The 63281-nt window shown below is 45.3% G+C and overlaps 2 protein-coding genes and 2 long non-coding RNA genes across 8 annotated transcripts; 2 read left to right on the top strand and 2 right to left on the bottom strand.

Moving 5' to 3' along the window:
- The first annotated feature begins 958 nt into the window (after positions 1-958).
- On the top strand, positions 959-34046 carry ZDHHC18 (zDHHC palmitoyltransferase 18). Of its 3 annotated transcripts, XM_081869331.1 has the most exons (10): positions 959-1353; positions 6994-7154; positions 14254-14403; positions 17723-17860; positions 18254-18302; positions 19475-19577; positions 22076-22185; positions 25179-25278; positions 28959-29054; positions 32393-34046. In XM_081869331.1, the coding sequence occupies exons 1-9, from the start codon at positions 1088-1090 to the stop codon at positions 28998-29000; spliced, it is 1119 nt and encodes a 372-aa protein (XP_081725457.1). In that variant the 5' UTR covers positions 959-1087; the 3' UTR covers positions 29001-29054; positions 32393-34046. The 3 variants fall into 3 exon arrangements, with proteins under 3 accessions (XP_081725457.1, XP_081725456.1, XP_081725458.1); XM_081869330.1 differs by lacking the exon at positions 28959-29054; XM_081869332.1 differs by lacking the exons at positions 28959-29054; positions 32393-34046 and having other exon boundaries at positions 25179-28533.
- On the bottom strand, positions 8422-11089 carry LOC309346318. Its single transcript, XR_014158600.1, has 2 exons — positions 9350-11089; positions 8422-9311 (listed from the first exon to the last, which is right to left on the bottom strand). It is a non-coding gene; the product is annotated as an uncharacterized lncRNA (long non-coding RNA).
- On the bottom strand, positions 26064-53141 carry LOC309346197. Of its 3 annotated transcripts, none has more exons than XR_014158452.1 (3): positions 52962-53141; positions 33234-33350; positions 26064-26398 (listed from the first exon to the last, which is right to left on the bottom strand). It is a non-coding gene; the product is annotated as an uncharacterized lncRNA (long non-coding RNA). The 3 variants fall into 3 exon arrangements; XR_014158453.1 differs by lacking the exon at positions 52962-53141 and adding an exon at positions 44667-45129; XR_014158454.1 differs by lacking the exon at positions 52962-53141 and adding an exon at positions 35848-35909.
- Positions 43084-44665, top strand: SFN (stratifin). The gene has a single exon (XM_081869664.1). It carries the CDS (start codon positions 43181-43183, stop codon positions 43919-43921), a length of 741 nt encoding a protein of 246 aa, XP_081725790.1. The 5' UTR covers positions 43084-43180; the 3' UTR covers positions 43922-44665.
- Positions 53142-63281: the final 10140 nt, after the last annotated feature.

Below are 63281 nucleotides of genomic sequence, written 5' to 3' on the forward strand. Positions count from 1 at the left end.
AAACAAAATAAAAAAATTCCTTCCAGTAGCACCTTAAAGACCAACTGAGTTAGTTCTAGGTATGAGCTTTCGTGTGCATGCACACTTCTTCAGATACTTCTTCAGATGTGTATCTGAAGAAGTGTGCATGCACACGAAAGCTCATACCTAGAACTAACTCAGTTGGTCTTTAAGGTGCTACTGGAAGGAATTTTTTTATTTTGAATAAACCTTTTTGACATACATATATGGCTTCTCTTGTGTGGGAATAAAGGGTAGCATTTAACTAAGTTTTCCTCAGAGAAGACCCATTGAAATGGGCCTTTTCTCCATATCTTTAGAAGTAGGGGAAATTATATATGATAGCCAATGGAACCTCCACCTTCAGAGAGTCGAGTACCAGATGCTCTTACAATGATCAGAGAAAGCCGGTTACAGTACTTTCATGCCCTGCTTGTGAGATGCTCAAAAGGACCTTGATTGTTCCTTGCGGGAAACAGCATTTAAGGGATACTGATGTGTAGTAGCAACAACAACGGACCAGCCTTGTATCTTTACAAAAGGACGCCGCCGGCACTCTGCCCCGCGGTCAGAGTCACTTCCCGCGGAATTCAATTTAAAGAGAGCGGGAAAAGCCTTGAACCCTCGGAAGCCGAAGGCCCCACAGGCCTTTTACTTGCAGACAAAGGAGTTTTCAGTATAGAGCAGCGCGGTGGGTGAGGGGAGGCGAGCGGGGCGGAGTGAAGAAGCGGAGGGAGCTGCCTGCGCGCCGGCGGCGGGCCGTGGTGCGCGCTTCTTCCCCCCTCCTGAGGGAAGGCAGCGGGAGCTGCTCAGGCAAGGCCGGCGGCTGCAGCGCGGACTCCAGGCCGGCGAGCGCGAGGGGGGCGCTGCGGCGGGAGGCCTCGGCGGGCAGGGGGGCGGGTGTGCCGGTGCCCGCCGGCCGGCCGGCTCATTCTCCCTCCGCCGCCGCCGCTGAGGGCGGGGCGACGGAGCTGCCGAGCGGGTCTCTCCCTGCCTGCCGGGCGGTCCTGGCTGTGCCAGAGGCCGCCGCCGCCGCCGCCGCCGCTCGGTGGGGTCTGGACGGGGGAGGCCGGCCGGCGCCATCACCATGAAGGAATGCGAGTACCGGCAGATCCCGCCGGGCACCCCGGCCGCTCCTCCTTCCTCGGAGCCTCCGGCGCCGGCAGCCTCTTCCGTGGCAGCGGCAGCCGCCGCCGCCACCCCGGCGCACGGGCGCCGCCGCAAGTGGGAGGTCTTCCCCGGGCGCAACCGCTTCTACTGCGGAGGCCGCCTCATGCTAGCCCGGCACAGCGGCGTCTTTCTCCTCACGCTCGGCCTCATCGTGGTCACCAGCGGCCTCTTCTTCGCCTTCGAGTGAGTTCGTGAATGAAGGAGCCCAGGCTGGGGGGGGGGGGGACCACCCAACGCCCCTCCTGCTTTTTGACATTTATTTACTTCCTTGCAAAACCGTGACCTCGCTTTCCAACCCCAGCTCCCAAAGGGGTCGCAGAGTGTTTCCACATAGTCAACCTTTTTCGTTATTGCCGTCGGCAGCAACCGAGCTTAAGGTTAAGCTAATTGCTGGAGGGTGTAACCTGTTTGCGCCTTGTGGCGACTGAAAGGCTGGCCAGGTGCGGCGTGGAATCAAACCTTTTCCTCTAGAAAGTCCCGCTGTGTTCAGTGGGTGTTTCCGCCCACTTTAGGGGTGCATAGGATTGCGGACTAGAGCCCCACTTCGCCAGGCTAGTATCTAGTCCATAGAAGCTTAACATATATAACTGTGTAGATGTAGGTAAGATTTAGGAGCCACTTTTTGATGGCGTTTTCTGAGCAGTAAACCAGTATGCCCAGTATATTTATTAGGTGCTGCAGTACTGTGTTTTGTGTGAAGGCACCGTGTCAAAGCTTTACTTGATAAGACAAGATAATACAGTGGTACCTCGGGTTACATATGCTTCAGGTTACAGACTCTGCTAACCCAGAAATAGTACCTCAGGTTAAAAACTTTGTTTCAGGATGAGAACAGAAATTGTGCTCTGGTGGTGTGGCAGCAGCAGGAGGCCCCATTAGCTAAAGTGGTGCTTCAGGTTAAGAACATTTTCAGGTTAACAACGGACCTCCAGAACGAATTAAGTACTTAACCCAAGGTACCACTGTACTGAAAAGGCACAGTGAAATAGGCATGGTTTTTACACTCCTTTTGAAAGGGAGGGTGTGCTTACTTCTGACCCCAACAGGGGAGGGAATTTTGTGATTCCAGTGCCACTGCTGTAATAAAGTTCCTGCTTTTGGATAAGCGCTAAATCTCTCTCCCCCCGCCTCTATTACATTTCTTAGGGCTTAGGGTAGCTTCCCCCCACCCCGCCAATTTATTCTTGCATCAACATTGTGAGATATGTTAGGTGTGAGAAAGCAATTGATACAAGATCATCCTGGAAACATCTGGCAGAGTTCACTTTCTCTCCCACTGGTGGGGTTCCCATTGGCAGCAGTAGCCCATAAAAAGCCCTTAAAATAATGTGTTGTGGAGAGAGGCTGAGCCAGTAACACTTGGCCTCTTCTTACATTCTTACTGCTGGCATAGCTCTCCTCTGAAAATGCAGAAACTTTGCTTGGTGCCCACAGCCCACACAAGAGGCACATCAAAATACTGCCTAGTGAAGGCAACCTGCATTGCATGCTTTAATTGTAAGAAAAAGCATAATAAGAACAGTCACAGTGTTAGGAATACCAGAAAACTGGGGAGAGGTATTGACATCCCTTTCCTCCACCATCTTTCTCAGCCCCCTCTCTCATGCCACCAAGGTGTTAGCAGTTTTGTATTGAATTGTTAGGATCCTCCAAGGCATTTTACGATGAAAGGCAAGATGTACCTCATTAAAATAAATAAATGTGCAAGACTTTGGGCTTCTCATCTCACTCAGCCTGTATGTGTGCATGCACATTTGTTCTAATAGGAAAATAAGGGGGCGGTGCTTCTCTTTCCCCACTTTGTCTTCCAAGTGCCCTATGAATGGACCTGAGTGAATCTTTTCACCATTGGTTATTTTAGGCTAACATAAGTGAAGAAAGCTGACTTGACTCATTGAAAGTAAGATCTGAGGTTGGGATGATTTAAGAAGTTGTTTTTCAGTGAATAGCACAAACATTCAAGAAGTTAACTTCAGATGACACCATAGGAGAGACTGCCACTTCTTAAATTTGCTCCAGAGCTTAGGTGGAAATGCAAGACATCATTAGAAAGGGTATGATTCATTGTGGTCTTCTTGCAGAGTAAGAAGCATAATTGTCTATGGGGCAGGGAGAATGCAAAGAGCCACTAGGAGCTACATACATGAAGTTGGATGTTCATGCAAGTGAATGTTTGACTGAGCCCTGTCTGACTTGTGTTCATATTCTAAGCCACTTGTGGGCTGTGTTTGTGTGAGAGGAAACAAGATCTTCTGAAGGCATGCTAGCTCTCTTGCAAAGGCAGGTGGAAGTGAGTCAGGTGTGTATGTGTGTGTTCAGTAATGAGTATGATAGAAAGGTCAGCAGTTTGAATCTGCGCGATGGAGTGAGCTCCCATTGCTCTGTACCAGCTTATGCCATACCAGTTCAAGTAGATAATTAGGTACTTCTGTGATGGAAAGGTAAATGGCATTTCCATGTGCTCTGGCACTCATCACGGTCCTCCGTGCACCGGGAGTGGTTTAGTCTTGCTGGCCATGACCCGGAAGGCTGCCCATGGACAAACGCCGGCTCCCTCAGCCTGAAAAGTAAGATGGGCGCTGCAGCCTTTGACTGGACTTAACTATCCAGGGGTCCTTTACCTGCTAATGCGTAGAATTGAGGCAGTTTTCCAAGATACTGCTGCCACATGGAGACCGCTTGAAACTGTCTCCATTGCTCCATTTGGGGTGTGCTAGCTTGTATCAGGTCTGCAGGGCCTGTCTCCCATTCTGCTAGAGTTGTTTGGCAGCAGTGTGGGGACCATTCAGCCTATTCAGCTGCCATGCATAAGCATTCTCCAGTAGCTTCTATATCAACCTTGTAAATGTCCACCAAAGTGTGTAGGCAGCTTGAGAGCTGGCATCCGGTTCCTTGCTGTCTATGACTAACAGGTGAGTGCTTAAATACATGCCTGCCATATCATGAGAAACAACTCTTAATCTCCTTCTAACGTGCAATTAAGACATCTCTGTTAGACTCTTTACACTGACTAGAGGCTTTTAGCCAGGAATGGGTGTGGGGGGGGGGACATACTGTGTACCAGTTTCACGTTGTGGTATCTGGTGTTTTGCCAAGAATGGTATTTGGCTCCCCTGTTAAAAACCCTTTAAGGGGCGGCATCTTTTGTTACTTACACCCTCTCGGACCACTGGGATTAGCACCACTGTGGGGAAGGAAAAGTAGTGGAGGATTCAGGGAAGTATGTGAAGGGCTTATGACATGTCCCTCTGCCCTTGGTTGCACAAAAGGGAAATCAAAGGACAGCTGCAGCAGATGATACTAGTGTTGATCTGGTGTGGCTTCACAACTGAACTTGGGAGATGCATCAGATTCCTCTAATCCTCTCATGACTAGGTATCAGGAAGTATTTGGGCAGCTTTTTTGTATGTGTTGGGAGTCCGTGTGATTATCAGTGCTTATAATAGTAAAGTCCTTCTGCAGTGGGCGGGGGTGTTCTGTGTTTTCCTTATGTAAACGGTGCATTCCCCAGAGTGCTGGTTTTGTCTAAAGCCTCTGCTTGCATGTCCAGCTCTCCTTGCCTTTGGTAGAAATTTAATCTTGGGAGTTTTAGCATCTAGGCCCTGTTATTCCGTTCCAGCCATTAGGAGAGTGGAGGTGTAAGCTTTGTCTTCGCTACTGCAAAACTGTGGGCCAGTTTAATATGTTTATCCAGCCCATGTGACCTGCGCTGTGGATGGATCTTGGTACTGGTGTGATCGTGGCATTCCCTCATTGTATGCAGTAGCACTAGCCCCATGCCATCCTGTACCACACCACACATGTCAACTACCTAAACATAAACAGAGACCAGCCGCAGTACCCTAGCTGCCTGTAAATCTACATCCAGTTGTTTGCAGTCACAGAAAACTTTAACCACCTTCAGCTTTGACTTTATATTCTCAGAAGCTGACTTTGCTTCAGAAGACATATTAATGCTGTTCCTTAAGTTGACAAGCTTCCTCTCTGGAATTTTCTCTCCCTCTCCCCTGCTAGATCAAAAGTTGATGTGATTTTGAAAAGTGAAATAGTGCCTTGGATAATAGAAACACCGCCACCCGACATTTAAGAGGAAGCAGGGCTTGTGCTGAATTTCCCCCCACTGACCAGGGTTGTGGGGCTTTTAGCTGGTCTCTGCATCCGTGCTTCGAATGGCACATGCCAAGAATTGGTAATATTGATCTCCAAGCTATGTGAAATTTCACCTGTTGATTTCCACAGACCAAACTGCTGTTTAAAGACACAGGATCAGACAAGGACATTTTTCCCTGGTTAGTTGACAAGCCTCTGTCACAAACTGTGCTTCTGCCATAGTCTTAGTATCAGCTCATTCACTGCACCTTCTGCAGCCTTTGTGGCTGTCTTTCTGCCAAACAACCCCAGCCCTTGAAAATCTGTTCTTTACTGAAAAGAACAGAACAGAAATAGTATTAATTTACCTCATGACACACAGCTCACTCCCACTTCTCAAATCAAGCTCCCACCCACCCTGCTTCTCCTTTTTAAAAAGAATGCCATGGTTACCCTTGACAACTCCAGGCCAAGCGTGATCGGGTTCTCCCTCGCTAATTTCCCCCTCTTCCAGATATGGTGACATGTCCTTGGACTATACTTGTGGTCTCATATATGGAAACCCTAAATAAGGATTCAAATGTCATTGCTACCTCTGGATTCAGATGGAGTTACTGTTCTTTTATAAAAAGTCTTGTTTGGATCTGGCTTCGTTAACATCAGACGCAACAGTTCCGGTAATCTGGCCACCCACTTTCGTGGACCAGAGTACAGTCGTACCTTGGAAGTCAAACAGAATCTGTTCTGGAAGTCCATTCGACTTCCAAAATGTTTGGAAACAAAAGCACGGCTTCTGATTGGCTGCAGGAAGCTCCTGCAGCCAATAGGAAGACATGGAAGCCCGGACGTTCGGCTTCCAAAAATAGTTCGCAAACCAGAACAGTCACTTCTGGATTTGCGGCATCCGGAGCCAAAATGTTTGAGAATGTTTGAGAACTAAGCTGTTCAGAATCTAAGGTACAACTGTATAGCTCAGAGTAGATGCTGGAGGCACAGGGTCTGGTGGCATGTCAACCTTGAGATAAAGAGAAGGGGGAAACGGCTGTGCTTCAGCAAGGTGATCCAAAATTGCTGGAGGCAGTGAAGCTTGTTCTAACCAGTGGATTCACTGTGTTTTCCAACACCAAATAATTGTGAACCAGTGTAATCCAGACAAATATTGGCATTGTCAAGTCTCATGCAGTCATACTGGCCCTGGGTAGCCATTGACAAGTAACTTACCTCATAGTCCCTGTTCTGCTTCAGTGAAACATAATAATTGTGGCCTCCCTCACAATATCTCTGTGATAGAAATCTGAAAAGAGATTCAACTATTTGTTCATTGCTGTCCACTCTGCCCCTTAATCCAGCCTTGCATTTAGCAATTTGCCTGGCAGGCATAGGTGACCAGGAGTTTTATGTAGGCAGGCATATGAAACTCCATAAAGGGAAGGGACAGTAGATCAGTCTGTCCATCATCCACTCTGTCCCAACTCCACAACGAGCATGGATGCACAAGCAATTTGCCTCTTAGCCGACTGGTAATTTTTGCAGACATTTAACTTTTGTGAGCTTATTTGCAAGGTGGTCCTTAATCATATTTTTCTAAAAGATCTACAGAATTTTGCAAGGTGGAATCTGAAGAAGTTATGATCTGTTGGCTCCAGTGGCCAACTAAGAGAAACTGTCCATGAGTGAAGTGTTTGTGTGGTGAATGGAGGCCCTACTTTAAAAATGTGTTGTTCTTTTTTTCAGCTGTCCCTTCTTGGCTCGTAACCTGACCTTGGCCATTCCCATCATTGCTGGCATCCTGTTCCTCTTTGTCATCAGCTGTTTGCTGCAGACCAGTTTCAGAGATCCTGGAATCCTGCCCAGAGCCACCCCCAGTGAAGCTGCAGACCTGGAGAAATGGATAGGTGAGGTTCTAGTTGTCATTCTTCTACATCCTTGGAAAAATTTTAAAGCTCTGCTTGTGATCTCATGGTATGCAACATCCTCGTTTGAGCATTTTCCTGAGTCTGAGGCTATCATGAAGGGAGACAAAGCAGTTGCCAGATCTTCACTGGCTTAAACCTTTTCTAGGGAAAGCCCGTGGTGACAGTGAGCAGCAGGCCCATCCTGTGTGACATTGCCTTTCCAAAATCTCCGAGAGAGATGAAGCCTGGGGACCTAGGAGTATGAATTCATTATAGTAGGAAGCTGGATCCTAAAATGGTGATTGTGTATGTTTCAAATAAGGGAATTGCAGGTGTCTCTAGCTTCCTGTTGGATATAACCCTTCATAGGTCACATGACCAATTTCCCAGATGACTCAGCCAGATAACATAGTTCTGTTTCCTCTGCCCCAGGCATGTCCAACTCCTAAGAGTCTGCAATCTAGTCCCAGTATAAAAACAAACAAACTGGCAGTGATCTACCCATTTTCATTGGAGGGAGGAGGACCGTGCATGGGGTGGGTGGGTGGTGGAAGGGGAGGATTGCCCAGAGTTGTTCAGCTTTTCTTGGGGATGATTCCCCACAGTTGTTGAGCTTTTATTGGAGGGGAGAGAGAAGAACTTTTTTAAAGAGAGTATGCCAAAAATCCCTAATAGGCTGCTAATTAATGCGTCCAGCACTAAATGAAACTATTGTATCCCCAATCACCAGCAGCAGATGCCAAACGACCGCTCACTAGACGTGACGGAGCGACAGAGAGGGGGCCGGGGGGGGGGGGAACCCATCTCCCGGGGATCTACCTGTCGATTGCGGTCAACCGGTTGGACATCTGCTCTACCCTACTGCAAAACTTGGGTTGTTTTTGTTGTGACTTCTACTAATAAAAAATGCAACCCTTTATGTGTTGTGATGGTGGCTCACTGAGCAGTCAGTCCAGAGTTACCAAGAGCAAAATGAATACTTTTTCATTAATTTTTAAAGCAAACAAGATTTTCCAAAAGATCTCTATGCTTCCTTTTTTGCCAGTGACATTCAAAGCAACTGCAAACACTCCATAACAACAGCAAACAGAATAAAAACATGTCATTAGTACAAAAATAGTAGATAAAATCCACCATTAACTAATTCAGTAAACTCATCTTCATATCAAACTGGGCAGACTAGCATAGTGATACTCACCAGTCCCTACAACAAATTATATTTAAATCACGAAAATTGTCAAAAAGATTAATATGAAGTGACCAGGAAAAGAGATGTGAATTTATTGGCTTAAATATGAATGAATGAAACTTTTATTTGCGTCAGCCATCGGCCATAACAATAAAACAACAATATGGTATACAAAAAATAGAAATAAAAAGTCAATTATATGAAATACATTTTAGCATTTTGAATCAATAGTCAAATAGTGGATCTTATTCTGATTGTCCCAGCTAAAAACCTTGCAACCTTTGCTGTTGGCTTAAATATTGTACCAGCCTTCTCATTTCTGCACTGTGGCTTGGAACAAATTCTGATGTAGGCATAGTGAGTGTTGAACTTGGAGCTTATCCTGTGTTTTAGCCTTGGTGGTGATAAGCTGTCAGATCATTTCTGCCAATTCCTCAACTGAGCCAGATATTTATTGTTGCTGTTTAGGGCTGGGCAATAACTGGTTTTCAAGATTGCAATTTATAACCAGCTAAACATCATGATACATCGATATCTGAAATAAGGAAGGAACTACACAGAGGCGAACAGGACAATGTCCTGGCAACTGCTACTACTTAAAGGTCTAAAACTGATAAATGATGATATTATCAATCACCTCATGGTCACTTTTAGCAGCAGGCAAGCCAAAATGCATCCAAATGAGACATTTGGTTTTGGGCTTGGCTACCAAATGGTGATATTCTGGACAGTCCAAAGTATGGTGATGAGTTATAGTGAATACAACCTGGCGGCAGCAGAACTATTAACAAAGAGGGCACAGAAGCAGCAGGAGCCTGGCCGCAGTGGTACAATAATCAGCAGCCCGCGAAGCCTCAGCACAGCAGTGGGCGGCGGCAGCAGAAGCAGTGGCAGCCAGTTAGGCCTTGTGGTGGTGGCAGTAGTGGTGGTCTGCAAGGCCTTGCAGCAGTGGCAGAAGCGGTGACAGCCTGCAAGGCCTTGTCATGCCGGTGGCAGTAGCAGCGACTTGCAAGATCTTGCAGTGGTGGCAGGAGATAGTTGCCGAAGCACAGGTGGCCTGCAAGGCCTCACTGAGGCAGGCTGCCACAACTTCTGCACCAACTCCCACTACCGCCAGGAGGACTTGCTGGCCACCACCACTTCTTGCCACTATGGCGAGGCCTTGCAGGCTGCCACTACTATTGCTGCCATCTCCTGTCACTGACGCAAGGCCTTGCAGGATGCCACTACTGCTGTCACCTCCTGTGACTGCTGCAAGTCCCAGCAGGTCTCTGCTGCGAGACCTTGCAGACCACCACCGCTTCTGCTGCCAAATCCTGTCACCACTGCGAGGCCTCACAGGCTAATGCTGTTACTGCTGCCACTTCCCATCGCCACTGGAAGGCCTCACAGGCTGCTGCCATCACTCTCTTGCCACCGCCTTTACTGTAGCCATATTCCGTTGCTGCCGTGAGGCCTTGCAGGATGTCATTATTGCAGCTACCTTTTGTCACTGCCTTGAGGCTTTGCATGCTGCCGTCGCTACAGCTGCCACCTCCCGTCACTGCTGTGAGCCCTTGCAGGCTGCCACTGCCTCCCATTGCTGTTGTGAGTCTTCGCAGGGTGCTGCCGCTACTGCCGTCACTCTTAGCACTGCCACAAGGCCTCGCAGGTCACCACTGCTACTGTCCCCAGCTCCTGTTGCCACCGCGAGGCCTCGCAAGTTGTCACTGTTCATTCCGCTGCCGCAAGGCCTTGCAGGTTGTCACTACTACTGCCGACACGTACTGCGGTCATGGCAAGCTGTTTCTGCCACTGCTGCTTCTGCCTCCTAGCCTCTGCCTCCTGCCTGCTGGCAGTTCCAGATTATTTGAATTCACTAATGACTCATTGCCGTACTTTGGATTATCCTGAATACCACCATTTGGTAGCCAAGCCCAAAACCAAAAGTCCTGTTGGGATGCATTTTGGCCTGCTGATGAAACTGAGTATGTGATGATTGATAATACTGTCATTTATCCATTTTAGACCCCTTAGTTGCAGTTGCCAGGATATTGTCCTTAGTTGCCTCTGTATAGTTCCATCCTTATTTCAGACATTGTGGTAGTTTGCAATGTTTAGCTGGTGATATTGTGAGGTTTAGCTGGTGATAACATTGCAGTGTTTAGCTGGTGAGTTATTGCGATGTTTAGCTAGTCAGTTATCGCAATGTTTAACTGGTGAGTTGTCATGATGTTGAAAACCAGATATCGCCTAGCCCTTATACACTTTGTGATTCACAATACATTGCCAGCTCAAATATTATGAAACAATTATCACAATGTGAACTTCAAACCGGTTTTGGACAATATATTGCCCAGCCCTTTTCCTGTTCCATTCTTCTGAAGCAGTTTGAGGGGCAGCTTGTGTGTGTTAAACAATCTTTCTCTCTCTTATTCAGAGCATGGAGGGAAGACAGCTTCTAGCTGTCTGTCATAATTTGTTTCTGGCTGTTCACTTGTAGGTGACCAGGTAGGGAAGCTTACAAAGTTGTTGGAGAGGAAAGGTTACACCAGAACTGACTGATTTTTGTGGGCAGGCACACTAGACTAAATTTTCATGGAGTAATAACTTATATAAACATTGTAAGGTCACTATTTTATTCAGCATCTAGTCTCCCACCAGAACTGCATTTAATGCTGCATCTTAAAATTCATTGGATTAGTAAAAGGAGGTGAAGGATGGCTTACTTGAAATCCATATGATCCCAATTCATTAGGAATTGGAAGTGTGAAAGGCTTTTGGGAATCGGTTTACAATGAGCTTAAAAGAATATTTAAATACACTTTTCCCAAAAGCCTTTTTGCTGGGAATGACGGGTAAAGATATTAAGAAAGAAGATAGAACGATATTCCTCTATGCCACCACAGCAGCGAGAATTTTATTGGCACAATATTGGAAAGTGGAAACTATCCCCAATATAAATGATTGGCAAATTAAAATGATAAAATATGCTGAGCTTGATAAATTAACAGGTAAACTAAGAGACCACGATGAACAGAAATCTCTGAAAAATTGGAGTAAATACTGGAACTATATTGGAATAAATGCTTAATGTGATTGGCGGGGTCAGAACAAATACTACCAGCGTGTGAATTTAGGTCTATAGATTAAAAATCAAATACGTAATGGAAGCAGATATTCGATACTTACCAAAAGGATGGAAGGAAGTCCAGGAGGCGGTTTCTGTGTGTGTGTGTGTGTGTGTGTGTTTTTTTTATCTTTTACTGTTTTGTGAAATAGCCAGATTAATCTATCTTTGTATAGTTAGAGAGAGGAAAAAGTTGGCTTGTATATCTTGACTCTTTTTTTTGTTACAATTTTTTCTTTTGTATTTGGTTGTATGTTTGTTATGTGCATAACCTTAATAAAAATGTATTTGGAAAAAAAAAAAAGGAATTGGAAGTGTGAGTTTAAACCAGTCTTTCCCTGTGCCCAAGCTTTGTGATTGAGGAGCCAAATACCTGTTCTCATGGCTTTACTGATTCTTCAGATACATTTTTGGAGGTTTGTTGACAGGTCTAATGAACATTGATTGGCTTGTTTAGAATTGGTTTTATTTATTGGTTTAATGTATATTGTAAACCGTTTTGTGATTTTGTTATATGAAAGCTGGTAAAGAAGCATATTATAACATCACCCCTGTTCATTTTGTCCACTGAAATCTAAAGAGCTACATTTTGAGTGTAATTCAGTTATTTGCAAATCAATTTATCCAGCAATATGGAACTGCAACTTAAATGACAATGAGGAGCTGTTGTGGAGAAGGGAAATAGAGTTGTAAGGGTAAGGAACCAAATACATGGGACAAAAGTCAATTGTCCAGATGCATTTTAGAGTTGTGATACTGGTTGGAGTCTAACTCACATGTAAATGCATATTAATCCTATTCTGTCCCAACTGCGCTGCTTTCCTATTTGCTTCTGAGTTCAGTTCAAAGCATGGCATTCACCTTTACTGCTGTAAGTGGTCTGAAGCCTGTGTAGCTGTGGAAATGCCTTCTTCCATATGTTATCTCCCCAATTCCTTAGATCTGCAGGGGAGGTGCGCTGATGAAATGATTTTTAAATGTACAGTTGTTTATAGCCAAGTAGCCTGGATTTGCTTCTGGCTGTGATTTTACGTTCTGTGTTAACTGTATTTTCTGAATACAGATTTAACTACTGAAGCTGCATGCCACTGAGAATCCAGCTAAATAAAATGAACTCTTCTGCCACACTAAGAATTATTGTGCAATAGCACTACAGAAAAAATGTCTGGAGGCTGTGTTCAGTAGCTTCTCCCATTTACTTAGCTTCAGCCTGATAGTGTGATGCTAGCTGGAAGTGCTTGGATATGATGGAGATAAGGTAGAAAGTTGGCATATTTTATGTTTCACAGTGGATCAGATTATAGATTTGACTGGCAGCAATTCTATAAAGAAAGCACTTAAAGCAGGAATGTCAAAGATATGCCCACAGATTGTATCAGGTCCTTTGGAGGTCTTAAATGCTCGAATTGTCATCTTTTTGCTGGAGTCATCTTAAGCCATCACTGTGTGCAAAATTTACAAAGCAAGAGTACCTACTTAGAATCTCTTAACAGTTTAAGGCACAACTAATCTGTTGTAAGTGATCCTTACTATTCAGACTTGCCAGTGGTCCACAATATTTTGCTGGCCTTGTAGTCAAGAAACAAAAACTGTGTTCCTGCATGTGCCCTCCAGCTTGACTAATGAAACCCCCTTCCTTTTTTCATGTGTGGAATGCACCTTAATCAAGCATTAGCCACCCCCCTTCCTTTTTTGGCAGAGAGAGTGTTGCCTTTGGCTGCTGTTTGGCAGAGGGGCTCATCTGCTGAGTAGCAGCCAAGGAAACCTCCTACCTCCCTTTCCAGCTCTGAAGCAAGGAAGCAGGCAGGATCTTGCCCCCTTGCCTCTGTATGACTGAAGTGCTTTAGGCACCTTAGGCACATAATTGCCAAAGAATCCAGTCTTGTTTCCAACCTTGGTATTGGGGAGGGAGCCAGGGATTGTCGTAGAGTTGTTGGGACAATCCCTGCCTACCTCTGTAGTTTCAAAGCCTGGAAGTTAGGATAGATGCTGATCATGCTCATTAGGGTAGGGACTGTCTAGCTGCCCTCATTAGTTGGGCAATCAAAGATGTGGAAGCCTGCTTAAGAACATAAGATGTGCTCTTGCTGGATCAGACCATAGCTGGCCCACCTATTCCAGTATTCTTTGCAAGGATCCAAGCAACCAGCAGACACTAGGTGGCCCACAAAAATTTGGTTGATGGTAGACCATAATATAGCACCTGCTTGCTTCAGAGCTGCAAAAAAAATCTCCACAATTCTAAAGCCTCTTGCCTGTAGCCAGGGGCCTGTTCTGTTGAATGTTGCAGCCAGGCTTGTAGCACCAGAGAACATAAGGACTGGATATAGGAATCCAAAGAGAAATCCTGTACAAGATCAGGCTGCCAGTTTATCTTTCTAAAGAGAAAGACATGTGAGAATCCGAAAGGTCTGATTCTTTCTGTCTTGAGGTCAGTAATTCACACATCTATTTTCCACTCTGGCTTTTCTTAAAAATCTAATTCAAGTAAACTTTCATTTTAAAATAGGGTGTGTGTTCTGAACATGGGTTGTTTGTTCAGAATCCTACACTTTTTGTATGAGTTATAATATTGTATAGACACGAGGAACAATGCATATTTAAAAATTAGCCTCTAAAAGATGCACTGCAAAAATGGATTCTGTTTAATACTTGTGGCGTTCTATTGTTCAGATGGCATGTGTGTGAGTTGCAAGTTCTGCTTTTGGACAGGGGACTCAAAGAGAAGATGGTCACATTCCCTCCATCCCTGTGTTCCATTCTGGGACGAGTGTAATATGTGGATGTTTTTGCCTTTGCAGACAGCCTGGGCACTTCAACCTACCGCCCACCTGCCCGCACCATGGAAGTTGTTATAAATAAATACATGGTGAAGTTGAAATACTGCTATACTTGCAAAATGTTCCGTCCTCCCAGGACCTCCCACTGCAGTGTCTGTGACAACTGTGTAGGTAAGTTCAGAAAGAATTGCCTTACAGGCTGTCAGGGTTGCAGTTCTTATCTAATCTTCCTGCTTCACCTGAAGGCCAGACGTGTGTGAATATGAGGCAGTGTGTCTCCTCTTCCATAATCAATCTCAGCTATACCCCAGATGATGATATTTGAGTCTGGGTAGACACATGAAGAGAAGTATTGTCTATTTGCAGAGTGAAGAGAGGGCTGGGCAGGACTTCCATTGGCTGGTTGATGGGCTTCATTGTGCTTAACAGATCAGATAGGCTTCGTTGACTGTTGCACCTCCCCACCCCAATTTTTGTTGTACTCCCATCTCCATTTTCCTGTTTTTGCTGCTTCAGTAACCATCCCCCCCAATGCCAGACTTCAAACGTGAAAGCCTCAGTCTTGGAAGAACAATAATCTTTTGTTCTAAATTGCTCCAGGATTCTCTCTTGTGTACATGCAACAGATTAACCAAGCCATTTCTCTAGTGTCTTGGAGGAAGAATACATGAAACACAATACTTGTAGAATTTCTAAGGTGTATAACATTCTTTTTTATGTAAATTGCAGTGACTAGACAGTACTCCCCTCACTAAACACAAACATACACAAAAATGCATGCATTTTGAAAGCAAAACTTTGGTTTCCTTGATATAGGATTTAAATTGACACATTGAATCATAGAATCATAGAGTTGGAAGAGACCACAAGGGCCATCGAGTCCAACCCCCTGCCAAGCAGGAAACACCATCAGAGCACTCCTGACATATGGTTGTCAAGCCTCTGCTTAAAGACCTCCAAAGAAGGAGACTCCACCACACTCCTTGGCAGCAAATTCAACTATCGAACAGCTGTTACTGTCAGGAAGTTCTTCCTAATGTTTAGGTGGAATCTTCTTTCTTGTAGTTTGGATCCATTGCTCCGTGTCCGCTTCTCTGGAGCAGCAGAAAACAACCTTTCTCCCTCCTCTATGTGACATCCTTTTATATATTTGAACATGGCTATCACCCCTTAACCTCCTCTTCTCCAGGCTAAACATGCCCAGCTCCCTTAGCCGTTCCTCATAAGGCATCGTTTCCAGGCCTTTGACCATTTTGGTTGCCCTCCTCTGGACACGTTCCAGTTTCTCAGTGTCCTTCTTGAACTGTGGTGCCCAGAACTGGACACAGTACTCCAGGTGAGGTCTGACCAGAGCAGAATACAGTGGCACTATTACTTCCCTTGATCTAGATGCTATACTCCTATTGATGCAGCCCAGAATTGCATTGGCTTTTTTAGCTGCCGCATCACACTGTTGGCTCATGTCAAGTTTGTGGTCAACCAAGACTCCTAGATCCTTTTCACATGTATTGCTCTCAAGCCAGGTGTCACCCATCTTGTATTTGTGCCTCTCATTTTTTTTTGCCCAAGTGCAATACTTTACATTTCTCCCTGTTAAAATTCATCTTGTTTGTTTTGGCCCAGTTCTCTAATCTGTCAAGGTCGTTTTGAAGTGTGATCCTGTCCTCTGGGGTGTTAGCCACCCCTCCCAGTTTGGTGTCATCTGCAAATTTGATCAGGATTGCACTGACTTGGGGAGCATCCTCTTGGAGAAGGGGAGATGTATATTCCTGGAAAAGATTGCCAAGTTCTTAGACATGCTAGGATCTGTTGAAGTAGTTATGGAGAGGTGACACAGTAATACTGAGCGCAATGTAACCTTGCTGAAAATTCAAGGGACAGGCAAGTTGCAAAAATATTTCTGCTTTAAAGAAAATTCAGCCCTAAATGCCTTCCATTCCTGGGCTGTTTGTAATGGTGAATTTTTCCTTTAGCAGTGGATTGTAATAAACATTAAAGGGCATATCAAGACATGAACAAAAGCTTTGGATACGCCCACATTGTTAACTCTTGCCAGGACGTATAGTGCTTCAGGGGGAGGGGGAGGTCTCTGGGAGACAATCAGTCATGAAATGGATTGCTGGATGCTTGAATTGCGCAGTTTCTTTCTCTCGTTCTCTTTCTATATATGCTAAGGCAGACTGATGAGTATACCTTCAAGAATTCAGTCTGAAAACAGATTTCCTTCCTCAGCCAAGTACATGTATAGTCATGTAGGTTATAGAGAGCAATTACAAGAACCAACTTGAAGGAAGTGTAATGTTAGGTTGAGTTGCTGGGCAGCACAGAACAACCATGTTCTGGGCAGGCTATGGCCAGCAGCCATTCAAAGGCTTTTCAGTAAGACATATGTTTTATATTCATCCAAAGATCTCAAGGCAGTTTGCAGCATAAAAATACAAAATAAACAGTCTCCTTTGTGTGTGTAAGAGAGAGGAGGGTGAGGAATATAGGATCAGGGACCAGATATTATAACATCACTAGTGTACTTGTTTTTGTACAAGTAAGGCCACAAATCCTTGCTTTGGGAGTCTTTAAATGCATATAGATCTGGTAGTGCTGCAGGACAAGGAATATAATTTATAACAGGATAGATCCACGCAGAGGGCTTAATGGCTAAAGGAAGACTTAGAGTTGGCTTTTCCACAACCAAGCCAACACCTGAATATCCCCCGAAAGGTCAGCCCTCAACAAGGTTATGTGTGATACAATCAGAAGCATCCATTGATTTCAGGCAAAGTGACTTGAAATGGCCACAGCCCTCTCCTTTTTTCTTTTTTAAAAAATCAAGTTATTATTCTCACTGTGTATATATTAGAAGAGGACATAGTCCTAAGAGTGGCCTCCAGTATTATTATTTTTTTGCAGTGCATTCTCTTGAAAATATACTTGAAATGCTGAAAATAAAGCTGCCAATATAATAATGCTACTATACAAATCTATTGTGTGACTCCACTTGGAATGCTTTGTACAGTTCTGGATGCCACACCTAAAAAATGATGTTCTAGAGTTAAAAGAGGAAGCAGAAAGAGGCAACCAAAATAATCAAGGAACTGGAGCAACTGCCCAGAGAGGAATGGTTACAACTTTTTAGGTTAGAAAAAATGTCAACTTTGGGGGCACAAGATAGAAATGTATAAAATTATGCATAGCGTAGAGAATGAGTACAGGAGTGAGTTCCCATCTTCTCCCTCCCTCAAAATACTAGACCCAGTGGGACATCCAATAAAGCTGAATGTTGGAAGAGTCAGGACAGACAACAAAGAATATAGTACACAATATAAAGTGGAATTAATGGAATTAACTACCATAGGATGTAGTGATGGCCACCAACTTAAAAGGGAATTAGACAAATTCATGGTGCTGCTATGCTTCTTTTGCTTTTGTTTTCCTTGGGTGTGTGGTATGTAAACCACCTTAATATTATCATCTTGTTGCCTTCCCCCCACAGAACGGTTTGATCACCACTGTCCCTGGGTGGGCAACTGCGTAGGGAAGCGCAATTATCGATACTTCTATGCCTTCATCCTCTCCCTCTCCTTCCTGACAGCCTTCATCTTCGCTTGTGTCATTACCCATCTTGCCCTGCGTAAGTATAGCTTTTAATAAAGTACTTTCTGAACCAAAAGCTCTTCAGCTGTCCCTGTAGGTGTCTGGGTGAGCACATTTCCAAGCCAGGATGCTTTTCAATGCACCATGCCACCAATCTCTTTGGATGGAGGGAGAATTTACAACACCAAGACAACTGTAAAGTGTTATTTAAAAGCTGGTAGAACACAACATTTTACATACTTGCATTATCGTGCTAAATTTAGGCAAACCTATCCAGGATAGCCCAAAATGTGCCTCACTGCTTCAGTCTTCCTAAGAACCTGAGCTTCCAGAAGGGTTCTGTATGCTGTCAGTGTCACGTGACCTCTTGCATGCTTGAAATATAAAATGGCTTCATTCAACTCATTCCTCTTTTTGCTTTGCTTTGCAGGCTCCCAGGGAAGTGATTTTCTCACTGTTTTGAAAGCAACACCAGCAAGATATCCTTTCACTATCGGTCTTCCTTCCCCGCTCCCCTCCTTTTTTTTGTTGGGGACAAAGAAAGAGCCAGTTTAGCATAACAGATTCTAAAATCTAAAATGTCCTTCAACGTGTTTTCTGAGTGGGTAAAGCAAGAAACAGCCAAACTCTCATGATCACTCACACAGGGAATCTTCTTCTAGCGGTCAAAGAAAACTTTTGCTTTGGGGCTCGATCTTTGTTAATCATCTCTTTTTTTCTTTTTGCAGAATTGTCCACATAATTCTGCCTAACAGCTAGGACTGATACAAAGAATGGCTTCATTTTGTAAAAATTTGACTACGTAGCCCAGTGTTTTCAATCATGCCCAATCTGAAAAACAAATTCCCAGTGGCCCAAAGCAGAAATAATATTCAGCCATGTGATCAGACTTCCCTTGATGAGAGCCAGTGTGGTGTAGTGGTTAAGAGCAGTAGTCTTGTAATCTGGGGAACCGGGTTCGCGTCTCTGCTCCTCCACATGCAGCTGCTGGGTGACCTTGGGCCAGTCACACTTCTCTGAAGTCTCTCAGCCCCACTCACCTCACAGAGTGTTTGTTGTGGGGGAGGAAGGGAAAGGAGAATGTTAGCCGCTTTGAGACTCCTTAAAGGGAGTGAAAGGCGGGGTATCAAATCCAAACTCCTCTTCTTCTTCTTCTTGATGCAGCTTGCCTGGTGCCATGTTTATTTCTTATTGGTGTCAAATGGAGACCTTTTACATCTTCATTTCAACCTGGACTGTATGGCTGTCCTGTATGATGTACTGCTTTACTTTGTTGCCGCCTTTTGTTGTTAGTTTTATTTTCTTGTTCATGGGTTTTAAATTTTAAAAACCTGCTAATTACTAGTACCTTTAACTAATCATTGAATCCTTTAAGTTTAAAGGACTGAAAAGCTGGGTATCTGATATTGCATATAAATAGCTAGAGATATCAGAAACTGGATCCTGGTCCTCATGTACAGTATGTTTCTTGTTTTAGTGAACTACTTATGATAATTATCAGCCAGTTTTGTTCATGCCACCTTCCAGAAATATGCTGAAAGTGGTTTGAGGGGTGGTAAACTAAAGGAAAAGATGCTTGTCTAGGGCTATTTGGGGTGAGTGGGTTCTCCACAATCACATACTGATGTTCCTTCCTTGACTCTTCACTCACTGTGTTGGAATTGGTGGTCTGTTTTTTCTCAGTATGGTCTATTTTTGGCCTCTCAGGGTTTCACACTTACTTAGTTGCCTCCAACTTGACAACCAATGAAGATGTGAGTATATATTTTTTCCATCTCCGTTCATCAAATAGAAGCCCAGTCACTCCTTATTAGGGTTTTAAACCAATTCCATAATCAAGCAACAGTAGCACCCCTACTTCTAACCAATCACCCCAAAGACTATAATCTTTGTTTCTGGATTATACCTGCATATGCTGCATCAGGCCCCACCTTAGAAGTCATTCCCTCGTGTAGGAGAGAAAGGAGAATGCTTCTTCTAAAGTGGTGCTTGCTATCCACTATTTCTGTCAGACTCTCATACGAAATCCATCTGATTTCATCAGGACAACTTTTTAATTGATTATACTAACTTCTTATTTGATGAGATACGTTGTAGTCCTAATTCATGACTGGGGATAAGAGCAAAGCAGCCCTTTATGCTTCTAAAGACTTTTATTTTGTATTTGAATTTGTTAGTTGCTCTTCTATTTAAAGTGTTCAGATTGGCTTGCAAGAGAACAATAAAATTCTATATTATGTAAGACTTTAATCAATATATGGGGAACAAATCATTGTCATGCACTCCTCTATTGTGGAACTCTCTGCTCTGCACCTCAATAGATTTCATATATGTAAATGGGGAGAATACAGAGTAAGGCCTCTTAGATCTCCAGCATATCTAAGAAGGTGGAGAGGTAATGATGCAACAATCCAGCACCAGGGCTCTCTATGATAGCAAAGTGTCATTGTGTGGTTTATGTGCTTGTCAGTACAGTGTTACCTCGGGTTACATATGCTTCAGGTTACAGACTCTGCTAACCCACAAGTATTACCTCCGGTTAAGAACTTTGCTTCAGGATGAGAACAGAAATCATGCTTCGGCGGCGCGGCAGCAGCAGGAGGCCCCATTAGCTAAAGTGGTCTTCAGGTTAAGAACAGTTTCAGGTTAAGAACGGACCTCCGGAACGAATTAAGTACTTAACCCGAGGTACCACTGTATGTACCAACTTTCATAACAAAACATTAAGATGATACAAAAATGCAGATGGTGCTCTCCACTGTATGGTTATAAATTGTGCAAAAGTCAAAGGATTTTAGGAGACTTTCAGCAGAAAATGTATTGTATAGATCACACACACACACACACACACACACACACACAATTTCAGTTGATGCACTAAGCAATTACTGTGTTGTGCATTTTGAGCCCTCTTAAAAAGGTTAAGATTCAGCCACTAACTTGTCAAGAGAGGGAGTAGTGTTTGCATGAAACCCCTTCTTTGCTTCCCTCTAACCAAACAGTTGAAAGTTCCATCCTTTGGATTAGTGTGATAAGATTTGTAGCATTAAAATATACAGTTGTTTGTAATGGAACATTCACAAATAAATGGTGTGTGCTTTGAACTTGATATCTATAAATTTGTAAATTTTCACTTGAATCACCCATGCAACCATTTTGGCTCCCAAGGTCCAAATTTCCCCACCCATCTGTCAGTCAAAGGATGTCATATGGCTGAGCACTTGGTGGGGCCACCCATCTGTCAAAATCCCTTATGCTTTGTAAAGCTAGTCTTCTTCCCTTCTTCCTTCTGCCTTTAAATCCTCAATCTCAGAGGATTAAAAAGGGGAGCAGGAGGAGACTCACAAAGCTTTTTGCAAGTCTCCTCGTGCTTCCCTTTCTAAGCCTCCAAGATGAAGAACTTAAAGCGGAAGGAAGACTTGCCAAAGGCTTTAAGACAGCCCCAGTTTTCCGATTTGACCCTCCAGAAGCTCAAATGGGAGCACAGGGGTTGTCTTAAAGCCTTTGCAAATAGCTCGTGGGAGCTATTTCAAAGGGTGTTTTTGCACAGACTTTAATCCCCACTCAGATGTTGAGCGGGGATTAAGTCCTGCTGCCTGCTGGGAACAGGATAGCACAGCCAGTGCAGGATTAAACCCCTGGTGATGTCTGCTAATGGGTGGGTGGACCTAGTTTTAAGAAAATGGCCTTGCATGTGAAATTAAGGTAGCCTGCAAGCTGGAGGTTTAGTTTATGTCTTTAAATTAGGGATAGGGAAGCTGTGACCCTCCAGATGCACATCATGCTGGTGGCAGTAGCAACAACATCTGAGGAGTGTCAGTTGCTTTCAGCCTTCCTGTAGAAGAGTGATGCGGAACTTGTGGCCATCCAGATGTTGCTGGACTCCAACTGGACTCCTTGACCATTCTGTCTGGGGCTGATGAGAGTTCAACAATATCTGGAGGCCCACATCTTCCTTGCTCCTAATGCAGATAGATCATAGAAATTACCTAATCATGTTAACTAAAGGCAGCTGCAAGTTCAGGCACTTTGCATTCTGTGGACAGTTGTTTTCTTCAGAAATTCCTTCATTGCTGAAGTGTGCAGGCACTTCTGTGATTTGCTGATTCTTCAAAACTTGTGCATGTAGTCTATCTGCTCCAGAGCATATATGAATTACTCCAAAATTATTTTATAGAGCATTCCAACACATGATTTTCATTATCTCCTGCCTCCCTTTCCTTTCCCTAACCATCTCTCTCTTGGATTGTAGCTCAAAGGAGCATGGTCAAATAAAAGAGGCTCTGAATTTGCCAACCCCTACAGCCATAAAAGTATCTTCACCAACTGCTGTGCAGTGCTCTGTGGACCATTCTATCCCAGGTAAGGACACTTGCTCTAGAATACCTGCTGAATCATGTTCAAGTTAGGAGATAGATACTGAACAGCAGTATGAATTGATGTGTGTGTCAATATTGATTTGATGGGTAAGATATCACAGAAACCCAAAAGACAGGGACTTGCTAACTTGCCTAATTTTGCTTCTACTTTTGAATTGTAAAGTTGAGAGAGATGTTGCTGTTTTCTGCCATGACTGGCTTCTACTGCTACTCTGTGCTACTGTGCATGTAGGGAGAACAAAAGGGAGAAACAACCAGTGTGTCAGGATCACACAGGTGGCCCATCACCGTGAGTAAGAAATGGGCATGTGCTTCCAAAGGTGGGAAACTAACTGCAAAAACTATCTATACTGCTCAGAATGATAGCTGCTTCCTCCTTACAGCTTGAGAGAGGTTGGTCATATTCACGCATAACCCAAAGCTGAGGTTATTGGCTTAATAAATCATACTAAGCACAAAGTGCATGCAAATCAATTGCTTCCACCTCGTTCCTCTCCTGGTGAGAGTATGCAAACACATCACAAAGGAGATGGTTTGGCATTGCCTCTAAACCCAGCATTGTGGTTGGTTTTGTCCTAACAAGCAGCGATTGCTCGCCAACCTTAAACCGTGGTTTGTTGTTGGCTTACTGGTGGTGGCTTGTTAGGATGAAACAAACAATGATCCTGGGTTCAGATGCAACACTAAACTGTCCCCTTCATGGTTTGTTTACTTGCTCATGCCAGGAGAGGAGTGAAGCAGGACCGATTAAGTTGCATGCACGATGATTTTTTAAGGCAAGAACCTTTGCTTACCATTATGTGCACACATGTCTGTTGAAACAACACAGAAACACATACTCCTGTGCAAAACATAGACTTGGAAAGATGGAGGAAATTAAAAGAGATGGCGGTGGGGAGGGCTTGGGGGAACGAGACTTAAACTAGAGGCAAGCAAGAAATTAAATGTTGAATGATACAGAACTCACCCAATATATTTTTGCACTTGAGGCAGGAAATTCAAGCTCATCCCATCTCTCTCTCCTCTCTCTGTCCCCACACAAATTGCCTCCTTCAGGCAGCTTTTCCACTCAGCCTCGTGGCAGACCCAGCCCTGGAAAGATGTCAGATCCGTAGTGGTCTGAATTGCAAGTGCTATTATGAGCATTTGACAATTGCTTCTGTGAGAAATCTCCATTGAGTAACATTCTTGTCTGTCTAGCACACAGTTCTTCTGTATTTACAGATCCAAGTTTAATCTACCTGGTGCCTCGCTGATAATCCTAATTTAGCAATCTTCATGTAGTCACAAGGGGGCAGAATTGGACAAAATGAAGGGCAATTATATCACTAGCATGTGGTGTTTATGAGATGACTCCTTGAAGGAATTCATGAATACATAGACAGGAGGAAAAGTTTTCAGCAAAAGGTTTTCCATGTAGAGTTTTTGGGAAGGATGATTTGGGCAGGACCATTTGTTTTTGTTGAGTGGTTTCTATGGTATCCTGAGAAAAACTGGACATCTATATGAGCCGTAACTTTTCCACAACTACAAAATTATATCAAATAGTCACTCCATGAACACTAAAGTTCAAAGTAGGCTTGTAAGAGGGTTCTTGATACTGTATGTTAGAGGGTACAGCCTGACGGTGGTCGAATGAAATCAGTGAAATATAGTGAAAACTTTTTTTATTGATTTAAATGTTTATATACTGCTGTATCAGAAAAATAGAGCAGTTTACATAAGAGGTTGTAATGTATGAAGCAAAGCATGCTTTGGCAAACTCCTGTTGAACATGTCTGCAGTCCAAGAACTACAGAGGAACCTTGGTTTCTGAACTTAATCTGCTCTGGGAGTCTGTTCGATTCCCGAAACAGTTTGGGAACCAAGGCATGGCTTCTGATTGGCTGCAGCAGCTTCGGCTTCCAAAGAATGTTCGAAAACCAGAACAATTACTTCTGGTTTTCATTTGTTCGGGAGCCAGAACATTCAGCTCCCAAGGCGTTCAGGAGCCGAGGTTCCACTGTAGTTGAAGAGCTCTTTCAGCTCAGCTTATTTTTTTACAGTTACTTTTTGTGCCACTGTTATTTTGGATTCCTCAGCTCATGTCTTCAATATATAGCACCTCCACATTGTTCCCTCTCTGAAACTACAATGGGCGATAAGCTGCTCTCATCATATGGGAATCTGGTCTTTACAAAACTTACTCAGAATTTAGCCATGATTTAACAGTACTTCCAGTATACAGAACTCCATACCATCCAAACCACCTGCAAGAGACACACTAAGTGTTTGATGGACCTTGGACTCTTCACTTATCCCTTCCTGGATGGAGGAATTTATCTGCTTCAGGCCTTCTTGAAGGGAAAATTCAAGGTTTTTCTTTATGAACATTCACCTAAATTTTTGACCACATGCCTTTGTATTCCTTTTTAAACATATTTATCATTGTTTTAAAAACCAGGAAGAGAAGGCGCAAGTAAATGTATTAAAGAAACATACTTTTCACCATCCATAATGCAAATCTTGATCTCCCCACCCAAGGGGTCAACTTTGAAAGGGACCACTCACCTCTCAATTATCTGACAACATAATGACATCACATTTGGTACATGAGGAGGAGAGAGTGACCAACAGGACTGAACTTACGCACCAGCTGATGCACAAAGAGTTCCCTCCTCCTTTATGTAGAGCTTGGGGGCATGAGAGTGTTCCCTGCAAGGAACTCACACATGCACTTGAACCAAGTGGGATTTAGGTTCTCTACCGTTGCACTAATGCATAAATGATGCCCCTGATTTCATGTTTGTGATCCAAATGCAGATTGGAATTCCCACCTCATCCACAAACATGCATTGACAAGGTGAAAAAGTGCTGCTGCTGCTGCTGCTGCTGCTGCTGCTGCTGCTGCTGCTGCTGCTGCTGCTGCTCATTTGGTTTAGCATTGATTACCAGACTGACCTTCCTGTTACTTGTTTTTCTTTTCCCCCACTCTAGCCTAATAGACAGAAGAGGATTTATCCAGGCAGATGCTGGGACCCCATCCACTCCTAAGAGTGAAATTCCTTCCTTTGGAACGAAATCCGATGCCAGCATGGTATGAGCCAACCCTTAAGCAGTCCTATGCCTATGCCTACCTCCAGCCGGTGCCTCTCCTCCATTTTACCATTTCCTGGGCCCAGGAAGGACAGCCTTGTAGGGCGGAGCCTCCAAAGTTCCTACTCAAAGCACATCCCATCGCCTTGTGCATTGATTTTTATTTGGTTTCATTTTTATACAGTGGAACTTAAATTGAACACTGCGGACTGCTGCAGTTAAGCCTCTAGACAGGGCCGTCTTTTCACAGAGGGGGGGGGGGAAGAGTACTGGAGCCGCTTAGAGCAGAGAGTGCCTCTGGTTGGGAAATGCCAGCTTCTTGAAAGCCATCCATTCTCAGAGGGTCTTCTGCAGGTTGGTTGAAAAGGATGTAGTAACTTGCATGGAGTTAGTACAATGAAGCAGGGGGAAACCAAGGTATCATCCCTGAAGCTATACTCTGGGTTATTTTTTAACTTGCTTCTTGGTTAAGGTGGACCGCTCTGCATAAGGGATCCCACCACAAAAGAGAATTGGTGCTGCCCTAAGTTGTAAGGCAGAGAGCTGAACCATTTGAGGACACAGCACTCCATGCTCTAGCAGCAAGTGGTACTTGCTGATCTGGTTTGCCTGGCTCCCACCGATGGGAATGAAGGGGGTGCAAACAGTTGAAGATCCCTAAGAAAGATCCTGAGCAGATCTACTTGATCAGCAGACAATGATTTCTCACTTTGGGAACTGACCGGGAATTGTCCTTGTTCATTTCAATTGCATGATTGCTGTGACAAGAGGATAAACACAGCCCAGTGAGGTTCTTTGTTTAATGGTTAGGAAAAAATGAAGCAAGCCAATCTGAGATTCTTAAGTGATGTGAATAGAGATGAGACATAATTCATTGATGTGCATATGGGTGAGAGAGCTATGGTGGGGGTACGGGTAAGGAAATCCGTACACAGGAGACCTGTTGACCAAAGGCTATTTTCAAAGAGGAATTTGGAGGGATATCTTCCTGCGTACACTGTCCAAAAATAAGCTCGTTTCCTGTAGGAAGTTGAGGCCATTCACTTCGATTCTTAACCAGTGACATAAATCTTCTTACTGAAGATCCTCTTGCAGTGCCTCCCATCTTGTTCTGCTGAGTCCTTATGCATATAGGAAGGTTAAAATATGTTAGATACTTGAAATGTGTTTATTAAAAGCTGCTGGATATTTTTGCACATATTTTGTAGGTTTTTCTAAGGGTTTTTTAAAAAGTGACTTTTTACTATACATAAACCTGTGTCACAAGTTCTTGGAACCATGTTAGATATATAATTATTATTACAATGTTGAAATTTTTGTATCAAGTAATTTACATACACAGAGATCTCTAAGCCATTATTTCCTAGACTTCACCAGTCCATAGGAAAAGATGGGGAGCCCATAACACACATTACGGCTAACTAGATTCTCCTTTCTTATCCCTATAGACCTGCAGAAACTAGGGTTTGTGGAAAACATGGTAGGATCTCTGGGCTCAAAGGGACAATTAAAGGGACATGAGCATGCCTTTCCCTGCCTTGCATCTACAGAGAATCAGGAAAGGACAAACATTGCATTTTTTAAAAAATAGAAATTCGCATAATTGAAGTCACCTTGTAGGAATTTGTGCTAATAGCTAGTGACTGAGTTAGCAGTTGGATAGTGAATAAGTCAGATCTTTCCTTCCAACGTCATTCATGCTGTTCAGGGCCATGTGTTACATCCATCAGCACTTTTGAGTAGCACCACCCCATTCAGCAGAATGTCATTGAGAGCGATCAGTTACAACAAACAAGCACCTGGCAGACTTCACCCACTGGCCACGTAGAGGATTCTTGTAAGGGTTTCTCAGACGGGCAGCAAATTACCCAGCCCTGTAAAGAGATATGTGTTTTGTGAAGAGGAAATTAGCATCCTCCACTCTCCATTAGTAAGAGTTAACTGACATATTGTGGTGGGAGTAGCCAACTGTGTGTCCTCAAGATGTTTTTGTACTATAACTCCTATCATTCCTAACCATTTATAGGGCTGTCTAGGGCTGATAGGAGTCGGACCTAGAGGTTCCTTATCCCACAAGTTCCTTAACCCTGTTCTATGCTTCCCTTGCTTTTCTTATTAATTTTGATTGTTCAGACAGCATAGTCCCATTCTAATCAGGAGAGTTACAGTGAGAAACCAAGAAGCTCATATAATCACTTCTCTTTCTAAAACTTGGGTTTGTACTTAAGACAAGCTCAGGTACATACTGGACCAGGACCATACTGGAACATTCTGCTGGTGTCTAAAGACTTCCATACCATTTCCCATTCAATCGGGGGGGGGGGGGGTGTCTGGACTTCATGATACACACCCATCTCTATAATAGGGCTGCTTGACCAGCATATTTATTCTGATAGGTAAAATTTGGCTTATTCATAGTGCAGATCTGAAGGGTTTTGTAACTGATCGGCCTCTTGGAGAACCTCTGAGTATGATTTATTCCCCCAGGAGGTATGACAGGTCTTGCAATTCTCTTCTGCTAAATATAGGACCCCAAGATACTATGGGTTTCCTAGCTAGTCCTCATCCTGACCTCTGGATGCTATTGCAAAGGCTATTCCAAGTGTTGTGCTGGCTGATGCATGGGACAAGCGCTTGGAACTCATGTGCCACTTAGGCAAGTGCCAAATCCGTTAATATTAACAGTCTTGAACCTTGATGTTGAAGGCAGCAGTGCCCATCAGTTGTGCCCTGCATCATGCCAGAGATGTTGTCAGCCTGTGCTGTTCCCATCGCAGCCACATTAACAGTCTCATCTGTGAAGGGTGCATTTCCAAAGGATAGCCTTGCCAGCAAAGCAGCTTTGGTTGGCCAATGGAGCCCCAAATGTTTCTGGAACTACTTGCTGAAAAGATAGTAGCTTTGCTTTCCAAGAGTTGATCTTATTTGGAAACACACTCATTTCTTGTACAACTTTTCAGGAACAGAATCAGAAGTGCAGGAGGGAGAGAAGATTCCTGGCTTCCATAAGCCAGGCACACTAATCATTGTCCGTCCTAGATTACCCTCTTATTTACAGAAGGGTGGCCTCATTCAGTTATCAGGGAAGGATCCTGTTCTTGTTGAGGGAGAGCTCATGCCACCCTCCAACACCATCATATTTGTAAAGCTCAGGTGGGGAGGGAGGGGACAAGGACTTGTAGCAGTGTTACGTCTGTGTGGGGAGTTGCTTTTGTTATTTGCTTTTGTAATAAAAAAATTATTTTTAAAGAGCTAATTGCTTTGGATTTTGTGTTTGCATTTCCTGAATGCTAGATTTAAGAAGCTCAAGCTCAAGCTCCTTCCTATGCAAGAAGCTGAGCTTGGGCAAATCACTGGAGGAAGAACACCTGCTGGTTAAGATGGTTGCCTGGATGCTGACACTAGAACCCAGCAGGCATAAAAGCAACTACTAAGGTCTCTCATTGTGGTTGAGGATATACATGGGGGGTGGGGATCTGTGTACTGTTAATTGCAGTGATTTAGTAGTGTAGAGTTTCAAAGTAGCCATAGCTTAACCTGGCCAATCCCCGCACAAAGCACGTTATGCTACTGATGGAGGGCACCCATGCTCTTTCTTTCTCTCTTCCCCTTTCCCTCCCCCAATTCTACTTCCCCAAACCTGAGACTGCCACAGTGCATAATCTCTGGTGTCTTCTCTAGGAGGATGCCTGCCAGGACTTTGCCATATCTTGCACTGCCTGATGGGATAACCCCATCCCACAGGATGGGTTAGCACTGCTCTCTGAAGGTTAGCTGGTAAGAACGCATTGGTTTTTTCCCCCTCGCCCTCATCTGGTGAATCATCTCATTGTTGCCGCATGAATTGCTTCAAGCCTGGAGCCCATCTATCCCTCCAGTCTGTGTGGCTGTTCTCATTTTGTTGTGTGCCCTACAACCCATCCCACCAATAGCTTAAGCCACATGAAGATCTGTGAGGCCTGTGTGACAGCAAGGTAGCCTTGAGGGATAGGTTAGGAGAACCTTGAGCAAATGAGATAGATGTTCATGGTACCTTCTACTCTCACCTCCCACGGCAGGACTCCCTGTGGCACTAAAACCATCATTACACATGTGGAAGTTTTCCAGGCTATCTTTTCAACATGATGGGAACATGTTTTTACACATAGTGTGTTTCTTGCCATGTATGGGCTACTGCCAGATGCCCGGCTTACCCCAGTGGATTTTGAGACTACACAGAAGGCAGGAAATGTCTTCACAGGCTTTTTTGGCAGGTCTTTACACTTCTGTATGATAGCTTGGAGGACTGAAAATTACCTCCCATGTACTAGTTACTATCATGAAGTAGTCCAAAACTAGGTAATCTCGTTTGTGTAAATCAAGTTATAAATTAAGGTAGGATTGTGGTTGAGCCTAACAGATGTCATGAGTATGCCATGCACAGTTATTTCCCAAAAGCTAGGACCAGGGAGATGCTTATCCTGACCTGGGGGTGGGGGTGGGGTCCAAGACCCAATACTGCCAACTCATTATTGCAACTAGTAGCAGATTATTTTTTTATAGTAGGTTATAAGCTCAAAAAAAATTGGGGGGGCAGAACAAGGGATGATGTCCAGGATCATCAGCCTGCACCTACCTTGTTTTCATAAAGGATCTTTTTGTTCAAGGCAGGTTAAGGTGGGGACAGGGTAGAAAATATCACCACTTAGCATTTATATATAACTTTTTATATAGTATGTGAAGAGCTTCACATTATCTCTGTTTTTCTTATGACTACCCTGTATCATCAGTCTTCTCCCTATATTTCAGGTGGGACAGAGGCTGTGTGTGGGTGGTTTGCCTAATAGACCCACTCTCACATTTGAGGTGACAATTGAACCAAGGACTTCTTGGTTTACAGCCCAGTCTCTTAACCATTACCCCAGCTGGTGTGCAGGGTATCCACACCCAAATTTTTAGTGAAAAGCCAGAATCTAATCTGCTATCTTGGCTCTGCTCTTTTAATGGCTGTTGCCCCCACCCTCTCTGGTGCTCTCATTTTGTTGCCATCTCACGTCCTCCAAAATGAGGCTTAACCGTATCACATCTGTCTGTGCCCTGCTGGTAAGTAATTATGAGGATGCTTTGTTTGACAACAGTGTTGAATAAGGTGTGCAGGTGTTTCAGAACTCTGCTTCTCATTTGATTCAAAAGAGTATATTGATGTATGGAAGTTCATTGTCTTAACTTTGGGAAGTTCTGAATGCTTATATTACAGATAGATGGCCTGAGGTCTTGAGATTAGGTCTGAGGTCTTGAGACTAAAAATGGCCTGAGGTCTTGAGACTAAAAATATGGATGTCCTGGAATAAGAGATATCTGGCAGCGTTATCACTCACAAACAGTCTCATATTTTAATGTCTGTTTGCCTGGCTTGAATTGGTGCTGTTGCCCAGCCTCTAGGTTTACTTGTTGTGACTGTTCCATGGCAAAAATAGTCATAGCTTCCCAAAGTCTTTGATTTATATTAGGGATGGGCAGAGAGAGGGGTCTGACTCTTGAGCCTCTCACCAAACCACCCCACCCCTCGCCAGGAGTGCTTTGCACCCTTCCTTGAGTGTCTTTGCCTTGAATTCTGATAATACTTTTTCACTTGCCTGGATGAAGGATAGTGTGTGTGACATGACATGAAGGATAGTGTGTGTGACGTGTGTGGAAACAAGCCTGCTGTACAAAGGTAAAATTAACATCCATTGCTCCTTCTGGCCCTGCTCATTGCTGTCATTTGCCCCCTCAAGCTTGCCTAGGGCTGAAAAATAGGTTCCCCACCCCTAGTTTATATGCTACCCTTGGTGAAGAAATGCATGTTAACCACCCACTTGCCCACCTCACTTTCTCCTGTCTCCCATCAGCAAAAACAAATCTGGAGAACCTTCCTTATATCTTGCTCTCTCTTCATCTTGCCTTCCCCACTCCCCATCACTCACACAGAAGGGAGAAAGCTGTTGCTGCCCACTTGTCCTTGGCAGGAGCAAGCAAAAGGAGCAGCAGCTGGGGCAATGAGGGTTCTGCTAGCCGATAAAGCAAACTGCTTAGGTTGGGCTTGCGACAACAGTTCTCTCCTTGCTGGAGTGCTGGGCAGAGCAGAAGAAGACTGAGCACTTGGGTTGAGCTGTCCAGCCATCTGCCTGCATTCACTGCTAGGGAAAGGGTGGGAGGTGAATTCCAAGTAGAATCCATCCCAGGCAAAATGCAACTTGCTTCCATCTGTTCCCCCCGCAGCCTGAGTGCTCAGCAACCCAGCAAAGCCTCTCTTCATATCAGGGGCAGCCAACGTAGTGCCCACCAACAGCTGTTGGACTGCAGCTCCCATCACCCCTAAACATTAACCATGGCGGTGGCAGGTTGGAATCCAACAACTTCTGCAGCTTCACATTGGCTATTTCCTACTTAATGCCTGTTGCTGCTTTTACAGTATTGTATGAGGGGGGCAGTGTGAAGTGAAGTTCCTAGCCATCCTGCTGAAAGTGGGCCGTGTATGTGTCTGAATGGAAGAGTCCATCAAACGGTCCTTTACCACACTATTTCTAGTGCTGAGATGCACCATGAACTTCGGGACACTTCTCTTTTCTGATGTGGCAGCAGAAGCTGTAGCTCAAACAGATGCCAAGGGAAGTGAATTAAGTGACTTGGGAGGCAACCTGACACACTTGGCTTCTGCCTGTATTTTGCTATCCAGACATTATGAGAAGGTTTTTCCTTGCCTGTCCTTTTCTTACACTTGCATGCCCACATGAAACACTAATCAGAAACCTTTTTTTGTTTTTTTAGGTTTTGTTTTTGTAATTACACTTAACTAATCAAGATCACTTTGAAATCCCTTTCTTTGGTAGTCTGAAATACCCAACGCCTCCTTTTCCTGACATTTCTCACCTGAGCATTCATAAAGTCATCCTTACCAGAATGGCACTTGTTCCACATTTACCCAAACTGCACTAATTTCCCAGAATCTTCCCCCTTCCTCCTCTTTAGCTTGCCTGAAGGCACACCTACTCCTGTGAACATCCTTTTTTCTATCTCTGGTGTTTCCTTTTACTAATCCTATCTCTTTCTCTCTCTTTTTTCCCCCCCTTCCTGCACTGCTTGGGAACATCCAGTGTGTCCGGGGCACAAAAGAGATTTTGAGGACCCTCTGCGCCTCGTGGCAAAACCCAAGGCGACCCCAAGAGGCTCTGTCAAATATCTGAAAGTACAGCCATTGCCACCACCTGTGCCTCTCTACCCTCCAGGGCTATCTATTTATTTATATTTAATATATCGCTGCATCTCTTCCCGTTTCACAGCAAGGATAGGGAGATGCCACATGCACAAGGAAAAAGCTACTCCAAACTCTCAGGCAGAGGTTGCTCCTGCTGTCTGGAGGGTTCGAAGCTTAAAGCCATACATGCCACCTGCTGTGAGTGCAATAACGGGAGTTCCTATTTTTTTGTGGGTGGGGGGAATGGACTCTAGCATCTAAGCACATCAAGGCCGGGGAGAGTTTTTATCTAGTCTTGTTCTACAGAAAAGATGTCTCAAGGCTCTAGAGATTCTAGGAGATAATTGTGTTACTTTTCTAGTCCATTGAAGGCACCCACCTCTTCTCTCTCCCCTCCACCCTGATCTGCTTGTGATGTCAAGAACTGATGTGGTGTCTTTAGCTGCAGCAGAGCAGGGCCCATTAAGCTGTGTTTGCACTAGCTGTTTAATGTGCTCCCACTTGATGCAGTTGGTCAAAACTTGCATCTGTTTGAATGCGATGTGGTGCATTAGAACTGTGAACCAATACCCGGGGCTCTGTGTGTCTGTGTGTGATGTGATGTGATTCCACAGGAGCATTAAAAACAATTTTGTTTTAATGTGGTAATGGATGCAGAATTCCTGTTCCTGAGAATCATATGCTTTTTTTCTTTAAAAAGGGCAAGTTCTAAACCTTAATTGTTACAAAGATATGCTTACTATGTGTAGGTGCTGTTTCTGCCGAAATTTCAAAGCCAGAAGGGGAGCAGACTTGGATTTCCAATGACTCAAGGTGGAGATTTGGTTCTGTACATCACCTTTCAGTCCTTCCCATCACTGGCAAAAAACCCCAGAAATATGCAAATTTGTTAAATGATTATGTAAATAAGTCAACTAGCATAATTTATACACTGCGGAATTTAGCTTTTCATGATATAGAACTTTCTTTTCTTCTACCTTCTTAAGCACAGAGTGGTACACAGTCCTGCTATATAGGATGCTGTGCCTAACCCCTGTCTTGGACTGCCCCATGAGGATGAGCGCAGCCAGGTCACCCTGCTGAAATGCACAAATGTAGCTGATACAGCCTGCAAAGCAGGAGTTTGCATAGGCTGTGGATTAGAAAACCCACATCTAAGCTGCTTGTTCAAACTTTTGAGTGTTGGGGGAAGGTGCACACTCCTTGGGTGTAGTCAGATAGGAATTTGTACCTTCCGGCATTTTAACTTGCTAATAAGCTCACTTGTTTTTAGGATTCCTTTAGATCTATTCCCTCTCTTTCATCCTCCACACCAAAAATGAATAAATATACCATTAACAGTATTTTGTAGTGCTTATCTAACAGTTCCTGTACAGAATTCTGCCTTGCCTCACCTTTTGCAGGTAGGTGAGGGCCAAGGAGCAGGGACGTTGTCAGGCGGCTCTATACAGAGAGCAAAACCAAACCCTTTCGGTCCCTTAAGTGTAGTTGTGTAGGGTTTGAAATTCAGTTATGCCTTTCACTTTTGTAACAATAAAATTTCTCCTATCTTACTCCATGACTCTCTGGTTTTTGCGTTTTAATTGATGGAAACATCTTCTTTGCAGGGCTGTCCATTTTCTTTGCTGCCTACTACTGTTGCAGTGCAGTACTGTATACACCTAACTCTGCCTGTGATCTTGCAATCACATGGTGTGACATGGTGGACTGTGTTGCAAACAGCAAACTCTTTAGACTTAAATCTGCAAAGGCTAGATGGATAAATAGCTGGTATGAGGCAGCTTTGTATGATATATTCTCTCTCTCTCTCTCTCTCTCTCTCTCTCTCTCTCTCTCTCTCTCTCACACACACACACACACACACTTTGCATTGTGTACCACAGAGCTGGGGAACTTGTGTCCCTCCATCTGTTGCCTGTCTCCAGCTCCCATCATCCCTGTTCATTGGCCAGGCTGGCTGGTGCTGATGGGGGCTAGAGTCTCACAGGTTCCTCACCCCTACTCTACAATGTAGAGAGGCTCCTGCACAAATGAGAAAACGTGGTACAGGAACTGACAACTGTGGTGGATTTTTACACTACATGGAACATTTTTATGGTACAAGCAAGACAATGTCATTCCATACTTATCAAGTCAGAAGTGTTTCTCAGACTCTAGGACAAAGACTAATGTCTGTTCTTGTAATGTATGGTTGGATAATCAAGAAAAATGAATGGAACCCGGATCTCCCTCTTTCATTGTTATTTAAATGTTGAACCAAGATAATCAGTACTTAGGTGTTAAAGAAGACTGCTGCTCTGGGTTGCATCTGCTCTCTATGTACTGAGACAGCCTACTTTACCTTTTTATTTTGCAGCATTTATGTTGCTGTATGTGCAAAAATATAAATTGGCTGGGGGAGCAGAAATCTGGGAAGGATACTGGAAAGTCTGACAACCACTCTTGTGTCAAGCTTTCTATGTTCAGAACCCCTTCTCTATATATTTTTGTTCTGACATTTTTTATTTTTAACATGCAGAGTTCTGGCACCCTTAGTGCTGTTGCCTTGGTTTTTTTGGTGCAGGGTAAATAAAATTAGATGATGATGATGATGATGATGATGATGATGATGATGATTATGATTATGATTATGATTGATTATGATTATTATTACCCCGTCCATCTGGCTAGGTTTCCCCAGCCACTCTGGGCAGCTTCCAACAAAATATCAAAAATACATTAAAACATCAGTCATTAAGCCTTCAGATGTCTTCTAAAAGTCAGATCATTGTGTATTTCCTTGACATCTGGTGGGAGGACGGGCACCACTACCGAGAAGGCCCTTTGCCTAGTTCCCTGTAACTTCACTTCTCGCAGTGAGGGAACTGCCAGAAGGCCCTTGGCGCTGGACCTCAGTGCCCAGGCTGAACAATGGGGGTGGAGACACCCCTAAATGCAGCCCTGGCACGAGGTTGGAAAGTAGACAGCATGGGCACTTTCATGATGGCAGCATACTCTGTACTGTTTGGAACACAGGCACAAAGACCCGCCCAGATATCTGACATTCCAGCCTGTTATAGTGAGTTTGAACCTTTCCTCTCTAGCACGGCTTCCCATGCTGTGGTCTACAGCATGCCTGTGAAGAGTTCAAATTGTAATACAGCGAAATACAACATATGAAATAAAAGCAGCAAGAAAAATACAATTAAAACAGTAACATGCTGCACCTGTGCTCTGCATTTGCTAAAGTGGTTCACCCAGGCCCTCAGCAGTTATCGAGTACTGGAGTCCATGGGGAGGTGGGGAGGGGCAGGGAGGAAGTGTGGGAACATTCAAATATCTAGTTATTTACAGCATAAGTAAAAAGTTGCTTACGGTTTAAAATATGACTCAGAGGTGGCTGGAGTGGCAAGGATAGTGGAGGGATCTTTGTGGGCGTATTTCAAACTTTGGGTTGCCTGAGGTTAAGCATGTGTTTCATAGGGCAGGTGGGTTTCAAAGCGATAATAGGCACCAGCCAGAGCCCTGTTGGTAGTATTTATCTCAACCCTAGGGCAGCCTTTCAGGCCTCTAATTGGAAGAACACCAAGCACTCGCTCTCACACACAATAATTGCCAGTTAAGTCACTGCTGTCATCACACTGTGTGTGTGGAAGGAGACGAAAAGGCTCTAGGTTACTCCTCTGCCTTAGGAAGTCACTGTCCATGGAGGTTCAAATCTCTCATCTACTATCTCTTAAAGTACCCACCCCCCAGAGAATCATGGTAACTATAGTTTATGCATGACAGCTACAATTCCCAGCATCCTTAACAAACGACAGTTTTTCTTTTTTTGCAGGGAGATATGTGCTTTTTAAAATATGGCAACCCTAGGATATTGACTTAGCTTTCAGCAGGAATGGGTAGCCTGTTGCACTCCAGATACAGCTGAATTACAATTCTCCATCATCCCTGAGCGTTGCCCATGCAGCCTGGGACTGGTAAGAGTTGAAGTTTAATAACATCTGAAGGGGCGTGAGTTCCTCACAGAGGCTCCCCTTAGAAGCTTTGGATGCTCAAAAGCGCTTTACACATGCTAAGTATTGTTCCCTGATGTGGACAGCTGTTAGCCCTGAGAAGATGCAACCGCTTTACACAGAGGTAATATACCTGCTGGGCTTCCTCCCTCATTTATTTATTTATTTATTTTACATCCTGCTTTTAGGCTTTCTGGAGGCAGCAGGCTGACCATTTCTGGGAATGTGAGCAACAGCCATCTTGTATGAGCTGAAAATGATTCTTGGTGGCTTAGTCATGACATCAGTATGCTGACGAGCAGCAGGCAAACCCCTTAGATTCGGAGCTGACTCAAGAATCATGAACTTTATTGGTGAGTGATTAGAAAACACTCATCTGTTTCCCAAGAGTTCTCGCCTGGCTTGCAATGGCGCATTTGCACTGATGGTACCAGCCACATGCTCATTATATTGTGTTCTCTTCTGGGATTGTACTCCAGCACCACCAATGCCAGAAAACTGCTTGGAAATTCAGCCTCCCAAACCAACATAGCCACAGACGTTGGGGACATTGCTAATGCCAGCAGAAGCACTGTGTTTGTCATGAAAAAGTGCCACACAAGCATATAATTAAGTGTCCTGCGATTCTGCAATCTGATACAAGACACTCCCTTAAGAACCTGCAGGAATGTGAGGAGGTTGCAAGTGTAGCTCAAGAACCACCTTAGCGCAGAATCTGATAGCAGACGCCCACAAGGTTATTTTGTTTTCCGGTGCTATTGCTTTTTATAACATTTCTATTACCACCCTTCCTATAAAAGGCTGTGTACAATCAAGCAATGAAAACACAGGGACCCTTGACAAGAAACGCAGCCCCTCCAAGTCCCAGTAGCTTTGCTAGCTTGAGGAAAGAATTCACTGCAAACAGTTTTAATTTATTTGGATTGGAATCTTGGGGAAATACCCTGCCCCTAAAACAGGCCAACTTCCTTGCACAACCAATTAGCAGTATATGGATCTGAGTCAGACCCATGACCCATCATCTATATGGGCTGACAGCAGCTTTCTAGCTTTTCAGGCAGTGTTCCCTCCTCCCCCCCCCTTCATCACTTGCTGCTTTTTCAACTGAACCTGGGGGCTTCTGCATATAAATCAGGTGTTTTGGGCATATAGCATATAGCACTCTTCAAATACTTGGTGTGCTGTCATACTGAAAAAAAGGCCAAAGACTTGTTCCCTGCTGCCACAGAGGATAGGCCTAGATCAAATAGGCTTAACTTACAGGGAGTGCAGGTTTCAGCTGAGCATAAGGAGAAAGCTCTCAACCGAGCAGTTTGCCAATGGAACCAATACCTGGGAGCAGATGGGCTCTGCCTTGCGGAGATACGCAACCAGCCACCTGCAGAGCTGTACCTGGAGTTTGGCAAGACTGCCCCCCCAATCACCCCAGAAACTTGTCTCCAGCTATCTGAAAGATCGTGAGCTTAGATAAGAGCTGGGAGCTGAGCAGTAAGAGCAGGCATAGGCAAACTCGGCCCTCCAGATGTTTTGGGACTATAACTCCCATCATCCCTAGCTAACAGGACCAGTGGTCAGGGATGATGGGAATTATAGTCTCAAAACATCTGGAGGGCCGAGTTTGCCTATACCTGGGTAAGAGAAATGGCAAGACAGTATGATGGTAGACAGCTGGAGACTATGGGGTGTATGACGTAGATGCGTGTGGCGACGCAATGCCGCCGCCACAGCAAGATCAAACACAGGAGAAGATTGCTTCAAGTACTTGGGTCGCGTAAAATGTAGTAATTTCTAGTGCAGCTATTGCAGTAAGGTGATTTTTTTGTGTGGAGGGGGGAGCGCCAATACAGCTCCTTGCCAAGGGCGCAAGGGACCCTAGCTTTGCCTCTGGCCATCTGTAAAAGGCTGCTCTAGCTCTGGATCCCCTGCTTTGAGCAAAGGTTGGACCAAATGATTCACAAGGCCCTCTCCTTCCAGTGCTCTGAAAGTGGACACCCCTCCTACAGTGCTGATTGGTGCCCATTGTGATTGCCGGGGCTGAATAAGGGGAGCCCAAACAGTAGATGGCACCAGAGCCAATGAGAGGCAGAGCCACCTAGTTCTGGTTTTGTCCCCATCCTCCCAGCTAGAGCAAAATGAGGCTGGGAAGGAGGACACCCCCTAGGATTGCACAAAATCAGGCAGGTGGGCTGGCTGAGACTAGATTGGAAGTTGGTGGGGCAGTACCCCACTTAGCCTAATGGACCCGATTCCACTATCCTGCTACAAGGCTCTTGAAGCTGTCTGGGTGTGTTCTGGGGCTTCTGACCCATTTTCTCCCCCCCCCTTAGGAATCTCCCTGCACCACCCAGTCGCTTGAGTTGAAAAGAAAAGTGCAGTCTGTGTCACTGTGCTAAGATGCTACGAGGGAGTTTTGCTCAGACCACATAACGTAGATCAGCAATGAGTCACCCCTGGTGGAACAATTCACCTTCTCAAGCTGGAGCAACTGAGCTATCAGCCGCACCCATTCTCTCCTCATGCTAGCCTGGGATGTATCACCCTAGGCTCAAAAAACACTCAGCAGTGCAAGGAATTTGTCATGCAGTTGGGCTTTCTTCCGTCTGTCTTTTTGGCAGTGTTGGAAGAAAGGAGAAGTCTTTTGGCAAGTGGCAACAGGTTTAGTTCTGAGAGTGAAACTTTTTCTGTACTTTCATGGAGACAAATGCGGAGCACGGCAAAGAAAAGAGGAGAATGTATGGGTAATGTTTGCTGAAGTCTCTTTGTAGCTATATAGAAGGTTCCAGGTTCTTTCGTTCCTCAGCATCCCCAAGCAGGTCTAGGAAAGACTTCTGTATGAAATCCTGGAGAGATGCTGCCAATTAGTGTAGATCAGTCAACATGGTGTCTTCCATATGTTGCTGGACTATAAGTCCCAGCATTCCTAGCCATTGGTTATACTGGCTAGTGTTAATGAGAGTTGGAGTCCATCAGCATTTGGAGGGCACCACATTGGCTATCCCTGCTGACTATATGTTACTTTATATAGCCAGTTAGTGTATATGGAGCTAGACTCTGTATATGGCTGAATCCTGTGCAATGCTGTACACCATAGGCACCAACTCCTTAGGGCTGATGTGTCTTCAGCCCCCTTCATATTGTTTAGCAGGGGGCTCAGCCCCACTCCCAATATTGAGGGGGCAGAGGAGGCTGAGCCAAATGTGGTGCAGCATCAGTGGCAGGCTCCTTTTGAGTGTGTGAGAGAGGAGGAGCTGTGGCCATTGATGGGGTGAGGCGCTGGACTAGGCATTCAGTGGTGGGGAAGAGAATGTGCTTTAAATATACAGTGGTACCTCGGAAGTCTAATGGAATCCATTCTGGAAGTCCATTTGACTTCCAAAATGTTTGGAAACTAAGGCACAGCTTCCGATTGGCTGCAGGAAGCTCCTGCAGCCAATTGGGAGCCGTGGAAGCTACGTCAGACGTTTGGGTTCCAAAGAATGTTCACAAACAGGAACACTCATTTCCAGGTTTGTGGTGTTTGGGAGGCAAAACATTTGACTCGCAGGGCGTTCGCGATCTAGGGTATGCCTTGTATGGTGTATATGCAGCCTTAATGATTTGAGTAGGGCCTCTCTCAAAATGCAGTGAGTAAGTTATAGTGGTACCTCGGTTCTCGAACGTAATCTGTTCCAAAAGACTGTTCGAGTTCCAAAATGTTCGAAAACCGAGGCGCAAAGGGCTGTCCGCAAATTCAACTGAGAAAATTGAAAAACACGTAGCGGATGCCGTTCAACTTCCAAGGCGTGTTTGAAAACAGAAGCGTTTACTTCCAGTTTTTCAGCATTTGGGTTCTGAAATGTTAGTCAACAGAGACATTCGAGAACCGAGGTACCACTGTATTCTGCTGCATTTGGGGGCCCTTCCTGGTGAGTTGGGCCTTGGACCTCAGTCCCAAAGTCCTTCCCTGACAGCACCTGCAGTTGCTACCAGTCAGAGTAGACAGTACTGGGCTAGATGAACCAATAATTTGATTAACTACAAGCAGCTTCCTAAGATAGGTGTGCGAGATCCTTGGCCTGTGATGATTTGTCGTGGCTGATTCACATATGCCAATCATCACATGAGGTTGCAATCACCGAGTGTGAACATGTGTGAACAGATGCCACATCCGCCCCTCTCCGAAGAGGAGTCCACTCCTCCCTGTCAAACTTTAAAGTGACTGTTAGGTGTGGCAGGTGCTTTTTGGAGATATCACAGAAAAGGCAAACAACTCCAGCCAACAAGCTTGACACCTTTGAGCTAAATCTTGATGTCTTTAGGTGATTATCTGTATTATTGTCTTCCTATTAGCTGCAAGTCACTGGGATAAGGAGATTTATGTTCTATCACATGCAGAGTTCCTTGAACTTGGATCTCTATGTAAACTTGGATAGCTGTGTTAAAAACAGAACAGTTAGGAGGCTGGGCTATTAGGGCAAAAGGGACAGTGCCCCACCAACCTCAGTCTGCCAATAAGCTTCCAGTGTCTTAGTCCTGTGCTGTCAGCCAGTGGCGTAGCGTGGGTTGTCAGCACCCGGGGCAAGGCAAGTAATTTGCGCCCCCTAACCCGTGGATTTGCGCCCCCTAACCCTACCCCTAACCCTAACCCCCAGATGTTGCGCCCGGTGCGGCCGGGCCCCCCTGCACCCCCCACGCTACGCCACTGCTGCCAGCCACAGCCAGCCAAGTCTCAGGGGGGTACTTGCCTGGAGACAGAGTTTGCATACAAGGTCCAGTCCAGTCCTAAGGTCAGGAGTATCTTAGTTCACGTAGTCAAACAATCCAGGTGTCAAGAAAGCCAAGGGTCCAAGGTCACAAGAAGCAGCAAGGTCTGACCAGGAATGACAAAGGTTGTTTCCCGCAACTGACTGAGGCTGGAAACCCTGCTTAAGAAAGCTGGAGCCTGCTGGTTCTTATCAGGAGCAAGAAGGCTGATCAGCAGCAGGTGGAGTCACTTTGCCTTCAGGCTGCTGCTCAGCAGGTAAAGCTGACTCCTGGCCCCTGACATCGAGTGAGTTTCTTCCAAAAAGCATCAGCCTGGAGCTTCTCACCGCTTGGAGACGCGGGGTGAGCATAGCCCTATTTGACTATCTGCACATTCTTGCAGGTGGCAGTGGGATATGGGTCTAGTGGGAACATGCCATTTTGAGTTACAGGCAACTTATCATTCACGCAGGGGTTACATTCCAAGCCACCGTGCATTTCAGTGAAATTGCATATATTTGAAACACCATTGAAAAAGCCTGCAAACACCCTGTTCTGCCCCCACCCTGTCCCTTTCTGTGACGTTTTGGGGTCATGTCTGTGTTCGGCACGGTTGCACACAGTTTGCACACACATATTGAACACACGTAAATTGCTCCATATAGCCAAGTATCGTCCGCGCGGGACTTGTCTCAAAGAATCCTGGGAACTCTAGTTTGTTATGGATGTCGGGAATTGCATCTCTGTAAGGGGTAAACTGTAGTTCCCACGATTCTTTGGGTGGAACAGTGTACTTTAAATGTATGGTGTGTATGCAACCTAAGGCACCTTCCAATGGTCTTATGTTCCTAAATGGTAAAGCCGTTCCTGGTTAGTACCGCTTCAGTTTGTAGGTGGCTTATTTCCCCCCACATATTTGAATACTGCTCTTTTCCCCCAGAAAAACCCCCCACATATGCTAAACTTATGTGTTAGGAAGAAGGCCAAGTTTAATGTTTTCTGTGTACGGGAGGGTGGGATTCCTTTTGTTTAATGGCAGAGTATCCAAACATGCCCCCCTTCTCCTCTGCTGTGGTACATTTCAGGGAAAGCTTTATTTGTTAAAATAATTTACTATATATACTGCTCTCTAATTTAAAATGGCTCACGCAGCCATAAAATCACAATAAAAATCCAGTTTAAAAGATCAATAAAACAACAGCGGTATATCAGCCGCAGTAACCGCTGTGGTCCTGTTCCATTGATCATATAAACTGGTCCCATGTTTGGAAGGGAGGCAGTTTCACACAGTCAGTACTGGTTGTGTAGATGCCACACATTTAAAGCACACACAACAACAACAACAATTCTGGGAACTGTAGTTTAGCCCTCACAGGTCTAGGATTCCCAGCACACTTGGGAAAACTACAGTTCCCATGATTTTTTGGGAGGAGGAATGTGAGTAGATATATGATGTGTAGGCATACTGAAATCCCCTGGAAAATACTGGCTAGAGAATGCTGGGGATGGACAGGGGTTAAGATTGGGACTTGTGGGTCAGGTTAGGTTTTTGTGCACTGCCCCCTGGAGGGGAACAGACACTCTTTTATTTGAGCTCATGCTCTGTGGCCCATTTTTGTCCACTGATGCCTGTCAGGAGGACAAGCGACCTCTTGCCTAACAGGTCTCAGGGTCTCTCTCTGTCTATCTCTCTCTCTCTCTGCATCCCTGGGCAGGTGAGCATTCATTCACCGTCTTGCTCAAAGAGTGAATCACTGCCACTTTCCTTTTAAGGAGAGGCTGCAGGAAAGGAAGTGGGGGAAGGGCAGCTCATTGAGCGCTTCTTCACCACGCCTTGTTCTTGCTCCAGGCTGAGACGCCAAAGCCAAAAGCCGATCCCGGCAGCTGAACTCAGCAGAGACTCTTGAGGGCTCTTCGAGTAGCTGCCTGATCTCTCTCCTTGCCCAGCACTCCCTTCCGTTGCCCCCACGATGGCCAGGAACCACCAGGTGCAGAAAGCCAAGCTGGCTGAGCAGGCCGAGCGCTATGAGGACATGGCCGACTTCATGAAGGCAGTGGTGGAGGACGGAGCTGAACTCTCGAACGAGGAGCGCAACCTTCTCTCCGTCGCCTACAAGAACGTGGTCGGCTGCCAGAGGTCTGCCTGGAGGGTCATCTCCAGCATCGAGCACAAGACCGAGGAAGGCGACGACAAATCCCAGCTGGTCAACGAATACCGGGAGAAGATTGAGAAGGAGCTGAAGGATGTCTGCAACGTTGTCCTGGGGCTGCTGGACAAGCACCTCATCAAGAAAGCCAGCGACCCAGAAAGCAAAGTCTTCTACCTGAAGATGAAAGGCGACTATTTCCGCTACTTGGCCGAGGTGGCCACTGGGGATGACCGCAAGCAGATCATCGACAATGCACGGAAAGCTTACCAAGAGGCGATGGACATCAGCAAGAAGGAGATGCAGCCCACTAACCCTATCCGGCTGGGCCTCGCCCTCAACTTTTCGGTCTTCCACTATGAGATCGCCAATGCCCCAGAAGAGGCCATCAAGCTAGCCAAAACCACCTTTGATGAGGCCATGGGTGACCTCCACACGCTCAGCGAAGACTCCTACAAAGACAGCACCCTCATCATGCAGCTTCTCAGGGACAACCTCACATTATGGACCGCAGAGTGCTCAGGAGAAGAAGGGGGAGAGGCTGGTGAAGAGCCAAAGAACTGAACTTTGCAGACTGCAGAACAACGGTAACTCATTGTCTCCCCTGCAACCTCACTCTCTCTCTCCCTCCCGTCCCACTTTCCCAACCCATCCTATTTTTATAAGATTCATTTTCTCCAGCTCCTGGGAGCTCCAGCTGGATTTTTATAGCAAAAGGGGACTGATCCATGCGCAAATGGGACTTCAGCATTTACCTAGCTCTCCTCATGTGACAGCTTTTTGGAGGGGCATCACTATTTCCTGGCCTCTGTACTTCCTGGTATGTGACCTCTTCCTGCAACCCAGAGCTCCTGGCTTTGTATTAACTCTTGTATCTATCTGGTCAGCACCTGGTTAACACGAGAGTCTTCCTGACCTGTCATGGAGGACAGAGATATCTGAATGTATATGCGTGTATACATATATTTAGTGTTTAACTATGGAAGAAAGAATTTTTTTGTTTTGTTTTGCGTGGTAAAGTTGCCAAAGTAGCAGCTGAACAGAATTAAGCAAGAGTTGTCACCTTTGCTTCTCGCGGCCCCCTTTTTAAAAAAAATAAATCTGCTGGGTTTTCTCACTCAGGGCATCCTGTTGTAAGAAGATGGAGGTGGTGGGCCTTTTCAAGGGTAGCGGGGTGGGGCAGGACAGGGGGAACTCTTCTGAGCGGGTTAAGAATAGCAATCTCAAGAGGGCCTCTTGTTATCATGGTGTTACTGAGGTGGTTTGCTACAGTCTTCTTCCCCAATAAAAAGTTCACTTTCACACCTACCTTTTGTAGTTCTGGTCTTGACTTTCTTTCTCCCCACACCCCAGGCCCCCTGAGCAGTAGGAGGGGAATGGGGTGGCACCCAGAGGGTTCCCCAACCCTTCTTGCTGGCATGCTGTGGGACGGGGAGAGAAGATCCGGGAAATGCGCAAGCCTAAGCAAAGCGTGCGGAAGACAGGTTGATGCACGTCAAGGCAGCTTTTCTGCTCCTCTTAAATCTGAGGCGCTCCTGCAAGCTTCGGGGGAGGCGGGAGGAAAGGTTATGCCTGAAGGCAGAGCAGTGCAACCTGAAGATGAGGTTGGGCCTTATCTGGGAAAGAAAGAGGCCAGGGTGGAGTTGCAGAACCACCCTGGGGAGAGGCAGCCAGGGACAGGTATGGCTTTGATCTGGGCAGAAAAGGGAGGCTGCTGCTGCTGCTTACCTACCCAGGAGAAGAGCGTGCCCTTGCTTCTCGCTACCTGCTGCAAATGTTTCTCCCTAGCTCAGGTGACAGAGGAGACAGAGCTAATCCCACCAATGGGATCCCACCCACCCCGCGCACCACAAAAAATTGCTTCAGACTTTGGACATTCAGGGAAACATTCCCCTTTGACTCATGTGCCAAGGACTCCCATTGCTGTACAGAAAATTGGTGAGGAGGGTGCATGCCTTAGGGCAGGCCCATGGTTCAGTGGTACAGAGCATGTGTGTTGTGCACAGAAGGTCCTGGGTTCAATACTTGGCATTCCCAGGTCAGGCTGGGAGAGAGATTTTGTCTGAATTTATGGTTGAATCCAATGCTAGTCCAGGCAAAGTAGACCCATTAATGTTAATAGACCTAAGTTACAGATACATTGATTTCAGTGAGTTTACTCTAGGTAGGACTAGTATTGGTGACAACGCAGAGTTCCTGTGCAGGGCACACACTGGCCTAACCAATTGGCTCCTCACAAAAATGAGAATGGGACCAATAGTTTAATCAATATCCTTATGGGCTGAAAGTGTGGTTGGCCAACTGCAATTCCACTTGCAGCTTTCAGCAGAAGAGGAATAATTTTGTAGAACTTGTGAGTAGGGATGGGGAAGAAACACAATCCAATTCACATTTAAAAGCGAGCTTACCTAATTTATACTTTCCGAAACAATGTGAGAACCAAAACACAGCCATCCTTTTAAATTCGCGTTCTGCAAATTTTGCTGTGGCAAGTTATATATGCAAAAATGCATTATATTTGGAGAAAATGCATTGTATAAATGTGCATACAGTATTAGGCACCAAATTTGCACTAAAATGTTGACAATTTTTCACAAGGGCTTAAAAAATCCAACTACTGCAAACTGATGTGTATAAGTAGGAAATTGAACTGACGACTGGAAAAATGAGAAACTAAAAGACACCAAAGTTGAGATATCCACACATTCCTCCTTATGTGCTATTAGCACTCACAAAGGAATCCTTGATAACCCACCCACCCACCCACCCCCAAATCCCACCATGATTCCCTGGAACACAATTTGAAAATCAATCTTTGATAATAAATTAAGCCAAATCTTCTACTTTATTTCTGGAAGAAAGTGTTTATTAAACTCCATTGCCTCTATCACAGGGCGGATGAGCAAACCTCTTGTTCTCAAATCTCAAAGTGATTTTTCTAGTTTTCACGGAACCTGACAATGTGTTGCCAGTTTCTACTTCCAGTGAAACTGGAGAGGGTGCGGCTCAGACTGCAAGCAGCCAGCAGCTGGGACTGTCTCCTGTGGCATTTCAGTAGCCTAATGCTTTTCCCAGGACCTTGAGAGCTGCTGCAGTGCCACTCATTCCTGCAGCACGGCATGAGAAGCTTGATCTCCAGGCATGACCAGGAAAGACTCTTCTCTGAAACTCTAGGGCAGAGCTAGCCAATGCAGTGCCCTCCAGATGTTGCTGGACAGCAACTCACATCATCCTTAACTTGGCCATGCTAGCTGGGGCTAATGGGTGTTGGAATCCAACCGTATGAAGGGCACTACATTGGCTCTTCCTGCTTTGGAAATTTGCTGCCTGCCAGTGTAGACAATACTGAACCAAATGGCCCAATGGTCTTGACTCACTATAAGGCAGTTTCTTACGCAGAGATTTGGCAGGCATTTTATGTGGCAGGGCCAAGCTCAGTAGTACAGCCATGCATTGCATGCAAAAGCTCTTGGGTTCAATCCCTGCCATCTCCAGATACAACTGGAAAAGACTCCTTCCTGAAACCTTACAGAGCCACTGCCAGTCAGTGTAAACCAAACTCGGGGCTTCTGTGGCCCTCCAGGTGTAGCTGACTACAACTCCCATCATCCCTGATCATTGGCCATGGTGGCTGGGGCTGATGGAAGATGATATCCAGCAATATCTACCAAGTTCCCCACTCCTGGTGCAGACAATGCAAAACTAGATGGACTAATGGCCTGATTCAGTATAAGGCAGGTTCTTATGTTCTCCCGGCATAGCTTGGAGTTTCTCAGTGCAGGAAGGAGTGGTTTTTCAGCAGCTTACACACCACTGAGATGAGTAGCAGGCCATGGTATCCCTTTACAGACCAGTTCGGTGTTAGGGAACACTGAAGTGGAAAATTCCACTTCTGACCTACAGCCTGGTGCAAAAAAGCAAAAATACATCAATGAATGACATGGACTGGAATTGAATTTTGGATGTAGAACACTTGGTGTGCATTTACCAAATTTGCAGAGTTTATAAATATGAAAATTATGTTTGGCAAAGAACACCAGCCCATTTTTCATACACAAAGGGAACCTGCCAATCCTGAATTTATAAGCTGTGCAGCCCCTCCACATTTTCAGGCTTCTTTTGCACATGAGGCACACAATTCACTAAGAAGATCAGTTGTGCAATCCTCACTGAAGTGAATGGGAGCTGACTGAGAGCACAGCTCTGCACCTGCTCGTTTCATAGCACCTCCCATTCATTTCAGTGATGCTTACAGAGAAAAACATGCCTGTCTCTTGTGCTCCATTTAATGCAAGAGGACTCTTGGCTCATGGAGAAGGAACATAGAAAGCTGCCTTATACCAAGCTGGACTATTGGCTAATCTAGCCCAGTGCTGTCCCAGTACACTGGCTGGCAATGGCTCTCCAGGCTTTACGATGGGAGCCTTCCCCAACCCTGGAGATGCCAAGGACTGAACCTGGAACCTCCTTCTCCAATGTAGGCCATGCAGCTTACATAGGAAGCTACCTTATATCATTTAGCTCAGTATCATCCACACTGACTGACATCAACCCTCCAGGGTTTCAGAAAGGGGACATTCCCAGCCATGTCTGGAGATGCAGGGCATTGATCTAGGGACCTTCTGCACCCAAAGCAGTTGTTCTACCACTGAGCTACAGCCTTTTCCCTTAGAGGCCAGTATGCCTGCAGACCTACTGCTGTTCCAGGCACAATTTAATAATGATAATAATAATAAATAATAAATTTTATTTATATCCCGCCCTCCCCAGCCGAAGCCGGGCTCAGGGCGGCTAACGATAATCAAATAATCAAACAATCAAATAATCACACATTCTAAAAATATTTCATTATAAAAAATTAATTAAAATCAAATTAATGGCAACTGATTAAGCAAAATTCTGTGCAGGTTGCCAGAGGAGGGAGTCAGGCTGCGCCCTGACCAAAGGCCTGGTGGAACAACTCTGTCTTGCAGGCCCTGCGGAAAGATGTCAGGTCCCGCAGGGCCCTAGTCTCTTGTGACAGAGCGTTCCACCAGATTGGAGCCGCAGCCGAGAAGGCCCTGGCTCTGGTTGAGGCCAGCCTAACCTCTCTGAGGCCTGGGACCTTGAGGATTTATCAGCTTCCTTTCCCTCCTTGCATTAGCTCTCTCACCCCCAAGGTCAGGAGTCTGCAACCTGCGGCTCCGGAGCCGCATGTGGCTCTTTTACACCTTTGCCGCGGCTCCGGGGCGGATACTAGCGAGGGGAGGAGGCGCATTGTGCGCCCCGACACTCCCCACTGTGGCGGGCGCTGTACTGGCTGTGACGTCGCATGGGGGCGGTGCGTGCATTAGTCACGCACCGTCCCGACGTCACCTTCCCGCCCGCCCGCCCGCTACATTGTAAGGGGCATGTACGCTGGTCACTGCATTGAAAGGGGGCATGTACGCTGGTCACTGTTTTGAAGGGGAGTGAAGAACACACACACATATAAAAAGGTAACTTGTTAATTTAATGTTTATTTCTATGAGGAGGAGTAATTCTGAGGGGTCAAACAAAGAAATAATAAAAAAGTGACAAAAAAGTTATTTTTATAATGACTAGTTTTGCAGCTCCCAGTTGTTTTTTTCTTTGGAAACGGGTCCAAGTGGCTCTTTTTGTCTTAAAGGTTGCAGACCCCTGCCCAAGGTACTGGGACAAGGGAGTAACTTGCAGGAATGTGGGAAGCATCCTTTTAGCATGGAAGGGCATCAGTCACCTACAAGACATCTGGGATGAAAGCCAGCAGGGTTCTCCACCCCACTCACCCACATTCAGCTGTTGATAGATTGTGAGCTCTACCCAAAGGATTACACTAACTTCAAACGAGCAGCGCAATCCTATAAATGTCTACTCAGGATGAAGTCCCACTGGCTTCAGTGGGGCTTATTCCCAGGTAAGTGTGCACAGAATAGGGTTGTGGCCTAAAAACAGCACTCGTATGTATTGCCACTCCTGATGTACAAACTCAAAAACATGTAGACCATCAAGGACCGTCTACCCTCCTCACCGCCCCACACAAACTGTTTCCTCCCACATTTAACATTTGGAGGATAAGGCTATTGGGGCCCACAATGCTTGCTGGGAATCACAAGTGTGTAGAATGCTGTTGCACTCAGGCCTGGCTGGCAGGCTTCCCACAGGCACCTGGTTGGCCATGGTGAGAAACAGGATGATGGACTAGATGGGCCACTGCCCTGGTCCAGCAGGGCTATTCTTGCGTATTCACTGCCTTGCCTATTTTACAGGGTTGTGAGAATCACTGGCCCAATTTCCTGAGTTTACATATATACACATTCTGCACTTAGACCAAGCAAAGAGCAACAAAATAAATGGAATAAACACCCATATTACATCAATGATACTATTTCAGTATGGGGACATTGTATTCAGTAGAGAGTTCTTTCATCTTTCCATTTACTATACCTCCATTAATTATCCACTGTCCATATCATGTTCTCCAAATCACTGCTTTCCCACCCCACCCCACCAGTCTGGATTTCATCATACCAGGGATACTTTGAAAAGGAGAGGGTATGAGAAATCCAGACTGAGGGAATGGGAAAGTGTGGGAAGGTCGTGATTTGGAGAAGAACATCATATGGACAACGGATAATTATTGGGCAACCATCCATATATGCCAGTGGATGTGACCTGAGGCAGAAGTCAGCAGAACAAAGAGTACTAATTTGACCTTTCTCTATATGTAGGCTAGTTTCTGTGCGCACTTACACACCCCTCTCCATCCAGGCAAGCGAGAGGTGTTATCAGAGCCCAAGGACACCTTCCAGCCAGGCAAACACACTCAAGGGAGGTGCAAAGCAGGTCTGGCGAGAGTGAGTGCAGCTAGGGAAGGGTGTGTGACATGGGGAGAGTCCCAAGAGCCAGGTTGACAGGCTTGGGGGGCTGTATTTGGCCCCTGGGCCTGAGGTTCCCCACCCCTGCTTTAAACTACACATAAAAGCATCTCTGCATTTTTCCTCTGGGTGACTTTTTTATTCTCACTAAGTGTTGTAGCCAACTAAGTTTTAATCAGAATAGACCCATTGAAATCAATGGACCCAAGTTTGCCCTGTTCATGAACTGCAATGGGTCAGGCCTGAGTAGGACTCGTATTGGATATAGCCCTTTCCCTTTGATCATTTAGCACTAGGAAGCAGGGTGCCTCTTAATGATGCAATCCATCGGGAAGTTCTCTTGCACAAGACCTCTTCAAACAAATCAGAGTTGGGGTACAATATGCCTAGAGCTGCCATACGTTCAGATTTTCCCAGGCATTACCAGGATCTAACAGGCAGAATTGACAGCTGGGAGGATTTCCGAGAGGTGGCACTTTGTCCTGGATCTTAGACAAGTCAATCAACGACTTTCGTGGTGTCCTCGTTTTTACTTTTTGAAATATGGCAATCCTAAGCATGCCCAAGTAGGAGAACCTTCTGAAGGATCATGCCCTATAGCTCAGACCTCCTGCTGCGGCATAATTAATGGTGCCCAATAAGATCCACCCCCTGGGGCTTTTGCCTCTGAATTTCTGACGTTCACCAGAATATACGTGCTAACATGTAAGCTTCTAGAAGCCGTGAGTGTCAAACGTTAGACCAGAACCACTCCCACAGCCTCGTTGGAGGAGGAGGAGGAGCCAGAGTAGCTGATGCAACATTCCCCCAATCCTCATGGCTGATTCAAGCGGCGAATGCCCTTGCTCATCAAACACACTTAATTGCCCAGGGAAAATGAGCAGGGAACATTTCACAAGGCTATAGTTGCTGACTCAGTGCATTAATAGAGATGGTACTTAATTTGGCATTAATTGTGGGCCCACAGTTACCAGGCAGGAGGGGTCACGTTTCAGTATAGTTAGCACAAGGTGTGGGATATGGTGTCCTTACCCAAGCAAAATCATTGACCATGCACTTTGAACTGGTAGGAATCATGCTGGGGCTGAAGGAAGGCTCTCAAAGCAGCTGATGAACAATTTTGATCTTCACAGCACTCCACAATCTGTTTACTCATTCATTTAAATAATGTCTCAAGGCACTGGACGGATCCATAGTAACCCTCCATCCTCACTTAGCCTCCCCTCAGCCCAATGAGGGCAGTGGGGGCGGGAGGTGGGGGAATCCTCTATCTCTGTCATTCATGTGTTACTGCCAGGGAAACTAAGGCTGAGAAAAAGCAGCTACTTGCCCAAGGGCTGCTCAGCAAAGATGGGATCTCTGAACTTAAACTTCCCAACCACATAAAAGTGCTAGAGCTTTTTGCTAGCCCTGCCCCTGTCCTGTTGAGAGCCCACATGGCATACAGGAAGTAGAAGGAGATTTTCTCAATGCAGATCTCCATTCCAGGAAAAAATCTCTTAGCTGCTAAACTGTATTACAGTATATGTTCATTTCATGTAATAATTCCCAGGAGCCTTAAAAAAACTACAGTTCCCAGGATTTTAGGGAGGGAAATGTGCTTTAAATGTATTGTGTGTAGCCAGCCTAAAAACGAAAAAAGGGTTGCCATAAAGGGAGGGCCAGCCCGAGCATTTAACAAAATGGACTGCCTTAGGCAATTGATGCTGGGGATGAGGGCCAAAACAGCAGCCCCACCCTGCTGTTCTTTCTGAGGCATCCAGCCATTTCCCTATGTTGTTGCATGGCCTTTCCTGGACCCCCTAAGCTGGTCTCCTGCCTGAGCGCCAGTAGCGGCTGCTATCCTGTCACCACTGTTGAAGTAAAATTGGATTATTGTTCCAGGTGGCTTGTCCTTGCCTTAGGTAACAACATGTCTTGGGCTGATCCTGGAGTCTGGGGTGGGGTTTGAGAGACACAATATTTGAGAAATAGTGGGCTGCTGTTTGAGAACCACATTTCTCCCTGAGCATGTTTTTTTTGGGATCCCAGTCAATCGTTGGCAACCATCTATCTCGAAAGACAATGGAGTGCACCTCCAGGGGCAAAGTCAAGCCACTGGAGAATCACAGTGCCTGCTGTGACTGCAGAGACTGGTAACTTGTAACTGCTGCCTCCCAAGTTGTTTTTCCTGTGTTAACAGCACTGAAGTGACCTCTCCAAGGCGTAAGCCTGGGCAGTGTGTATGGAGGCTCTGGGCTGCCTAGATGATAACACACCCTCTCAGCCTCACTGATGTGGTCCAAATGAAAGCAGAGAAATACATTTGGCACCAGCTTGACTGCAGGAGTTGCCATAAGGTGGTGTACAGGATGCCACCCAACCATCTCAGGAACACCAGATTTGTGTAGGGTTTACTCCATAGCTTTTTATTCTCCCAAAGTTGTTCCGCAAAGCAGTGCGTATAGATTTTTCCTCAGAGTTCACTCCTAAAGCCTTTCTCACGGATGAGTATAGCTGCAAGGCAGCAGACGTTTAGGATCAGAGTTTTCCTTCTCCTAGATGGGCTACCTTCCCAGGGTGACAAGCCCCATCTGCCCCTCATTTCCTTCTACAGCACATGCAGAAACCACATTCTTGACCATTGGACACACTATTGGTCTTGTTCACTCAATCCGCTTGAGCATGTTTTGGCCTACAGGCGAAGACCCTAACTCACCAAGGGTTTAAGGCCCATTGGCTACACTCACCTACTTTAGTCAGCCAGTCAATGCTGTTTCCCTGGGTGTGGCTGCTGTCACAAGCTGACAGCTTCTAGGAGCCACAAGTGAGAGCCGAGTGCAGGGTAGAAGCAAAGGTGGAAAAACTACCCCAGAAGAAGCATGACATGTCCACCACCAGAGGTATTAACACCCCAAACATCCCAGTCGATATACAAATGCAAAGTGTGTCAGTTCAGTTCCACCTCTGGAGTAGTTTGTGAAACTGCTGCAGGTAATTTGCTCTAGGGCCTGTTTTAATTGGGAGGAGGGCAGGGAGGAAAATATTTACAAGAAGGAAAGAACAGGTCTATCATGCTTTCAGCAAGAAACCAATAGAACCCCAAAAAGCTCCAACTTGAGTGTCAGGTTATCGGCTTACTCCTCCCTCCTGCTGCTGGACCTTTTACCAGCTGCATGCCATGAATAAATTGAGGAGGCAAAGCTTCCTCACCCACCATAATCACTGACATATCGGGAGAGGGGGCCCATGTACCCTGTGTCCTCTGTTTGAAGGGCTGTCTGGACCAAGTCTTGTTGAAAGATAAGGAATGCCTAAGAAGGAAAGCTACCAACATGAGTCTGACCAAACTGCAGGAGGCAGTGGAAAACAGGAGTGCCTGGTGTGCTCTGGTCCATGGGGTCACGAAGAGTTGGACACGACTAAACAACAACAAAAGAAGGAAAGGGGGAGAGGAGGTGGAGCTTAGAAGTTGTCTATCAGTTCTGAGAAGCACCTGGACAGGCACATCTGGCCACAGTCTTCCCCACTATGGGGAGATGCAGTGTTGGCCCAATACATTTTAGCACCTGAGGTGAACCACAAAATGGCGCCACGGAAGAAGGGCCGAGTGAAGATCTACATCAGGCACAAGCAGTTGCCTCACTTTGGCTCACAGGCGGGCTGGCTCTGGTGAGATGGATCCCATTTCTCTTTTATTTGTATTAAATATTTCTAAATCTGCACCTATACGTGTAAATGAGTATGTGCATATTTTATGCAAACCCCCCTCCTACAAACACATTGTACATCACTCAAAATTATTTAGGTTTTTCAAACTCCTTTGGCTTGCCAGCACTTATGCCTTGAATAGCTGCCTAATATGATTAGAAATTCAACAGGTGAAGCCCTCTCCATCGTGAAGCTGTGGTGAGCTGGAAAGCGGAACCTAACCTGGCAGAAATGTTGTGGCGAGGTGCCCCAGGGAATAATTGCTGAACAGCTGGAGGACAAATAGCAGGTAAACCTAAAACGGCAAAAATACTTTAATTGTATCATTTCTTACTAGGCAATTGGTTAGAATGCAACTTGTATACTTATATTGCCACACCTAAATGGAGTAGATGTGCTTCTTAAAATAAAGTTAAACATTCAGGAACAGAGCCTGAAATAACCCTGAGGTAGTTAGGCCCTCATAATCCTTGTCTCTATCCCAGGCTACACAGCACTGTGTGCCAGAGGACTTATTTCCAGCCATGCAACTGTTTTAAAGCACAAGCACCTCTGTCGGGAAAGGAGTTGGCAACCCTTTTGACACACCCTACTCTGATGGACTTGGAAGATACATCATCAAAGCAGTGAGCCAGAGAGCACTGGGTGGGTTAATGCAAAGAACTGCACCCTTGCTTGGCTGAAGCAAGAAGCAGCTTGGATCAAAGAACTTAGCACATTCCAAAACGCTTCCACACCCACCTCCTCCATTCCTCTGGGAATCGGGGAAGCTGTGCAGCTCCTGAACTGGCCCCTGTCCCATTTAATTTCTCCTGGGTGGAGCTCGGCAAGCTCAGCTGTGCTGGGGTTTCTCACTAGTTTCAACTTGAGTGATTAATTGTAGCCAAATCCAGTCATGCCACCTTAGGGCTATGAACTGTCTAAGCCAGCAGAACAGAGCCTGGGTGCTCCACGACATGGAGGGGAGGCCCAGGCAGCAGCTGCAGCGAAACTGGGTGGGTGACCAGGCCAGTGTTACTCTCTGCCTTTGAGATGCTCCTCACTGCAGTATGCTTCCAGCAAATACCAGTTGCTGGAAACCGCAGAAGGGGAGAGTGCTGCTTCATTCATGTCCTGCTTTCGGGCTTCCCACTGCGGCAGCTGGTTGTGAGAACAGGATGCTGGACTAGATGGGCTAACTGGCCTGATCCAGCAGTGCTCTTCTGATGTCCTTGTGGGCTTTCTGTCCAGCTGTCTGTTTCTTCTCTGTCTGTTTGTACTTGGACTCTGATAATGCCTCCTGCTTGCATGTATGGAGGCTAGAGAGCAGTGTGCATAAAAAATAGCCTACTGTACAAAGGTAATATTTACATTTGTTGCTCTGTTCACTTTTGCCTCTGACCCTACCAACCCTGGTCATGTGGCCAGCCCCTGGCTGGAAAAGGTTCCTTGCCTCTGGAGTGAATGAATCTCAGCTTGAGGGTGCAAGAGTCTGGCTTGTAAAAATGAGAAATCTTATGCTCTTCCTGTGTTCTCATGTTTGCACAACAAGCAGAAATTAAGCAGCAGTGTTAGGGAAAACGTCAACTGCTGAATTTCTGCTTTGCACGGAGGGGTCTGCACACCTGCTGGCCCACCAAGCTCATCACAGCTGTGTACTTGCACCTGCCAAGTGCAGATTTAGAAATATGCTGCTGTTTTTGCAATCCTAGGCAGGGAGCAAAAAAAGCAGGAGGTTTATTAAGCACCCAGAAGGCTACTATTAGGATTGCCAGTTAACCAGAGGGGGTGGGGAAACTGGCTTGTCCTGTTTCTCTGCCTCTAAGAGAAGTTTGGGCCCAGAAATCACCAGGAGGAGCTTCCAGTGGCCAGCAGCAAAGCATTCAGTTGCTGCAAGCTATACTGCCATTCAAGAAACAGCAAAACAGGCTTGTTCAAAAGTTGGCAGCCCTAGCTGCCCAACGTAGCTGGTAGGCTTCATTTGGCCTCATGGGCCACAAATTGTGCAGGTTGTTAGTGATAGATAGATAGATAGATAGATAGATAGATAGATAGATAATACAACTCTACCATGCCTACCCACCCCTAACCGGTCGAGTTCCTGGCATGAAAACAAAGGGATAGGTCAAGTTTTAATTCAAGGATGGGGAGCTAGTGGCCCTCTAGCCCTTGTTGGCCAGAGTGGATGGGAGCTGGAGTCCAACCACATCTGGGGAGCCACAAATCCCCCAGCCCTGATTTCTGTATGTCATGCTGCTTGAATGCACAGGAGGACCAGTAAAAGGGGGTATTTAGTACTCCCAGTCAGATATGATACTTCTGGTGTAATCATTTAGCTGGTGGTGATCCAGTAGTGGAAGAGAGAAGCGCAAGCAAGGAAGCATCACTCTGAGGTTTCTAATAGAAAGGGGATCGAAAATTGCTGGTGTTCACTTATTTGACCCATATCCAGAAAAGAAATCAATCCAGTGAATATGATCAGTACTGGTTGATATGTAGTTGATTACACCCCTCCTCCCTTCGTGTTTGCTTTGCATTAAAATGAATGGGGTGGAATAACGTAATGACAATGCAATGCAATGGCAACATAATTTAGGTAATTTATGTAATTAATTACGTAAATTTGTCAATTACGTAATTTCACCATAGTGAGCAGTGAGGTAAATAATGTTATTTTTGGTGGAGGATGAACTACAGTGAAACAGAAACAGTGCTGCGTTCAATGAATACAGGGCAGAAAAACAGAAAAGAATGTGTTCTTGTATTCCTAACAGCGGGATCTTATCAGAAGTGTGCCTGCACAATGGGTGTGCCATTAAGGTCTCCCAGCTCACCTTGCCTACCCTTGGGTGTGTGCTCAGCTTTGAGCTTGGCTGCTGTGCCACACCCCAACTGGTACTCTGCTCTGTCAGTCTTCACCTTTCTTTCAAAGTGTTTGTGGCTTCAAAGTGTGTGTACTCAGAGGCATCTATTGCCAATCTCCTGGTGCAAAGCTGCCTTGTTTGTGCCTTGCTGGAACGGATGATCCCAGCACATTCCATGATCAACATAGCCGGCTATGCCATCCATATTCCAGGTGCATTTGTCTGGAAGGAGCCCAGCCTGGTGGGTGTGGCTGTGAGCAGACTCAGCGTTAAATTTTGAGCTGGGCAGTTGCTGTGCAGGCAGAATGGATGAATGAATGTTAAGCTTAATGGGGCTCTCCTGAGGTCCCCATGTCCCTGCAAGGCCATTATCCCTAGTTAGGGCTGCTGTTGGACCACTTATTTCTTTGTTTTATGGTGTTCATAAGAGCCTGCTGGGTCAGGCCAGTGGCCCATCTAGTTCAGCATCCTGTTCTCACAGTGGCCAACCAAATGCTTCAATGGGAAGCCTGAAAGGAAGACTAGAGCACAACAGTACTTTTGGACTCATTCAGTTGACAGGGATCTCAAAGGTAATCTCATCCAGTGGTCTTCAACTGGTCAGGACTTGAGGTCCACCTGTGATCTCCAGCCTGCAACATGAGCCCCACTTTCACATCTTCACTTGTTTTATACATAGGAGCACTGATAAGGCACATAATTAACCAGGCTTTGGGGTGATTACATTCTATGGCTTTTCAAATGTGTTTGTGGGAGGTGAGTTATTGGTTTGTTTTTGTTTTGCTACATATTTTGTGTTCTCATTTTGTATTTTTATGTTGTGAACCTCCCTGTTATCATTGGATGAAGGGTGGTAAGGTAAAGGTAAAGGGATCCCTGACCATTAGGTCCAGTCGTGACTGACTCTGCGGTTGCGGCACTCATCTCGCTTTATTGGCCGAGGGAGCTGGCGTACAGCTTCCAGGTCATGTGGCCAGCATGACTAAAGTAGTAGTAGTAGTAAAGAAATAATGTAGGGGGTTTGCTTCAAAGAAAGCCTGTAATTGGGTTGGAGAATAGTGGAGCTGATGTGATGCAGGTATTCAAAGGGCCCTGGCATCCAATGAATCACCGTGACTCCCATTGTTCCTTCTGGGCGGGAGTGGCACAGATTAAATGGGTCTGAGCACTGGGTGGGGCAGGTGTGCTTGTGTCAGAGAGGGTTTCCATGCAGTGCCCCAAATACTTCTGCTACGAAATCTTTCAGAACACCCTCATGTTCCATGCTGGATTCCAGTGCGTGCCTATGAGTCAGCAATACCTGCCTGGGATTTCTAAAGGCTATGATGGCTAGACAATGAAACCCCAGTCAGCAAAATAGTGAAAGGGACGCTGAGTATGTTCCTGCCTCTACGCCCACTTTGTGGGGGAAATGGGGTCAAGAACTGTGTCACACTGCGAGGGGATAAGCATTGGAAGAGACGTTGGAATGAGGCCAGGCTGGTGTGGATCAGCACTGTGTTTGCATGGAGAATATTTTTATTACATTTATATTCTGCATTTCCTCCAAAGAGCTACATGGTTCTCCCCAACCCCATTTTATCCTCGCAATAACCCTGCAAGACAAATTAGGCTGAGAGATGGTTATGGGGGGCTTATCCTCACTTCCACTTGTCCTGTGGCTAGAAAGCAGGGGTCCAAGCGCTGATCCGCTTGTTCTGTGCTTTCTTGACACGGGTCCAAGAGGTTTTCCCTTTGCCTCACCACTCTAACCTAGACACGCGGAACCTTTTCAGCCTGAGGACCACATTCCCTTTTGATCAACCTTCCACGGGCCACATGACAATGGTGGGCAAGGCTAGAGACAAAGCGGCCAAGGAAATTAATGTGGCACTTTGAAAAGTAGGTCACACACACACCAAGCATGCAAAAAGCCAGGTGCTTCTATCTACTCTCATGCACCTCTGCTTCCAGGCAAGCAAGAGGCATGATCATGCTTCAAGGACATATTTCAGCCAGGGAAAAGCACCCAGGAAGGGGCCAGGGCCAGTGAGGGGTGTGGATGGGGAGGGTGGGTGGGTGGCCTATGGAAGGACATGGCTTGGGAAGGGTCCCAAGAGCTAGTTTGAGAGCTAGTTTGGAGTGCAACATTTGCCCTCATGCCTGAAGTTCCCCACCCCTGTTTTACACTCACACACCCTTCTCTATTCTCCATGCGGACAAGCAAGAGGCATTATCAGAGTTCAATGACACATTCCAGCCAGGCTAAAACAATAATGGAGGGTTCAAAGCAGGGCCGGTATGGGCCATGGCCTAGGGAGGAGCAGGCATGGCCAGGGAGAACTAGAGAGAATCTTGAGGGCCAGACAGAAAGGTCTGGAGGCCTGAGGTTCTCCACCTGTGTGCTAATTACTACACCATACTGGCTTTCTCAAAATAAGGGCCCAGAATATCTAACCTTTCCAGGTCGAAAGGATCTTGGCTAGCAGAACTGAGAAAGGCTTCTGCCTCAGATCATGAAAAGCCAGTAAAACAAGAAGTCAGTACTGGCTACATAAACCAGTGGCTCAGTATAATGTGGTTATATGAATACTGAGCAGTGGTGCGCTTAGGTAATTTTAGGACACATCCATGCTAGATAGTTAAAGCACTATAATGCTACTCTTAAGAGTCATGGCTTTCCCCAAAGAATCCTGGAACTGTGGTTTGTTAGGGGTGCTGAGACTGGTTAAGAGATCCCTATTCTGCTCACAGAAGATACCTTTCTCAAAGTGCCCTGCGAAGAGGGATTGACTGTTAAACCACTCTGGGAACTGTAGTGCTGTGAGGCGGATAGGGGTTTTCTAACAAGTCTCAGCACTCTAAACAAACTACAGTTTGCATAATTCTTAGGTGGAAGCTCATGGCAGTTTAAAGTATAATGGTACCTCTGGTTACAGACACCTCAGGTTACAGACTCTGCTAACCTGGAAGTAGTACCTTGGGTTAAGAACTTTACCTCAGGATGAGAACAGAAATCGCTTGGCGGAGGCAGCGGGAGGCCCCATTACCTAAAGTGGTGCTTCAGGTTAAGAACGGTTTCAGGTTAAGAACAGACCTCCGGAACGAATTAAGTTCTTAACCGGAGGTACCACTGTAGTGTGGTAGTGCTTTATATGCGTGGTGGTGCAGTTATGGCCTTTGGATTAATGGGGTGTGTGCTGCTGCTGCTGCTGCATGCATGCACATGTAGGTGAGAGAGAGACCACTCTTTACACGGTAATGTGTGTAATTTCTGTTCAAAACGTAAGCCAGCCAGCCCTGTGTATTTGGGAGCCCTCCTGCTCAGGCTTTGAACTGGGGCCCTGGACTTTTTCTTCAAATTCCTGCTCTGTGTTGGCTCCTGCCTGTCTACTGGAGCCATCTGTGAACTGGACCCAGGAACTCTCTGTTCCGTTCTCTCTTGTTCATGAAGCCTTTAAGTGTGACTCTTGTGGGGTCTGAGCAACTTCAAAGGACTGTTCTGGACATAAATGAGGTATGAAAAAGCACAGTTTGTACACCAGAAAGTACGATTCAGGCAATAAACTCAAAAGATGCAAATTACCTCAGGGATGACAAATTTCGAAAAACAGTTGTGTTTTGGTACTCATTGTTTCTGTAAGTGTGAATTAAGTAGTTCTACCCTAAAGTGCAAAGTAAATATAATGTCTCACCCAAGCCTAGTTACGTTTGAGCAGCTTGGCCTGTTTCTTGACTCAGGGTGGGAGGCCTTTTTATGGCAAAATTTTGGACCACCCGTGCCCCATTTTGTTCAGCCAAGCAGCATCTTGGTCCTCTTTGCTGCAGCATCACAGGAGGTGCTTGCGATTGGATGATTTGTTCCTTCATTTACTGGCGGTCCTACAGACAGCCACGCCCATATTGGAGGGATGACCTAAATGCCTTGCTCCAGATTGCTGAGCTGTCTTTTCAGTGATGTAACCGGAGATTCTTTTGGCATTTCGTTACAACTTTCTTTCACGGGAGCACCTGTCGCTTAAGTCTTTTGTCTGATGTAATGTCGTGGGAGGCAGCTCTGCGTAAACCTGGACCTGTTTGCCCTGTTTGCAACACCCAGGACACAGCTCAGCCTAGTCCCCTCCCTGGAGTTGTCACTGGAACACTGGAGTCACACTTTAACCCTTGCAATGCTCTAATCCCCTCCCAGTTTAGAAGTCACTATCACAAGTGCTTTTTCACCATCTCCACCTGGCAAGAAAAGTACGATCCTCTCCATAGGCATCACAGTTATCCAGAGTGACCTATGTACGATCTAGGCCAGACAGCTATGACACCAGCTCAGCCAAGGCTGTCTTTGTAGAGAACGTGAAGCTCTGAGTTTGTTAAAATGTGTTGGCATCTTTCCTGACAGCCAGTGAGTCATGGGGAATTAGGGCTGTAGCATTTTCTTGATTAATTAATTGATTAAACACACTTCCACCAGATTAAAAATGTGCCACTTGCCTAGCAATTACTACTCAATGGAAAACAGCTCAAAATCTCACACTGGACACTTGTTACCGCTCACTCTGGAATATAGATATAATAGAGAAAACCATGTGTTATTTGAGATTTCGACAAGGACCAGAACCTCCAGACACATTTTATATGATTTGGCATTCTATCGTTTTTCAAGACAACCCTTGTTGCAATTGTGGGAAATCTGAAACTATGCTTGATGTTCTGATAAAGTTGATAGTCTTAACTTTGTTATTTAACTTATGTGCAACTACTCATTCTATGTGTCTGCTTTATAGTTTTGTACATCTTAATTTTCGTCTGTTATAATTGTTACCTTTGTTTTATATTCATTATAAAATGAAACAACAATAAAACACTTTACAAAAAAAAAGTCTCTGATTGGGCCCCAAATCCCTTTAAAGAATAAGAATAAGAAGTTATATTTAAACAAGTAATTACAAAACTCCCGATGGCAAACAGCATCTTCAAATAACCATTCTGTGTTGTCTTTCACACAGGATGGAAAGCCTGCTTATACCCCCCTTGAGCCATTTTGGGACCATTTGGTTCCCCCTCAAAGAATGGGTCTGCTACTAGCACAGAGAAAGAAAATGAAATAAGGTCACCCCACAACTCTTTTACCCTGGTCATTAAATGCAGAACTTTTTTACACAAGTATGGGTAAGCTTTGGCCAGCCACATAGTTGTTGTTGGACTCCAGCTCCCAATAACCCTAGCCAGCATGGCCAATAGTCAGGGATGATGGGAGTTGTAGTCCAGAGACCTTTACAGTAGTTTCATAACATGTATTTAATTATTATTTATAAAAGCATCCCTATAAAATATCAGGGGGGTGTACAGCAATATAAAAACATTTAAAAATATTAAAGCCTGTACAGAAAAATAATTAAAATGACTGGCTACTTGAGAGAGTAGCAGGGGACAAGTGACACTTGATTAACTTTCATTATACAGGTGCTCCATAGCAGCAGCAGAAGAACACCCTTCAGATGTGGAAGCTTGCTTTTTGAACTTGTGCTGGAGTTTAGTCAAAAGCATGCCACTTTTATTCTGAGGAGAAAGCAGCCACGCAAGTTCCCAATCTGGATCATACTCCCAATCGGAACTAGGCCTCAAGCCTGTTTCCCACTGAAGAACCATCCATCTATGCTGGCATTTGATTGATTGAGTTTACTTACGGTATATGGTGCTTTTCCACAGGGAACTGTGCCCAAAGCAGCTCACAGCAAACATTCAAAAACGTCAAAAGGTTGAAAATACAAATACGCAAAATACATGTTAGTAAATTCAAATGACAAAAATCAACAATTGAACAAACGCAGAATAAATATTACAAAACAACAACAACACCCAATCAATGTTTAAGTACATAAATACAAAGTAAAGTGAGAGTTAAGCAACAATAACTTGCAATCTACAGCAGCTTTGGGGACAGGTACCAGCTGTTCACTGGAAAATGGTCCAGGGCTCTGATTCAATTTGATTTTCACACACACACACACACAGCTTAAATATGTGTTGTTTAAAGTCTAAATTAACATGCAGTTTGGCCCTACATTGATCTTAAACATTGTGATGGATGAGAGATGAGGTACACATGCATGTAAAATATCTGTATACTGTGTAATATATGGGTGCGTAAAAAGATTTAAAAATGTAGAAGGATTGGATGTAAGAAAATGATTGGAAGCCAAAGTTTATAACTCTAATTATTTCTATTGGAATGTTTCTGCCTCATCATCACCACTCAGATCCATCAACTGTCTGCTGCTAAATCCCATACTGTAGAGGCCACACAGCAATTTTTATGTTAATTATATTAAATTAGAAGTAGTCTTATTTAATTAACCTATGTATATCGCCTTTGAAAATACACCCACAAAAGTTACTAGGTCTGCATAATATTTTATTTGCTGGTTAAGAGACTAGTAGCCCACATTTCCATTCTAGCCATGGAAGAGGGGAAGTCATATATTTGAAGCACATCGAACATACATGGCTTCCCACAAAGATTCCTAGGAACTGTAGTTTCTG

The sequence above is a fragment of the Podarcis erhardii genome (assembly GCF_964252035.2).
Source record: "Podarcis erhardii genome assembly, chromosome: 7".
Taxonomy (NCBI): Eukaryota; Metazoa; Chordata; class Lepidosauria; order Squamata; family Lacertidae; genus Podarcis; species Podarcis erhardii.

What these genes read in the sequence shown, in the direction of transcription:
- SFN (XM_081869664.1), top strand. Translation starts at nt 43,181, where the DNA reads ATGGCCAGGAACCACCAGGTGCAGAAAGCCAAGCTGGCTGAGCAGGCC.
- ZDHHC18 (XM_081869330.1), top strand. Translation starts at nt 1,088, where the DNA reads ATGAAGGAATGCGAGTACCGGCAGATCCCGCCGGGCACCCCGGCCGCT. An exon ending in TTGAAAGCAACACCAGCAAG is followed by an intron (nt 18,303 to 19,474) that starts ATATCCTTTCAC and finishes CTCTTCACTCAC; the next exon opens with TGTGTTGGAATTGGTGGTCT. An exon ending in ACTTGACAACCAATGAAGAT is followed by an intron (nt 19,578 to 22,075) that starts GTGAGTATATAT and finishes CTTGGATTGTAG; the next exon opens with CTCAAAGGAGCATGGTCAAA.